Consider the following 64,188-nt stretch of genomic DNA (forward strand, 5'->3'; position numbering starts at 1 on the left):
GGGAAAATGAACACCGATCCCTTGCGGGAGACCGGTGTGAGTTCGAGAAACTTAGGTACGAGCCGAGAAGGCTAGCTCCTTTCCGGAGAAAGGCTACTAGGCACCCCGACATCGCCCGGTTATGAACCACCGGCCTCCTACTCAGCATGTTAGGAGATAACGGACTAATCGTATACTTCTTTAAGTTTAAAATTCATTTGAAACCCTTTTCTTTCTCTTTTTGGAAACCATTTTGAGCATATGATATTGAAAAGCCACATCAGTAAAGAATCACCCATTTATGTTTATACATACACAGAGAGGGGGAAGAAAGAAGTGATTTATTTACAACCATATTTAAATGTTATGTTGTGTGTCTATTCTCCATTAACTTATTTCCCCAAAACGATGTTTATTACATGGTTCGCACCTTAATCGCCGTTAGAACGATTTAGGTGCGTTTTAAAACCCCGTTTGATGAAGCTTACCCGAATCGCCGTTGGAACGACTCGAGTAATTGAAAACGTTAAAGTAAAAGCCTTTTAATAAGAAAACGTGGTTAAACATAGAAGTCAATTTTATTTTGTACAAATTCATTAAGAAAGCGATTCAAAATCTCCATTATTAACAAAAAAAAACGATTTTGATTACAATGTTCGCTTAATCCGTCGTTGGAACGGACTAAGGTTTTAAAACGTGGTGTTTTGAAGACGATTTGAAATATCAACCAAAATGACTCTATTTATCTACATTAGAGATCTAAGAAAGCTCATTAGCTTAAATAATTTAATTGAAAACTCTCTTTTTGTGACTTATTTTCCCCACTTATTTAATGAACTCTCTAACTATTATAATTACATCAATAAACACATTTAGGCCCAAAAATTAATTTTTCTAAGTGAAGCCCATTTGAAACATGGACTCATAAATGGCCAAAAGAGATAAAGAAAATAATATAGATATATATTTACACATTTTAGCCCAAAAGACATAAAATAAGAGTAAAAGAAAGTATACTATCCAACACATATATAAGAAAGAGTAATGAAAATAATATATTTATACTTTAAATATATGAAAATAGTAGATGAAATTCATAAATAAGAAAATAGCATTTATCACTCAAAATAACTCTATTTGTCAATAATTAACATAACCCAAATATACTCCAAAACTATATATATATACATAACTAATATAATCTTAATGTCAAAAAGACTATATGTTTATTCCCTAATATCTACTAATTGTCTCACAAAATACCCAAGTAAATAACATTTAAAATAGATTTTAATGTGACTTAAATAAATAATGATAAAAAAGAGAAAATAATACATACATTTATAAAAATAAAATGGAACACCACTCTTCTAAAATGATTATATATGTTAAAATTCTAAAACAATTTGAAAATCATATATTACATAATTATATATATATATATACACTAAGGATTAAAAGTCTAAAAGTTAAGAAAAGGGGACCGAAATGGCATTTTTTATATTTTGGCAGATTTACCGACGGAAAATCCGTCGGTAAACAGCCTTTAGTGACAGAATTGGCAAATTACAGCAGCACTCCAATATTTTCCAGATTTGTTCAAAAGCATTAAATTAAATCTAATTCAATCGTTTTGGACTTCCGAACTACCAAAGATGGATCATAGTCGAAAACGGAAGTTCCTAAAACGATGTTTTTATTTTAAAACGTTATTTGGAAACCTCTTTTAAATAAAAAAAACTTATAATTACAACACTTTCGATACCCGAACTACCTTTTTATCGGATCACGGTTCGTATTGGGATATCCAAAACGAGGTTTTTATTTTAAAACAAAACCGAATTTTATTTAACACGAAACGAAAATTAAATAAATACGCTAACTAAATAAAACGTGACAAAATAAATAAATGACTAAAGGAATAAAAACTATAGCATAAAAAAATAAATAGAAGGAGAGAAATAAATTAAATAAAATAAAGAGTCTAGTCCTCGGATAATACCTTTGATTCGGTATCTGACAGTCGAAGCCGATTGATTCCACGAACCGCGAGCTCCCGATTTTAATAAAAATTTAGTAAAAATTGAACTTAGGAAATTTGGAATTTTTGAGAAAAAAATATTTTTCTCAAAAAAAATCCACTCTCTCTCTAAAAATTTTTAGAGTGAGAAAGTTTTTCCCCCAAAAAGGTCTCCCTTTCACCTTGGGATCCGTGCAATTATATAGGGAAACGGATCCCGGAACAATGGGCGACGCCCAAAAAAAATTGGGCGTCGCCCATTGTGGTTGGGCGGCCGCCCAACCTAGTGTTGGGCTACCGTCCAACCTTGTTGGGCGGCCGCCCAACGCGAGGTTGGGCGCCCTCGTCGGGCGTCCGCCCGACGCGTTGGGCGTTCGCCTGACGTGGTTGGGTGCCCGCCCGGCGACCCTCGGGGCGTGCCCCGCGCCGTCGGACGCGTGCACTTCGTGGCCGCCGAGCGCGCGTTCCGCGCAGCTAGACGCTCGCACGTCACGGCCGCCGAACGCGCGCCTCGCGCTGCCAGGCACATGTGCTCAACGGCCCATGAGGGCGCGCACCGCCAGCGGTCCCGGGCATTGCTCGGGCGTCGAGAGCGTGCCACTCGAGGTGCGTCCGACGGACGCCGCGCGCACGTCTCGAGCCGTCAAGCAGGCGTTCGACCATCGTCGTCCGCGTGCGGGATGCCGTTGCGTGCCCGCGCCGTGCCGTTAATTTTCCTCAGCTTATTATTCTTTATATATTTTTCAAAACTTCCGGAATCAATCGCTTCGACCGTCTTGTTTCAGGTTTTCATCACAGGTCCTCCGACTCGGTGTCTACAGCAGTAGTGCAGAAGCAATTCCTACTTGCAACTTTCAGTTTCTCCAAATGCTCTTGATATTTTGGACAAATGTCCCCTTTATATTTCATCATTCCACACAATTTGATGTAATGTCTCTTCATACATGCTTTCCTAATGGTTTCCAAACATGAGGCTATTGGCAAACACCTAGCTCCTTTGATAAATGAATTGAATGATTCAACCATGTTGTTTTGAAGGATATCAGACTTAGTCCTTGTGCTGAAATGGCATCTAGCCCACGTTTTTGGATCATGTCCCATTACCCAGTTATACGCATTCTCATCATAGTCCTTTAGCTTCTTCATGTGATATTCCCACAGCTTAACTGTGCCAGCCTCCCATAGCATATCTTTGTATTCAACCCCTTTGAAGCGCAATTTCATGTTTTCGTACATATGTTTAAGGCAGAACCTATGCTCCACATTTGGCATAAGCTCTTTGAATGCTTCAACAAGTCCCTACAAGTATATGCACAAAAACTATCACAAACCAATATCAGTAATGACAAACCACAAAACAACTATCACAAACAATAACAGTAATCACAAACCACAAAAACAACTATCACAACCCACAAAAACAACTATCACAAACAAAAAACAACTATCACAAACAATAACAGTAATCACAAACCAATGGCATTACACACAAACAATAACAGTAATCACAAACCAATGGCATTACACGCAAACAATAACAGAATCAAGTGAACTAACCTTCTGCTGATCAGACATAAACACCCACCCAGTTTCTGCCACACTCCCAAAATCATCTTGTAAGGCTTGTAAAAACCATGACCATGATTCCTTGCACTCTGAGTCAACCACAACAATTGCAAGAGGGAACATGTTTTCATTCCCATCCCTTGCAATTGCAGATAGTATGTGGCCTCCCATACAACTCTTTAAGTGGCAACCGTCCAAGCAAATCGATGGTCTAAGGCCTGCGAAGTACCCTTGCTTTTGTGCAGTCAGCCTGTAGTATATGTACTTGAACACCACAATCTCCCTAGGCATGCTCCTGATACCATTTGAAACTGTATTCTCATCTTGAACTAATGTCAAGTCTGTCCTTAGTACCACCTTGCTGTTTGGGTTGGATGTTTTGATTGTCTGTGCATAATCGTATAGACGACGATATTGTTCCTTTACCTCACCCTGGATAATATCACTTGCAATCTTCTTTGCTCTGTAACATTTGGCCATATTGACATTGAAACCCAGGTCTCTTTTGATCTTCCTCTGAACAACCTGAACTTTCCATTCTTTATCATCCCTAAATTCTTCTAGGTACTTCTCAGCAATGAATCTGCTTGTAATCAAATGGTTATCATACTCCCTCGGACAACTGTGAACTAGTTTAAATGATTTTATCATAAAGGTACGGCTATCACCAACTTTAGATGCCTTTATGTAAAAGTCACAAGCTGGGAACTTGCACCCAACGACCACAAAATCCTTGCAATTCTTCTTGAAGTGATATGAATACCCTTTAAGAACAGCCCATGATCTTAAAGCCTTCCTAAACTGGTCAGCAGAGACAAACCTCATACCAAGACTTAACTCAACATTCATGTTCTCCCTGTATTGAGCACTTGGATCAGGCCTCTCATTGTCTGAGCCATGTAGACTTTCCAATTCATCGTCCAAATCAGGAGCTGGTTCATTAAATTCTTTGAGGTGCTCTTCGTCCAGATCTTCGCCTACTGTAGATTGTGGCTCACTCATTGGTGCAGATTGTGGATCATTTGCATTTTGAGGTTGTGGCTCATTTGTTGTTGCATATTGTGGCACATCAGTTCGTGGCACGGATTGTGGTTCATCAGCAAACAACGAGCAATTCTCATACTCAAGTGACACATCCTCACATAGACTAACAACATCATTTTCTGAACCCTCAACATAATCACTGTCATCAGAATCTTCAACATCTCCAAAATCCATTCTGGTCCCCATATACATATCATCACTAACGTATTCATCTTCATCAGCATCACTAACAGACCCATTGTCATGCATCATTTCAGCCCCTACATTACCCTGCATCATCTCATCCCATTCCTCAGCATCCCCTTGAGCAGCAACTCCATCATTAGCCCCTACATTACCCTGCATCATCTCATCCCATTCCTCAGCATCCCCTTGAGCAGCAACTCCATCCTTAGCCCCTACATTACCCTGCATCATCTCATCCCATTCCTCATCAACCCCTTGATCAGTAACTCCATCCTTAGCCCCTACATTATTCCTCATCATCTCATCCCATTCCTCATCATCCCCTTGAGCAGCAACTCCATCCTTAGCCCCTACATTACCCTGCATCATCTCATCCCATTCCTCATCATCCCCTTGAGCAGCAACTCCATCATTAGCCCCTACATTACCCTGCATAATCTCATCCCATTCCTCATCATCCCCTTCAGCACCAATTCCACAACTATCAGCCCCTTCCACAACCTGCGGTGCAGCATCAGTCATATCCACATTGAGTGGTGGGCTAAGGGATTCAAAATAGATATCCCATTCTGAATGATCCTTGTTTGCTATACACATGAAGGCTACGTTCTTATCATCCACTATCTCTTCATATGAGATCTCACCAGTTAAACCAATAACATGATACCATATACGGCATCCATGTCTACACCCCAAGTCCCTGTAATACCCTAAAAGCTGAAAAAAGGACAATAAATCTTTATCCACATCAACCTCTGCCACATCCCCTCCAACATACTCCATAGAATCATCATACGATGACCATTTCCCCCCGTAATGAAGTACCAGGGTTATAACTTCAGCCATAACCTAAAACCAATAACACGTACACACATTCAGTAATCGTACTAAGCATACAAAAACATAAATCACAACTTGCATCAATGACATGCAATCAACTAAAAGGGAATGGAAACAACAAAAAAGCTGCTCAACAACTCAAAAAATACGATAACTTTATCATCCAACACAGACGAAAACCCTAAATCAAACAATAAAAGCAAGAACGATAAGTTATAGAAGGAAGAATTTACCTTGTCTGGCACGTCAACTCAAGCAAGCCCCCTCAACTTCCCTACTTGCGATGCAGAAACGAGGTAAGAACCATGCCCTTTAACACGAAATTACGGTGTAAAGCCTCTGACTTGATGCTCTACTACTCGTTTATAGTAATTTACTTCAATAATTTGTTGTCATTCATGTTTGTACTAGGGCTGGAGTTCGTAATGTTAGCTGCTTTTGTAGAGAAGATGAAGAGGAGTTAGAATATCAAAGGCCAGATGTTTAATGGGTTTTTAATTTCGATTTATGCCCTTTTATATTTTCAATTTCTCTTAATGACGCAAATACCCTCGGCCATGTCATCGCCCCTGACGGAAATTCTGCCGTTTCCGCGATTTTGATAACGGTGTCAACCACGAGTACCTGTTTGTAAAAAAAATACCACAGGTACCACATCGCAAATCGGCGAAACCACATGGTAGTTTTTTGTAATGAACCCTTATTTAATTTAAGTGTTGTTAGCGATATTTTTGAATAATGTTAATTTCAACATTGTAACATGTGGTTTGGGTGCGGACGTGTCAGAGAAATTAATTTTCAATTAATATGGACGGTTAAGTTTATGGATTTACGCGTCAAAACTTTAAATCTAATCAAAACAATTGGCGAGCGATGTAAGGATTGAAAAGATCTCTCTTAGGTTTCTCGTGCCGTCATAGAAACTTTGCTAGAATAATTTTAAAGCTATTGCATATTAAGCTATTGCGAATAAGTAAAGGACGAGTAAGTAAAGAAAAATAAAAGTGCGAAATTGATACGAGATTTGGTGAAAAAATGTTATTTTATTGATGTGAAAAAGGGTTTGAATACAGATGTTCAAAGGCAAATCATTACAATATTTGTTCCTGACTTTCTGAAGTTACATTTAGCTTTTTGATTCACCTAATTCCGTGTTCGGAAACTCTGTTTACAAGCCAATCTTTGGAAACCTAATCGTTTTAGACATTCTGTTTCCAACCTTTTAGCATAATTCGTCCAGTGATTTTCTAAACCCGTTTTCGTCCATTTAAAGTTCGTTTTAGTCTTCGATCCTTTCTACAAGTTTGTTCCGGACTTTCTGAAATTAAATTTAGCCTTTTGATTTGCTCAATTCTTTGTTCGTAAGCATTTATACGGTCCCTCCGAAGTTGAAGGTCAAATCTGCCACAAACTTGCCTACTACAAGTCAGAAATTTTCTAGATCAATTCCGCTCATGCCAACCGACCGCGGTGCTCAGAACTTCACGCCGACACCAAAATTCAACGTCCATCCGAGATAGCTATTGTGGCTCCGATTTTATCGTTGAATTTCAATTTTATTTGTTATTATATTTTAATTATGTATTGATTTGTTTTCCAATTCAATTGACTAATCTATATGTTTAGTATAGAATTAATTCAATTGTCATCAATTCTTTTTTTTTTCATTTTACTTTGTATTCAAATATTTATTCATATCAATAAAATACCAAATTTTCACCAAATCTCATGTCAATATCGCACTTTTAATTTCTTTATTTTACCCGTCTTTAATTTACCCGCATTAGCTTAAATACAAATAATTTATCTAGCAAAGTTTTTATATCTGCACTAGAGGTCTAAGAGGGACTTTTTCAATCCTTGCGTCCCTCGCCAATCGCCTCGTTTAGATTTCAAGTTTTGACGCGCAATTTTATGAACTTAACCATCCAAATAATTGAGAAATAATTTATCTAGCACGCCCGCACTCTAACCACACATGACAAGGTTGAAAATTAGCATTACTCGCAAAATAACACTAACATTTTTTGACACGCCAAGTTGGACCTTTTTTCATTTTTAGGCTACCAAAAATTTCATTTAGGACTTAAAACCATCTTTTCACAACACTTATTCATTTTTCAAACCTCGTATCGCACTCATTTTTTCGCCTCACTCCTACTTTACCAAAAATTATTAGCTAACGCTAACAATTTTTGGCACGTCCAGTGGGACATTTTTTCATTTTTTAGGCTACCAAAAATTGCATTTAGGACTTAAAACCATCTTTTCACAATACTTATTCATTTTTCAAACCTCGTATTGCACTCATTTTTTCACCCCACTTCTACTTACCAAAAATTATTAGCTAACGCTAACATTTTTTGGCACGTCCAGTGGGACCTGTTTTTTTTAAGCTTAGCCAAAAAAATAATACCAGTTTTCTACGTACATATTTTTTGTATTTTCAATTGAGCTTTGTGTTCATTCTTTACTTCATCAGTGATTTAACCAATATTCATTTAGTTATTTTTCTTACATAATTCCAGTTACTAATTTAGTTTAATCATTTTTGCTTACTGTTATTCACGAAGAATGCCTTTGAATATCAATAGGTGCAAAGCAATCAAACCATGACGAGGACAACATACGAAGATGCAAGGGATGCTACGATATCAGTGTATTCTGGTGGTTTCAATCGAGATCGACATTGTACAATAAGTGCAACTGGATTGTGGGTCCATTGGTACATCGTCTTTAGATGCTACAATGATAGCTATATTCAGTTTATTCATAGTGACGAACATAATATCGACTATAAGTGTTGTGCTTATGTTCAAACTACGTCATTCTATGATGATCAATATGGCTGCTATATGGAGCAAGTCCAGGAGTCCCATAAAAATCCACATGGTCCTTATTATGTTGAAATATGGGAGCATCTATGGATGAGCAATCCTTATTGTCGAAATAGTTATATTTGTAATTATAGGGACGAAAACCTCCATTTTCATCGTCCTTGTCTGCAATCTTGCTTTGAAAGAAGTACGGTCATGGCTCTAGTTGAGCATAAGACCTATGAAAATGTTGCGTGCTCTAATATGAGCTACCACCAAAATTCTTTCGAGGATTCTAGTCATGTTGTAGATGTGGAAGCAGTCCAAGTCGTTAAAGACGATGGAGAAATCGAATCATTACTTATAGAGGAGAAGCAATCAGAGGACGATGAATATCAACAAAGAATGGATCAACTTAAGAAACAAGCGAATAATGTAGTAGCTTCTCTAGGAGCCTGCATTGAAAGCTATTTGGAGGGTATCCAATTGCATCACAATACGAAGTTAGAGGCATCTCCCACACACCCAACTCCTCTAAAAACAAGAAAGATTCCTAATAATGAGGCAACAATGGAAAGTCAAAAGGATGAAGATGATCCCCGCGACTATGATTCTGAGTCCAGGCAAGAGGATGATGATGTTTCCAATGATCTTGATTCGGGGGGGCATCCACAAAGCACCTATAGAAATTCAAGAAGATGAAGGAGGTGTTTCTAGGAGCTATGTTTCAGAATCCATCGAAGAGGATGATGTCGTGTCTAGTTATCTTGATTTGGAGGGCAGCAAAGAGGAAGCAATTCAGCAAGAACTCACTCTAGAAGTATTCCCTATAGATGCAAATCCCCCAAAGTCAATGGAATTTTCATAGAGTCCTGACGTGAACAAGAAGACAGCTGTACAAGCCCGAGAAGAGGAGGAAGATATATCTCATGACCTCAATTCGGCAGGAGGATGATGACCCATCAAGCACTTCTAACTTGGGAGGGATCCATAAAGCATCTGTAGAAATTCAAGAAGATGAGGAAGATGTTTCTTGGAGCTATGATTCAGAATCTAGTTAAAAGGAAGAGGTATCCAACTCGGGGGGCATCCAGCCGGAAGAGGTTCAATAATAATTTATTCTAGAAGAATCTTCCATTCTTGTGAAGTCTTTAAAATCAGAAGATCTTATGGAGAATTTTGATATTAAAGAAGAAACGGCTTCAGAAACTCAGGAAAATAATGAAGACATTTTCTACGACTGCAATTCTCAAGTGAGTTGGGATGAATAAAACTTCTATGATCATGGTTTGGGGGGCAGTCAAGATCAAGAGATTAATCGAGAATCCACCCCAGAAATACCTCCAACGATTCTTCCAGCAACTCATGTTTTTCCAGAATCTGTGATCACTATGGAGTTTGCTAACTCGAACAAAAGATCAATTTTGCAATCCATGATTCTATGTGTCATCATTCTACTTCAATTTTTCTACCATTCAAATAAGTCGTGAGGTTTCTACTTGTTAACCTTGTTTATTTATTTAGACTCTGGTTTACAATTACTTTTTATTATATGGAAAGAAAGTCATGAAAATAAGATCATCGACATGGAAACTCTCATCTCGCTTATAGAAATGTTATTAAGCATCTTCGCATCTCGCTTATAGAAATGTTATTAAGCATCTTATTATATGAGGCAATAACATGATTGTGTACTTACAATATAGCCTGTAGAACCATTCGTGGCCAAAATAAGTCGGTATTTTTGTCGGCACAATAAGGACATTTTTCAAGAAAAAATCAGCAAAAATAAGAAAAAGGGAAAAAAACTATAAAAGAAAAAAAAAGAGAAAAGAAATTTGGTTTAAAAATCCTAATTGCATCCTTTTGTGTGCAAATTTTCAATCCTAATCAATTTATACACAAAAGAGGGGGGTAATTGTGGGCCCAATAAATAAATTTTATTTATGCATATGAATAATAGCTTATATGTAGTTTTTAGACTAAGGTTGTAAATAATATAAATTATATAAAAGAAAATTAAAGAAAAAGATCAAATATGACCCTCTTTCCAGTAGCACCAACATCACTTCCATGGATCATTTGAGGTATCAAACAGATGAATTCTTTCCAAAGGCCTAGTGTTCCAGAAACTAGACATTCCAAAGAATATGTGATGTGTTCTTGGGCTTAATTTGGGTCCATATGGAGAGAGAAATAAGCTTCGGAAGTTAGAGTATGTGTCTGCCGTACCAACGTCACTTCAACAGACCATTTGAGGTATCAAACAGATGAATTTTCACATGAGGTTGAGTGTTCTGGAAACTAGACATCCAAAGGAATCTGTGATATGTTTATGGGCTTAATTGATGTCGATATGTAATGAGAAATAAGGCTGGGAAGTAAGGCCCATGCCTAAAGAGTTAGTTAAGTTGGTTGCTAACCCTACTTTTACTCTAACCAACTTAACTACCCACTTACTCTACCTAACTTAACCACCCACTAGCAACTAAATAAATTGAAATTAAGGTTAGTGGAGAGAAATTAGGGATTTATTTATAATAAAACCTACCCAAAATACTATAAATAGACCTCAAATCCTTCATAAAAAATCACTCATTCAACACACAAAACCCCTCTCAAAACTCTAATGCTTAGTTCTTAATCCTAGATTTTGAGTTCTTATTTGTTCTCATTTTTTTCTAGTGTTAATTCCTTCTTTTAGCTTGCTTTAGCTTCAATTCAAGTTTTAATAGCCTCTTTTCAAGTTTTTTTCAATTCAATTTAGCATTCCTAAGTCTCAAGTTTTCAATTCATGAGCTTTCTAAATTAATTTTTTCAGATTTGTCCAGTTATTTTTCAAGCCCAATTTATCTATTTAGAGTCATTTTTTTGCTTTTGATTTCTTCTACATATTTGTTTCTGACTTCCTGAAGTTATATTTAGCTTTTTGATTCACCTAATTCCGCGTTCGAAAACTCTATTTACAAGCCAATCTTTGCACACCCAATCGTTTTAGACATTTTGTTTCCAGCTTTTTAGCATAATTCATCCAATGATTTTCTAAACCCGTTTTCATCTATTTAAAGTTCGTTTTAGTCTTCGATCCCTTCTACATGTTTGTTCTTGACTTTTCAGAATTAAATTTAGCCTTTTGATTCGCCCAATTCTGTATTCGTAAGCATTCATACGGTCCCTCCAAAGTTGAAGGTCAAATCTGCCTCATGCTTGCCTACTACAAGTCAGAAATTTTTTAGATTAATTCCGCTCATGCCAGCCAACCGCGGTGCTCCGAGAACTTCACGCCGACACCAAAATTCAACGCCCAATCGGGATAGCTATTGTGGCTTCGAGTTTGTCGTTGAATTTCAATTTTATTTGTTATTACATTTCAATTATGTAGTGATTTGTTTTCCAATTCAATTGACTAATCTATATGTTTAGTATAGAATTAATTCAATTGTAATCAATTTCTTTTTTTTATTATTATTTTACTTTGAACATATGTATTCAAATATTTATTCATATCAATAAAATACCAATTTTTCATGTGTCAATATCGCACTTTTAACTTCTTTATTTTACCCGTCTTTAATTTACTCGCGTTAGCTTAAATAAAAAATAATTTATCTAGCAAAGTTTCTATGTCTACGCTAGAGGTCCAAGATGGACTTTTTCAATCCTTGTGTCCCTCGCCAATCGCCTCGTTTAGATTTCAAGTTTTGACGCGTAATTCCATAAATTTAACCATCCAAATAATTGAGAAATAATTTCTCTGACACGCACGCACTCTAACCACACATGACAAGATTGAAAATTAGCGTTACTCGCAAAATAACGCTAACAGTCATACATACTTTCTTTGGAATGACAATAATAATAATCACACATACTTAATCCTAAGCAGGGGGAAATATAAAATTCCAACAACATACCTATTAAATCTTAGTTTTAATTCTTCTAAAAAAAAAAAATCTTAGTTTTAACAAATTATTTCGTGAATCACTATTTCAATTTCCTTTTCTACTCTTTTTCTATTCTCTTCCTAAATTAAAGTCTCATCTTCAAACTGTGTGGTTCTAATTTGAGGAAGAATGAAGTTTGTCTTTCATCTTCCTCCTTTGATCGGGCTAGATTTTCTGTGTTTTTTCTATTTGTTATTTTCTTTTTAGTTGGTGTTCATATATTTTTTCAGATTTTTTTATCTATCTGAATTATACATGCTCTCTATTATTCTTTTATTTATACCTTTTTCGGAGTTAGTAAGAGTAGAAACAATTTATTTTATCAATAGATCTATATATGTGGTTGCAAGATCCGAATATTCGGAAGGATCTAAATGATGAAGATTGGATTGCAGATGCTCTTCTGCGGATTTGGATTTTCAATAAATATATGTTTTATTTTGTTTATTTTGTTTATTGTTTTTTTTTTTGCTCTTTGTAGTCGTTTTCGTCCTTTCGTGGCTCCCTAAACTTTGCAAATATCTCACAAGCTCCTTGAACTTGATTATTCTGTATCATCAACTCCTTGAACTTGTCAATAAAAGTAGATTAACTCCTTGAACTTTATAAGTGCCTCACAAACTCACTAAACTTGCTTATTCCGTAACAACTAAATACAAAAAACCTATTAAACCTAAATTCTAAAAATACTTTCATCTATTCGAGATGTAATTTTTTTTCTCTTCTCCTATCTTTCAACCTATTATAAGAGTCAGTGTTGTAGGTTTGAGAGATCGAATGGATGAGGATTGAGAGTTAGTATTATGTTTTTTTTTTATCTAGTTGTTATCGAATAAGCAAGTTTAAGGAGTTGGTGAGACACTTATAAAATTCATGGAGCTAATCTAGTTTTATGGACAAGTTCAGGGAGTTGGTGATTCGAAATAATCAAGTTCAAGGAGCTTCTTGCAAATTTTAGGGAGCCAATCTGCTATTATGGACAAATTCAGAGAGCTGGTGATGTATTAGGTCTTAAACAAAATCAAACTGTAAAAGATTATGTTACATACAGATTAATGTATGTATTTTTTTTAATGTGTTTTAAAGGTATCAGAATGGGTCATAATCCATTTAATAAATAGGTTGAGTTGATCCATTTATAAATTGGGTCGTGATTGGATCAATTCATCTAATCCATATAATAAATGGGTTGGGTTGTGAATTTAGTTGGATTGGCCCATTAACACATTTAATAATTTGTGAAACATGAACAAAAAAAAAAAAACAAAAAACATGAAAAATGACAACTAAAGAACGTGAAAAATGGAAACTTGAATTTATATAAAATTTAAGGTGATAAAATCAAGGGTTAAAAAAAAGTCTATGGTTACACGTTTTCGTAAATTATACCTGTGGTTTTTTTGTCCTAAAAATAAATTGCGGTTTCTACCCTTAGCAAATTCGGGACAAATCTCTTAACACGATTAAAATGCAGAAGATTTTCCTCCTACTACTTTTCTTTTCGTTTTTGAAATTCCAGAATTCTAGAATTCTAAAATCTAGAATTTGAAAATTCTAAAATCTAGAATTCCAGAATCTAGAAATCAAGAATTGTAGAATTCCAAATTTCCAGAATTCTAGAATTTCATAATCTATAATTATAGAATTCCAGAATTCTTGAATTTCAGAATCTAGAATTTCAGAATTATGGAATTTCAAAATCTAGAATTCCAAAATCTAGAAATCCAGAAGTCCAAAATTCTTTGAATTCCAAAATTTGAGAATTTAAAAATCCAGAATTCTAAAATTTCAGTATTTACTAGAATTTTAGAATTTCAAAATCTGGAATTTCAGTAATTTCTGAAATTTTAGAATTCAAGAATTTTAATATTTTCGGAAATTTTAGAATTCTAAAATTCAGGAATTCCATTTTTTTGGAATTTTAGAATTTTCTAGAATTTTATCGTTCCAGAAAATACTAAAATTAATTTCAGAATCTAGAGTTCTAGTGTTATCTGAAAATTTAAAATTCTGGAATTCCAAAATTATAGAATTCTAATATTTTTAAAAAAATTAGAAATCTGGAATTTTAGAATCTAGAATCCCACTGGAATTTTAGAATTCCGAAATTCTAAAATTGTAGAATCTAGAATTTCAGTTTTCTGGAATTCCAGAATCTAGAATTCCAAATTTTTAGAATTCTGAAGAATTGCAAAGGTTTTTTTGTTTTGTTTTTAGACTGACTTATTATATATATATATATATATATATATTTTTTTAATTTTTAATTAGATCTGTGAATTGGGTTAAATGAATCAACCATGTAACTCATTTAATAAATGGGTCGGATCATGTCAACTATATGTAAATGGATTGTTTCAACCCATCTATTAAATGGATTGGGTTGGATTGATTCATTTATTAAACTGATTGAGGCAAATCATTTACCGGTTTTGACACGTCATTGCGTTTGATGTCTGTCTAATTAGTTAGAAACTGAACATGTATATTTAGAATTGATTGAGCATTTATTATATAAAATTAAAAAACAGAAATTAATAAATAAAAATTAAAAGTTAAGGAATTCATAATGTTTCTCTTTCACAGTAATTCTAATTGAAGTTATATTCAAAGAGAAGATAAATATCAATAATTTGGTGTTGTGGTGGTCAATGTTGTGATAATATTTGGAGACAAGACAATACAATTGAGACAAAGAAAAAGTAAAAGAAAATTGGAATATTCATTTTTGGTCCACGCCTCCATGGTACTACTCGTCAATGTTATCATGATAATTTGGACCACCCTTTTACAAGAGAAATTGATATTATACTAAGCAATTGCTCTCATACAATAAATCTTTTTTATTATTAGTTTATAATAATATTAAAATATACTTATATTATGATTTTTTGAAGAAATTAATATATATTATAAACTAACAAAAATATAAAAAGGGGAAATGATCCACAATACCGGGTTATCCATTTGATATGAAAGACTCACTTTAAAAAAAATGGTCAACAGAGACTCAACTTTAATATAATTTCTTCTTTTACAATTTTAAAGATATCAATTCTCTTTCCACATTGATATTTTGTGGATAGTGAGATACTATTATTTTTATTCTCATCATTTTATTATTGGAATCATATATTCGGTCTTATTACTATAACATCTACAAATTTTAAATTTTTATTACCCCTTAATATTGTCTTTTGAATTTGATTTAAAAATTTGATTGATCTTCCAAACTTTTAAAATATTCTCATAACCTTTTCAATTTGTATAAAATATCATGTTAGTCTTATCAACTTACGCAAAATACAGTCCTTTAATCGATCGATTAAAAAAAATAAGTTACATACACAGTTCAATTTGTTTATGGTATGTGGAACTGAGTTTGGAATCTCGGTATTCCACAAAAGACGAAGAACTTAGTGTGGCGTGCTTTGGCAGGTTGTTTGCCTGGTATGACGTCACTCAAGTCTCGCCATATGCCAATTAGTGACTATTTCCCGTGGTGCTCTACTGTAATTGAGGACGAGTTTCATGTCCTTGTTGATTATCCAAAAGCCCGTCTTTTATGGAGTTATTCTGTTATTGAGGATATCAATTCACTCGCCACATGTTTTTCAAAATTTGGGTTCACTTTTTGCGTTCTTTTAATAGGACTAATTGGAATCGTAACGATGCTTTATTGGTCGCTTTGTACTAATCGTAACAACTTGGTGTGGAATCAATGCGCTCCTATTTTATTCAATAATGTGATAACTTTTTTGTCCAAGTGGAAACAAGCTCTAGTGTTGGATATTTTGTCCCAAGCTCCGTCTAACACTACTTCATCTCGTTGGTCGCCTCCACCTGTCGGGTCTCTAAGAGCTAATTTTGATGACCCTCTTCAATGATGATCAGTTTGTTGATTTCGTTGTGGTGGTCTGAGAATCCATAGACTCCTTTCTTGCTTGTTGTAATGGTGAAGTAGCGGATCCTGAGGATGCTTTAACTATAGAAAACTTGTCTTCTTTCTTGCTTGTCATAACGGTGAAGTAGCAGGTTCTGAGGAAGCTTTAACTGTAGAAAATTTGTCTTGCCATAAAACTTTGAGCTGGATTAAACAACAAGGATGATCAATGTAATTATAAAATCACCCTCGATGCTCCTTTTATTTCTTTATTAGGTTTTACTTTTGTCGATTGTAAGTCTACACTAAGGGGGTGTTTGGTAGCTGCTTTTCCACCTACTGTTTGCCTTTTCACTTTGAAAATGAGAGTTTAAGGTGTTTGGTTAGACACCTCCTGTTTGTCTTTTGGAGCCGAAAAGTAGCTTTTTATAAAAGCAGGGAATCCCTGCTTTTTGGAACAGCAGCCTTTTCAAACAGCAAACAGCAAACCGTAATAGGAAACAGCAAACAGTAACAGCAAACAGCAGATAAAAAAACGGACCCTAAACAACTTAGGAAAATGTTGTCGAAGTTTTGCTATTCTATCTATATGTTAACTAAAACAGCTGGTTCTTTTTTTAATTGAGAGGTCTGATTTTTAATCTGCGTTCTTTTGTTTTCAATGCTTTGCTTTCTTATCAATAAATTTTCTTTTTTTTTGGTAGGGAATAAATTTTCTTTTTTAAAAATAAATAAATAAGTAGAATTTGTTTTAAAAGTAATGCAAAATATAAAAAAAAGTACACATATTATTTTAAAATATTAAAATTATATCAATTTGAAACATTTTCTAAGGAAAGAAACTCACTGTATAACTAATACAATTCAAATAATTAAAATATCCTCTTAAAAAATAACATAATTTCCTCAAAAAAATAAAAATAAATTAAATATCATTATTGAGGACTTCTATTGACGAGTAAGTATTTGGATTTTTCTTTATAAAAAAAACAGTATTTGGATTTTTCCACTTCACAAAATAAATAAAAAAATGCGAAAAAATTATAATTCTGAATACGTGGCAATCTGTTGAATATTACTGAGTGGGACCTGGCTTGAGGCGAGTGGTTATTACCTAACCTTTTCTTCGTCTTTTCGATTTGTCCCGAATCAAAAGGTATTCTTTCCGATTCATTCCGAAGTCACACCAAAAGTCACCTTCCTGAACCAGAGTACAGACGACGTTTCAGAGAAAGCTATAGAAAAATGGGTCATTCAACCTCTAAAGATTCACCTGAAGCAGCGGAAGGGTCTCGTCGTGCAAGATTGAAGCAGAAACTCCACCTCCACGGTCTCCGTCGTATTTTCCGTCGTTCTCATGGAAATGGCTCTGGCTCCGGTGGTGGTTATGTGCTCAAACTCGCCACTGCTGAGGATTTCGCCGGAATTGCGCTCCTCACACTTATTAGTGTATGTTGTATTTGTTTCGATTTTTTCATTTTTGATATGAAGCAAGGGACTGTAGTTCTTTTTTTTTCCGTTGAAATATCAATATGTACTGAGCTGGAAATTGCTGGATACAGGCGGAGATGAAGTTCAAAGACAAATGGATGGCTTGTGTTTCCGTTGGAGAGCAGACTTTCCGCACTGAGATTTCTGATCAGTTAAGCATTTTCTGCTTTGTGTGATGGAATAAATTTCAATTCAGATTCTACAGTCTTCTATTTGATCAGTATATAATAGTTCGTTTCTCTGGAGATTAGCTTACATTTACGGTATATAATAGTTCGTTTCATTGATTTTCTTTTGTGATTCGGAGCTGGTGCTCCCCATCTCGCATGCATTAATGGTCCCACCACAATCATGTAATTAAGGAAGAACAAAGATCGTACGATACAGAAGCTATTGTATATTAATTGCAGCTCGACCACATAGGTGTTGGTCCTGCTAGAAAGTCTCAAGCATAGACGGCGTCCTTTTCTTGTTCAGGAGAAATTATTGACTGGAATGCACTTGCGCTCTCTTTTTCCCATTCATTAATTTCTCAGTCCTAAGCGGTGGGCTGAAATTATTGTTTTTGCTCCTACTATAGATACCTTCCATGGACTTTCCATTTGCGTAATCTAAACTAAATTGTTTCTGGTGGGAACATACTTCCGTACTAAATAATTTTTTCTAGATGGCTGATCCAGACTCGATGGGTGTAGTATTTCTCTTAGAGGTGCATTACGTTTTGTGCTATGATCTTAACACGTTAATTTCTGTACAATCAATTGACTTCAAAGTAATATCAGGATTGTTCTTGTCTGCCTGATATATTATGTTTCTGTAATTTGATATACAGGTTACTTTATGACCTTAATCTTTAAAATTATACTTCCTGCAAATACTGTAATGTTAACTTTTCAGTATCTGGCGGGTGTTCTGTTACATACCAGTCGCCTCTTCTTTAACTTGTATAAGTGTTTAATTTATCTTATTCGTTTTTATTTGTGCTGCAGGACTGAAAAGCCCGTTTGGAACTCAGTGAGTACTTTACCCAATACCTTTATTGTGCTCCCTGTAGTTATCCGTCTTTTTCTTCTTTTGATAATTTGAAGTTCCATCTTTTTAATTATCTTGTTAATTGAATTGGATAATCCATATTGCATGTCACATAGTTAATTACAATTTCTTCTGTTCTGCCTTCATTGTATGGTTTTCGAGCAATAAATTGTGTTTTTATGCATTTGTTAGATTCTACGGTTTCGGTGCTAGAAAATATATTTGCAATTTGTCATTTTAATTTTCTGGGCCACCAACATAAGCACCATAACATTAACAAAAAAGGTAGGGATTGCAAAACATATAGTTTCTTTTCATTGACAAATATTGGCAACTTATATGTTTATCACATTGACTTGGTCTCTATTTGTTTATTTCACATTTATAGGAAGTGAGAAGTAGGCGATATAAATCCATTCACCCTTGTGAAGCAATTACTTGGGGTAGTTATCTGCAAAATAGCTACGAACTTATTTGATTATCCTTTTAATGTATGATGTCATAGTAGTTTGGAAGTGAAATAGATAATAGTTATTCAGTCAGTTCATATACTGCAGTTAGCCATTAATGTAATTCTGTACTAATAGTTCTACAATATTCCATTAGTGTGATTATTGGAATATGTACTGCGGCTAAATGTGCAGTTATGTGTAAATAAAAGGGACCGAACTGTTAGAAAAGATGTCTTTTAAGCTGATCATTTAACTTCAAAATGTGCAGTTATTTTGCAAGTTTTGTTTCGGATAGATCATTTAACTTCAAATTGTGTATTTCTTCTTCCGTCCTTTCTTCCTTGCTCATTACATTTTAGCTCAATTTATGGCTCATAGGAAGAGGCTGTGCATTTCGTGATTTGGATGTTTCGAGGTTCATTTGATATATGCTTTCTCATTTTTATCCACCCATTTCTGCAATGGTTTATGCTGCTTCCAGATAGACTAGCTCTTTAGTGAAACATGTTGTAGCCGCTTGACTAACTGCATCTAGCCATGAATGGATGTAATAGCAGTACCAGTAGCTGTCCGACTTCCTAGTTTGCTTATTACGGAAAAAAACTGGTGAAGTAAATGTTTTGAACATCTGTTTCAGAAACTGGTAATAACGACACAAATGAATTTATACTCCAAAGGTTTGATGTTGTATGCTTCTTCTAGAGTCTACACTAACTCATTTTGTTTCCTTCAGTCAATTCATATTGAGGATATGTTAAAATCTCCTAAGATTGTCAATGGTCAAAGTAAAAAATAACTTGATTTGTTTTGTTCTCTATGTAATTGCAGGCTTTGTTGCAAGAGATGCTTCTATCTTCTAGCATTTTTTTTAGCATGTGCTTTGTGTTGCTACAGTTTTATATATATTGTTTGACCGAAATCAAGCACTTGCAAGGTTAAGTAATTCTTACTGACTGCATGCACATATGAAATTCATGCTCATGTTTCTTGACAGCAAAAGAAACTTCTGTTGGATAGAAATGGGCCTCATGTTGCTAGGATCTCTGTAATTGAGGTAAGCATAGCTAACACCAATTTGCAAAATTTCCTTGAGCTTGAATTAAGAAATAAATTATTTTTGTGGTGCAGACAAATAGAGTAAAGAAGAATAACCTCATAGGTTACTGTGAGATTGATCTATTTGAATTTCTAACACAGGTGAGCTACTTGTACTTAAAAGGCTTTCCCGGAAAAGTATTTGAATATGTAACTCTTTTCATTGGTTCCTAGTTTCATATTTTGTCTTAAGCTATGTGGTGAAGAAAGGCTAGACAAAGTGGTCCAATGCTGATTTCAAACAAAAGAATTGTCAAAATTTTATCTGAATTATGTTTTGACAAAATCCCACTTCGAAATGGTTTGATTAATTATTTTAGATTTTTTATATACAATTTGGATTATCCAAGTAATTTACTATAAAAAAAAAAAAAGGGCGGCCCGGTCGCATTACGCGTCCCCGCTGAGCGAGGGTCCGGGGAGGGGTCCCACCACAAGGGTGTATTGGGGGTATCCAAGTAATTTACTATACTGTAAGTAAATTAACTTGAAGTTGAAAGTCAATTCACAAGAAGATCATCACTTGTAAGTGGCTAACTTATATATTTGGCATAAGAAAACTTGCTTTGTCCTGCACTTTGTCTGTCTTTTTTTCAGTGTCATCTCTCTAGATGGGCTGGAAACGTCAATTATGATGAATAATGTTACACTCATGATTGTAACGTGATGTTTTTATTCCTAAAGATCTGTAAATTATATCAGTATTCAGGATATGGTCAGAAAACCTGCAATACTAACACTAAATATATTTTTTCCTTTATCAACACTGCAAAGAAACTTGAAAATAAATAAGAGTAGACTGACTAAAAGCACTTTGAAACATATTCTGAAAGTGGACTCCAGAAGAAATTAGCTTTGCATTTGAGTCAAACTTTTGGGCACTTGTTTAAGTGCTTCAATTGAGCTCAATTAGAAGGATAAAAAAAAAAAAAAAGGGCGGCCCGGTCGCATTACGCGTCCCCGCTGAGCGAGGGTCAGCTCAATTAGAAGGATACTTGCAAAAAATCTTAGCTAGTGAAAGATAGGCCCAAGATAAGCCGTACTATTCTGCCATATGAAATTCCTTTAAGCTGTATCACGACATGGATATGCATGGTTCCAAAAATTATTTCAGTACAAAATGATTGCATGTCATAAGATTATTCTCTGTTCCTTTGCTTTTGTTGTTTAGAAATATTATTGTCCTTTTTGCATGAGCTTACTGATAGCTAAGTATATTCCTGGTTTGGCATGATTTTCATGCCTAGTGTAGACTTTTACATCTGCTTATATACACATTTTAACTACTACTACATTCATGTTCTTTCTTTTTTTTTTTTTTTTTTTTCAGGATTCAGATTCGGACTTTGAGATTTTTGATCTCTTTGATCCTTCTTCATCTGGTGTTGTGGGGAAAATTTCCCTTTCATGCTCTGTTGAGGTGTGTCTAATTAGCAACTTACAATTCAATTCAGTTGTTGAGACCTGAATAATTGTGAGCTTTATTTTAAATATTGACAGGATCCAATTGAAACAGAGAAAAGTTTTGCAAGACGCATCTTGTCAATTGTGGTATGATTTACATTTTATATCTTGTTGCCAACCATGGTTATTCAGAATTTTAATAATGTTTTCGGAGATGTTATCTATTTCACAGGAAGCAAAATTAAGGGTGTAGGAGATAGAGATCAGAAACTTGTTTAGAGGGATGGAAAATATTTGAACTAGGATGAAACCATAGGGGTCAGATTGTCAAATGCAAACTTGCATGGCTTTATTTCATTTTACTCTATTATTATTATTTGTTTGTATGTTTGTGTGATTGAATTGTAGTCGTTAAATGTTGAAAATTTTCTATAGAACCAACTGTTTTTTGCAATTGGTCCTAAATTTATTGTTTAATTTGTCATATCAAGCTCGCTTCATTTAGGAAGATGTTCTGATAGGTCAAGCAAATGGATTAACAAGTTTAACCTTTTAAACTCTCTCTCTCTCTCTCTCTCTCTATATATATATATATATATATATATATAATGTTGAGAGTTCAACATAAACATGACATTATCTATTTAAGCCTGTAATATCCCAACGCCTTCACCTCCTCCAAGCCTCTTCGATGATGCGACATTTCCCTGAATTTTTGAATAATGGATGATGAGCAAAAACTGATTTTTAAGATTATTATTTATATTTTCATTGACTAGAAGGAAAAGCATAAATATTTCTTGAATAATACATGAATACTTCTTACTTTTTTTTATTTCTAATCCTTGTACCATGCGTAGGATTACAATGAAGATGGGCAACTTTCATTCTCTGAGTTCTCCGACTTAATTAAGGCTTTTGGCAATCAAGTCGCAGTTGTTAAGGTTGGACACAGTTACTTTTGTATCTTAATTCTTTGTTTAATTGATGGTATTTTCTACAAAAAAAAAAAAAGAGCCATGAATTTGACTCAGATCTGATATCTAAATTTCCAAACTTTTGAGATTGTAATCTTCTGTCTGTGAGATAATTCCTGGCTTATTGTATTTGATTAATTGGATTTTGGAACTTGTTGATGCAATTTTCTCTAGTTTCAGTTCTGCTTTGCATATGTTTCAATACAATGGATTTGGGTTTGGGGGTAGAGTCTGGAGAATTATCTTGCTAATTGTCTTATATTAGTTCTTCATTTATATAATTTTCTGAGCATTATGTTTACCTTGTCTACTAGAAAGAGGAGCTTTTTAAAGCTGCTGACAAGAATGAGGATGGTGTTGTGAGCATGGATGAATTGGCTGACCTTCTTTCTATTCAACAAGAAAAGTAAAAATCCTCTAAATTTAGAGGCAGTAAGCTCGAATTTTGTATGCTTTTTTCTGATGCCTACATAAATTTATGTCCAAACGTTAGAAGATAACTTTTAATTCTTTCTCATCCTGCCTTAAGGACCGTGGATGACAATTTTCTTCGTTTATCTTCATGGTTTTTGTCTGTATGCCATAAATTCCCAATAACCTTCTTTATAATTGTTCAATGTCTCATTAATTTTTTTTTGGTTTTGTTGGTTACTTAGTATCCACGTGACAGTTTCTTCATGCCACATTGAGACTCTTTCCACATACGCCTTCTATACCAACCCTAAAGACCAAGTTTTTGTGGGCACAAAATGGTTGTTCTTCTTTTATTTTCCAATATGCTGTTCTTCAAGCTCTACTCAAAACAATAATTTGAATCTTTCTCAGCATGAAGGATGCTAATTGTGATATTGATGTGGGTACTGATTGAATATGCTGGCCATTGCATTGATAATGTTTATCAGAGGCATTTGTTATTCATAAAAGGCCTATGCTATATTTGTTTTCCTATTTTACTTCACCTTTTTTTTTTTGTCCTTTTTTTTTCCACTGGGAGTATTGGGGATGCAGAACATTTCTTTGGTTTGACCTTGGCTTTCATTTAGTCAGTTATTTACCTTCCTAATCCTGGCACATATCTTAGTAGTATTTCATGTTTTGTTTTATTTTGCAGAGAGTCTCTTATTTCTTGTTGCCCTGTCTGTGGCGAGAGTCTTGAAGTTTCTGATAGGCTAAACACTGTGGTTCACTTGACCCTCTGCTTCAATGAAGGGACTGGAAACCAAATAATGACTGGAGGATTTCTAACTGATAGAGAGGCTTCATATGGGTAAGAGCATTGTTTGTTTTAAGCACTAGATATATTTCTTCTCATGTTTTAGTATTTGTGGTGTTCATATTTAAAAGGCAAGTTTGAACTACGTCTTCCTAGGTGGATGTTTAAATTGACTGAATGGACAAACTTTTCATCATACGACGTCGGTTTAAACTTTGGATCCAGTGCTTCGCATATTCTGGTATTGTTTTTTTCAGTTCTTGTGGATCTCTCTTTTCCCCTTTCCTTCATTATCCTCGATTTGCTTGGACATTGTCTTACCTAATATACAACACATTGAATGACGATTGGATGTTGTGTTGAAGTAATTGGTTGTCTCAAGCAGCCAATTGTATCCTCTTGTTACATTATCAGATCTATAGATCAGTGAAATTCATGTTTATTTTCTATTGCTTTTGTTGTAATAATCATGTTCAGTAAATTTGGAATTTTCCTATTAAAAGTTGTTATTGGAAGGTGGCAAATTATGTGGGACTGATGAAGTCTGGTTTTTTTTTTGTTTGGATCAATTTTGCTTTTGTATCTGAGGTGAACCAGCTGCAGCTTTTTCTGGGAACAACCATGGCCTATAGGCCTGGCTCATTACCTTTAAACTAATAGCTTGTTGCTTCAGGTGATTGATAGGAGAACAAAGAGACTAGTGGAGGAATTAATTGATGGAAAGATTGTGATGTCAATGAGAGCTCTTTACCAATCAAAGATAGGACTTGGCCTTATGAGCACAGGTACATGAATTAACTTTATGATCCTCTTCCTCAGGTTTCTAAGGAAACATTTGTGTACAAACTCTATCCCATATCATAGACTGAACATTACCCCTCATGGTTCTTGTTCAGAAGATGGTCCTAAGTGAACAGTTGAACATTGATTTAAGAATATGGATTTGCTATCGTGAAGCTAGTATGATTTTTTGGCGGCCTTTTATATTGGTGACCTATTTTGTGTAGGGGTAAAGCAATTGCTACATAGCATGTCAGAAAAGCAGGGAAGGAAAATGAACTCTACTGATTCTGCAAAAGAAATTCCAAAATTTCTTGAATTTTTTAAGGTATGATATTCCAACTTAGAAGATAATGAATGTTTAGATGACATGGATGTTTAAATTGAGAGTTATTTTAAATATTATCTAACCATGCTCGCGGCAGGGATACCTGGGATAATATCTTTGTTTCATTTAAATTTATCCGTTTGAATAATATCAGATATAGGTTAGTTATTCATTCAATAAATTTTTTAATGTTATATTTTTCTTGGGTATACAATTTATTAGTCCCTATATTTTTACATATTACACTGGTCAATTCATATATACATTTTAAGGTCCTTAAGTTTTATATTAGTCAACTTTTTAGTTCCTCCATTGTTTTTTAATATTATCATCATTCAAGAGTATGATAGTATAAAATTGCCCTTGTTATAAGTAAAAAAAGCTTGTCTTTTAGTTTTCAAATTTAATCAAAATATTCTTAATAAAGTCTTTTTCAGTATCTATGCACTTAACATTTCTATATTTGTGCATATTAGTTCTAAAAATAAAATTTTATTCGTTACTTGTTCTCTTATTTTCTTTATTATTCAATATAAGATCTGTAAAGTAACATTAAATATTATTATGAATGTTGATAAATTTTTCAAAATCATATTTTTTGTTCATATTATTCCTAAGGTTTTTATTAGAGATAAAAAGTTCATGCTCACAATTTTATGAAGTTCTACTTCTAATTTACGATTTTTTTATCCGGTAAATTAAATATCATTATATAGAAATTAATAAATCGATTATTTAATATTAAAGATATTAGAATTATGTGGAAAAAATATATGAAAGAGGAAATGTAGTATGTTTTACCATTATAAATAGGTTGAAGGGAAATTTTGTCATTTTAAGTCTAATTTAATCCAATTTGACCATGTACTCTAATATAATAGGACTAAAGAGTTGACGGAGACAAAACATATTGACTAATTACTTCTAATAACACCGGGAATGACTGGTGTTATATGTGAAAACATAGGAAATAATAAATTGTTTGCCCTTTTTTTTTTATTTCCTAAATGTTATGAAAAAGGGCTTGATCATTAAATAGTTATTGTTGATTGTCACGCCTTTCCTTGCTTTAAAAGCATTAGTTTAGGAAGGATGCTCAAGGCTGAGATATGAAGTTTGAAGTTTGGTTTATATTTATATCATGGTGACCCATTTTTGAAGATAGAAGACCTTGTTAAAAAAAATAGATATTTACAGGAAGTTTGGATACTGTAAGGAATGGTCAATCATCTTTACTTTATCATTTAACATTGTGACATATCCTTTACTATAAGGAATGGTCAATCATCTCTACTTTATCATTTAACATTGTGACATATCCTTTGTCCCTTTTGAGACTGTTTGGTTCGTCATGCTTATGTTAATTCCTAAGTACATAAGATGTTTGGTTTATGCATCATGGAACATGGGAAGCTTACTGCTGTGCATATGAATAGTGAATCTGATGTTCCAGCTATTAGTGGCAGTTCTGTTATGCAGAGCATCAATTCTTGAAACTAATTCTAGTATATATTTTCTCAGTCTTATTATATTATTATTCTTTGAATTGCTTATGCTTGTCTTCCGTTTCAGTTGCTAATGGAAGCTTCTTGATATCATGCTTCTGGATTTATATCTTTTTTTTATATCATTCTGCTTGTGTTTTTGCTGTTGTAAATAAAGAATAACAGCAACCTAGCTGCCGAGAAGGAATATGTAAAATAACTCATGTATTGAAATGATATTTTAAATAGGATTTAAAAGGAAGAGGGCTAAATTAGTTATCAAAATGAACATCACTAATTGGTCATGCTTTCAGGCATCATTATGATTTGTTCTACCATCACAAAATTTCTCTGTCTCGTGATCCTACAGTCCCCTGCTATCACTCTCACCTTAAGACATTTACCATCTTTACGAGCTTCTCTTGGATGCATATGGTACAACAGTATGTTGGCAGTATTTGGTATTTAACTTGGGTAAAGTACATCCATGACCTCCAAATTATACCGCTACTAACATTATGGCCCCTAAATTTCAGTTCTTACATAAAAGTCCTTGAATTTTACATTATTGTAAAAGTCCAAGTCAAAGAAAACTTGTTTAAAAAAATTAACGAAATAATGACCTCGACAAGTTTGAATACTTCACCGTATTTTTGGTCAAATACCTATTTACAGTCAACATTTCGCTATTTGAACGGATTTTCATTGATTGGACTTTAATGTTACTATATTGTAAAGTTCAACGACTTTTATGTCATGAAATAAAGTTTAAGGTCATAACGTTAGTAGCGGTTCAGGGGCCATGGATATATTTTACCCTACTTAATTTCAATAAACTATTAGTGATTCGAGGGGAAGAATGAAATTGGTTTGGTTATGATTATCTTGTCAGTTGGTTAACTTGATTTTGGAGTCTTATGTTCTAATTTGGTGCCAACTTGTATACATGTTTCTTTAATATAATCGTATTGACTTCTGTTGTAGGATCAAATCAATTTAGCTGAAGTCAAGCTCCCACTGGAAAGTTTTAAGGTAGATAAATATAGCTTACATACATTGTTTCCATAATAAATTTTCTTATTTTGATTTTATTTTTTCTGGACAATAGAAATGTAGATGGTCTACCATGCCTACTGGTATAGAAACCATGCTTTTCCAGAAACATTACAGATCTCAACTGCTTCTCATGAACTTCAATTTAGTCTAGCTTGTGAAAGGAGGCACAGAATTTGTTAAAATTGCTGAACCCTACATATATTGTTCATATCTAATGGTTCCTTAACCTTCAATATGCAGACTTTCAATGAGTTTTTCATACGAGAGTTAAAGGCTGGTGCAAGACCAATTGCTTCCATTGAACACGATGAAGTTGCTGTCTGTGGAGCTGATTGTCGTCTGATAGCATTTAAAAATGTCGAAGATAGTACAAGATTTTGGATCAAGGTTTATCTATATTTTAAATTTGCGAAATCACCTGAAGAATCTTGATACAATTAACTTTCTTATTAGTAACTTAGCTCCTTAAATCCCCCCCCCCCCCCCCCCCCCGAAAAAAAAATCCTACTTTCTCTTTTGTGGATTCTTTGGTATTGTAGTCATTTGATATCACTTCTGCAAATTTATAGGGCCGGAAATTTTCTATTCAAGGTCTGCTGGGAAAGGAAATAAGTTCTACCACATTTCTTGATGGATCTTTAGTCATATTTCGATTGGCACCACAGGTATATCTTGCAAAAACATGACATGTATACTTGATTGCGCAATGCAATTTTTGGAAGAAAAAGAGTAAACCCAGGAGGTTGCTGATCCAATTAGTATGTTGCCCCAAGTGGCATGTGCCAGGGGAGGTTCTGGAGTTTGAACCTACATATGCTTGGTGGTGGACGTAAAGAGGAAACAATTAGCTTTTTCTGGAGCTCAAGCCCTTCTACGTGCTTCTTTTGTTCCAGAAATTTTCTAACTTTCTCACACCATGTATCTCCATTGCTGCAGGATTATCACCGATTTCATTCTCCAGTTTCTGGAACCATAGAGCAATTTGTGGATGTGCCTGGATATTTATACACAGTGAGTGAATTAATGTAACTGAAGGAGCATGCTTGGTTTATTCTTCAATCAGTTCTATATATTATTAAATTATATCCCTTATGTTTATCTTTTTTTTAATTATTATGTCAGGTTAATCCTATAGCTGTCAATAGTGAGTATTGTAATGTTTTCACAGAGAACAAGCGAGTTATATCAATAATTTCAACTGCAGATTTTGGGAAGGTAAGCCATCACAATCATGTACCAAGAATTTTATTTCCGTGGTGTAGATAAAAATCAGTCATTTGTAAAAGCAATCTAATTTCGGCACGTTTGATGCTATATTCATACATTAGCATGCTGCTTTGGTTTAGTAGCACTAGGCACGTTTTCATGTGTCAAGTGAGCTCAACCTGTATTTCCAATCTAGTTGGAGTCGTCTATGCAGGTTATTTTCTATTACCCTACTTATCTAGGGCAGAGTTCCTAGTTTTCACGCAGTTGATTACTAAGCAGTGGTTTGGTGGCTCATCATATTCTCAGCATCATGCTTAGGATTTTTTTTAATTGATTTGGTGTGTTCTATACTAATAATTAGCAAATTGTCTTTTCGGAGTCGCCTCCATAAAACACGATGATGTTTTGCCTAAAGCCATTCGGTTGGTGGAGCACTGTTACTAGATCAAATTAGTTGTTTGCATAAGTGTTAGTATAAGGTTTAACAGTTCACGATCTCAATTTATCGATTATCGGATGGTCAAAGTAGACACATTTTCTTTGATTTCCTTCAAACACTTCTCTATTTAATAAGCTACTTAGCCAACAACTACCAGCAATTTGATTATCCATATTAGTATGTTTTGTTCTGTTAACCTTCTTTAAAGTAATGCATGGTAAGATATTAAAGTGCCTTACCTATAAGGCCAAAAATACAGGTAATTTTATCTAAGGTTGTGAGGGATAGGAAAGTGAAACCCCAGCAAGCAGCACATATGACTTCTAACTTCAGATACTTCTAGTCCTTAGTTATGTTCAGAAATCAGCTCCATGTTCCGTATCTCAAAGCAATTGATATTTGACTACTCAATTTAATGACATTGACTAAAAAGCATTCTTCTCATGTCTCCTTAAGGTGGCTTTTGTAGCAATTGGAGCAACTATGGTTGGCAGCATTACATTTTCGAGAAAAGAGGGTGACTATGTTAAGAAAGGAGATGAGGTTAGTTATTCATAGTTCCATAGTGTTTAACCTTGAAAAATGTTTGTATTTTTTTTAAAATCAAATCCATGTGTTTTTACAGCTTGGATATTTCTCTTTCGGCGGAAGCACAGTGATTTGCGTCTTTGAAAAGGTAACATCTTTTGTTTCAGCTAAATTGTGTCTTCTATGAGTGAATACTAATACAAATATATCTTGGAAAACGTACTGAATACATAAAAAGAATACTATTCTAACTTAAGGGAACGAACCTTATGCAGGGTGCAATTAAGCTGGATGAAGATCTCGTAGCTAATAGCGGCAGATCACTGGAGACGTTAGTTCGTGTTGGAATGAGTTTGGGTGTCGCTACAAGTAAAAGATCCGAAATCAATTTGTCAAACTTGAAAATTGTGTAATTGGAGATTGAGATAGTGCAAATATTTTGTGTAACACTTCAGCTTTTATAGGCTTGTATAGTTGAATTTCAATCATCTTTCGAGAACCACCATTCATTCGCACTCATGTTATTGATTTGGTCAGTGTCAATTCAAAGTTTTTTTTTCTTGGGAGTATGTTAATTAAAAGTTTGAACAGTATTTTGTAAGAGCTAACTATGTGTGCTTGGACCAAGTAATGTTCCAATCTGCTATGTTAAAACGTACTGAATACATTAAAAGAATACAATTCTAACTTGAGGGTTTGAACCTTATGCAAGGTGCAATTAAGATAGATGAAGACCTCCTATTCAATAGCGCCAGATCACCGGAGACCTTAGTTCGTGTTGGAATGAGTTCTGCTGTTGTTTCAAGGAAAAGTCGAAATCAGTTTGCCACTGTTGGAAAATTGTGTGATTGGAGATTTAGATGGTTCAAATATTTTTATGTAGTGCTTCAGCTTTTATAGGCAATATATAGTTGAGTTTCAATCCTGTTTAAGCCTTAAGAACCGATATTCGAACTTATGTTATTGATTCATCAGTGTTAATTCAAAGTTTGAACAAACTTATGTTATTGATTCATCAGTGTTAATTCAAAGTTTGAACAATATTAATATATGGTCTTATAACATTGATCAGTATTTTTGTAACAGCTAATTCTTTATATTTCTTGTGTATAGTAAATTTCTTGAGAAGAGGGCGAGCCTTGGCGCAACGGTAAAACGTTGTTGTTGTGTCACCAGAGGTCACGGGTTCGAGTCTTAGGAGCGGCCTCTTGCCAATTAAATTGGCAAGGGAACGCTTGCCCCCAATACACCCTTGTGGTGGGACCCCTTCCCGGACCCTCGCTCAGCGGGGACACGTAATGCGACCGGGCCGCCCTTTTTTTTTTAGTAAATTTCTTGAGAAGATGAGTTGAATTCGTCAAAAGTCTGTTCAAACAAAGGATAAAGTATCAACTTCAAAATGTTAAATAGCAATACATATATTCATTCATCACAATTGGAGCCTTTAGTTGGCATTGGAATGTGTTTGGATGTTGCTACAAGAAAAAAAAGATGCGAAATCAATTTACCAACGTTGAAAAATTGTGTGATTGGAGATTGAGATGGTTCAAATATTTTATGTAGTGCTTCAACTTTTAAAGGCATATATAATTGAATTCCAATTATGTTTAAGGATCACAATTCACACTAATGTTATTGATTTGGTCGGTATTAAATTCGAACAATATTACTAACATATTGACCTTATAAGATTGATCAACATTCTGTAGCAACTAATTCTGTGTTTGGGTCAAGTTCTTATTCGATATGTCATAACATGTAAGTTGCAATAGAACGGATCGTGGATATTTGAAAAAATAATACATAAAGTAAATAAAAAAACAAAAAAATTCTACATTTTGTAATTTAAAGAAAAATTATAAAATCTAAAAAAAAGGAGAGATGAAGTGTTAGAAAGAGAAAGGTTTGCAAGAGCAAGTATAAATTTTGTTAAATTTGTTGTAAACATTTCCCTTCATTCCCTTCTTTAACCCGTTAATCATTTCGATTTTAGTGGATTGAATTTGTGATCTTTTATTTTAATATATGGTGCCCTTAATCATTTATTTTATATTAAGACTCTGCTTATCAAGTTAGTTAAAATAGCATTGTAAATTTAATTTGTATATAAAATTGTATTTTTTAAACCTCAAATTAAAAAAAAAAATCAAGTTCTTTATAACTGCATGACATATAAGGAAAAAAATATATATTTTAACTATTAAAAACATAAATTTTGAACACAAATGAAATAAATAATGTTCAATGAGTTGTATGTTTAAAATTGATTTTTCTGAACTAAAAATTTTAACTTAACTAAAAATAAAATATCAAAAACTTAATATATCAAAATTATTTGGGAACTCAGGATTCTTTTTACCTAAATCTTTCTTTTTATCCATGATTTGATTTGTTGGATTTAAAAAATTATTCTAAAATCCATAAATTGTGAAATCCTCAAATTGTTGATTTAGAGTGTCCATTGACCATATAATTAATGAATTAAGAGTAAATTTTGATAAATCCACACAAATACAATTAGTTTTATTATCTGAGAGTTGAACTAATTTATTAAAATTTACCAACTGAGAGTTGAATTAATTTAGACTTAATCATCAATGCCAATTGACAGAGAATGCCTAACTCATTAGTAGGAATATTCTAGAAAGATGAATTGTATTAGACCCTATTTTTTTAACTTAAATTCAGCATAAGTAAGTTCAGTTCAGTTCAATTCAGCAACATTCAATTCAGTTAAGTTAATTTCAGTAATTATCATTATTTATTATAATTATAATTATTTATATATAATTTATTATTATTATTATTTATATATAATTTATGATTAATATAATTTATTATAATTATAACTATTTATATATAATTTATTATTATTATTTATATACAATTCATCATTAATTACTATTATATCCTTAAACAAAATGCTAGAGAAGCTATTTTAAAACACCTCTCAATTCCAATGGTCAACACTTGACTATTGCATTTTGAAAAAAACATCAATTTAAATTGAGCAAGAATAATAATTTATAATTTCCTCAATTGAATATCAAACAGTGTTAGAATGTTTTGTCAATCCCATTGACATATTCAATTGTGTCAATTAATTAATTAAAACACTTTTAATTAATCAATTTAACTAAAGTTTGATACAGACAACTTATAAGTGTGTGACTTTCTAGGTTCATCTTTAACTGGCATTAGAGGCATAGTACTAACTCTTAGTAAGTATGTCAGGAATCCAATTCCTTGTACTATAAGTGTATCCTATATAAGCTTAACTTATATATATTTATAGTCCTCTAAAGGTCATGCTCTCCAGCTAACACACTACGCCATGACGTCCCAATTAAAGAATGAAGTTACTTGAAGTAAACTTATAATTAAACTAATTATGAACCATCGATCATAATTTCCATGCACTAAAGTCCTTTCATTAAAAATCCCGATCTTGACTAGAGCCACAAAGTGTCAAGCTCTTATTGTCAAGATACTAAGAAATATTGATTAAGTCTTTGATAAAATAAGACTCACATCAAGGAACCATTCCTTGATACTTATCTCATAAGATGAGTCTTATTGTCCTGGCCAGGAACTCATTCCATCAAAAACTAATCAATAACTATCTTAGGATTTGTAACATGATTCAAAATTGGTGCCCTTCCAGCCCATATTTCATATGGTGTGGTAGAAACAGATTTAGAAGGAACGCGGTTGAGAATGTAAAGTGCTGTCTCAATTGCATATCCCCAGAATGAGATAGACAAATCAGTATAACTCATCATCGATCGAACCATATCCAACAAAGTCCAATTCCTCCTTTCAGACACTTCATTTAGTTGTGGTGTGTAAGGAGGAGTGAGTTCAGAGATAATTCCATTTTTCTTGAGGAAATCATCAAATTCAATACTCATATATTCACCACCTCGGTCTGACCTTAGTGATTTGATATTTTTCCCAATTTGATTTTCTACTTCGGCTTTGAATTCTTTGAATTTTTCAAAAATTTCATATTTGTATTTCATTAAATACAAATAACCATATTTTGATTTATCATCAATAAAGGTTACGAAGTAGTGATAACCTCCACGAGCTATTTCACTAAATGGCCCGCAAACATCAGAATGTATTAATTCTAATATTTCATTGGCTCTCTTCATTTGTCCCACAAATGGTTTTCTAGTCATTTTTCCTTGTAAACATGATTCACATGTTGAATAATCAGATTGTGAATTTAGATTTTTCAAAATTCCCATCTTATCCAACTTAGTGAGTCTATTACTAGAAATATGTGCTAGACGGAGATGCCATAAATATTTTGAATTAAATTCTGATTGTTTATCAGTGGAATTATTATTCATCTCTTTTAGGTTGCCAAGCAAAACTTGGTTATTTTCATTTTTGTTATTTGGTATATTTTGATCAAATAAAATAAACCACGATGTAACACACCAAAACCGATAATCCTATTATCAAAATATACTGTACAAGCTTTATTACAAAATCGGAATTCATAATTCCTTTTTGTCAAACTAGATACATATATTACATTTTTATATGCTCCTGGTATATGCAATACATCTTTCAATAACAAAACATGATGGTCTAACAGAAGTGAAATATCTCCCACTGCACTGGCTGCAACCCTTGCACCATCTCCCAGTGTGAGTTCCACTTCACCATCTTCCAACAACCTTCTATTTGCCAGATCCTGCACATAGGAGCAAATATGAGAAGTTGCTCCAGTGTCAAAAATCCAGGCATTAGATGAGTTATTAGAAAGATCATATTTAAATCAACATTCAAATAATTATTAAGAGAAATACCTGATGCAGAAGCTGCACCCTTACCATTCTCTAAACTTTTCAGAAAGATTGGGCAATTTCTCTTAAAGTGACCTTCCATTCCACATTGGAAACATTCATGCTGAACAACACCCTTAAGTTGTGTTGAGGCTTTTGGCCTCACAAACGATGGACTTGTACTAGTGGTCTTTTGAACTTTCTTTTTCTTCTTTTTAGGTTGGGTCTTACCCTTCCTTTTAAAAGAAGATGCTGCCACTATCACAATGTCATCTTTCTTTTTATCTAGGTCCACCACATTCTGTTGGTGAACAACCAGATTCTGCAGCAACTGGGCCAAAGTACACTCCACTTTTTTTAAATGGAAGTTTGAAACAAAGCCTCCATATGAACGTGGGAGTGAAAAAAGCACAAGATCAATTTGGAGTTCATGAGCCATTGCAAAATCCAAATTCTTTAAAGATTGGATTGAATGGATCATTTCTCCAACATGATCTGAAACATTCTGGCTTTCTTTCATCTTCATCCTAAAGAGCTTACTTGATATCTTATATCTCATAGTCCTGCTGGTCTCACCATACAGGTCTTTTAAGCCCGATAAGATTTCAAAAGATGTTGATATATTCTCATAATGCTTCTGTAATTCATTATCCATAGAAGCAATAATATGGCATTTGGCCTGGGTATCATCATCTACCCATTGGTCATATGCATCATGTAAAGCCTTTTCTGCATCCTTTTTAGGGGATTCAGGCTTAGACTTTAGAATTACATATAATAAGCGTTGCTGAGTTAACACAACCTTAAGGTTTCTCAGCCAGTCCACATAATTCGGCCATGTGAGCCTATTACGGTCTAATATCGATTGGATAGGTGTTGATAACATGTTTGGAATCAAAGAATAACTGCAGAAAATAAAGATTGATAGTCAATTATATATTTAAGGTGAATTAAACGAACCAATATGACATGGACTTTTATCATAATGGTTTCCCACTAATTTGGCGAATCCTATACTTCCAAATAGGAAACGATAATTCTTTGGAATGAATTACTAGTGGGTAAATCGAATTCTTATAAATTCTATTAGGTTATCCCTCAACTTCACATTGGTATTATTGGGACAATTAATAAATTCATAAGTTGACAACACTTGTCAATCACCTTGCACTATGCTGTGAAATTCAATTTCATACTTTTCTAGCTCCTAGTGTTTTAATCCTCAGTTTCCCTTTGACATTATTGGATTTCAACACTAGATAAATCCAACCCACTAGATCAGCAGATTATATTAAGCCCGAATCAACATTGTTCAGCTTCACATTGGCATTATTACAATGTTAATTGTCTAACATAAACCACAAATTAATTCAATGGAAATTAACTTTCACACTAATCACACAAACCATCTACAAAAAAAAAAAACTAGGCTTTAACTACACTTTTTAAAAGTGTCTCATGGATTAACTTAGATTTAACTTATAAAAAAAGCCCAAAAGTCTGAATACATTAACTTGGACTTAACTTATAAAAAAAGCCCAGAAGCCTGAAATCCACCCACTTGTGAAAAGGAAGCCTAGATCGCACGATATTTTTGAAATCTCATCCATCAAATTCATTTTTAACCTAGACGGCGTTTCTTCTCTGATCGACTTTTAACGGATCGTTGTTCAAGGGGATTTCTGAGATTCGCGGTTCCACTCGTTGTTAATGGTAATGAACTAGTTCGACAGTGATTTGTTCATCCAGATTTTATGCTTGTTTTAGGTCGGAACTTCTCTTTTTCATTTTTGCCATTTTACATGCTCGAAATTTAGAATTCTCAGAACATGAAGAAAGGATTTGTTTATTTTCTTCCCTTTCTAGGGTTCTACTTGTTCTTCTACTACTGTATATCGATTTTTACTTTGTTTGGGTTTAATTTCTAGATCTGTTAATCAGTTGGTGTTTTTTTATTTTCCAGATTTGTATTTTTCTCTTGGGCAATTTATTAGGCTCCTCATTTGTATTTCAGTGGTGATCTTATATTCTTATCTATTTTGTTTTGTAAATGTCTTTCTCTAATTTTGTCTCTCTCCCTATTGTAGATGGAAGGAAGCAAGCATCATTTCAGTGGTAATTTTCTGTTCTTATCTCTTTGTGATTTTACTTAATCATGATTAGAACAGAGTTAAAAAAAATATAGATGATTAAAAAAATATTTCTTGCTGAGACGTGTTAATCATATGAATTTGTGAATTATACCTTCCACTTGTATGAAAATATTATATAAATACACTTATGTCAACTGCTTGGTAATTCCTTGTTGTTGAAATTACATATTTACCACCATTACTGTGGGATTTTTATGAGTAAGGGTTCATTTATTATGATGATAGTTGATTCTCTTTTACTTTTTTCACACTTCAGCTCAACGTACAGAACTCTTAGACATATTTTTTCCCTAATGTGAGTCCTTTTCTTTCCCTCTTTTGATTAATTCTCTCCTGTTTTGAACTAGACTTAATGCACATGATCTGTTCTTAGATATACTACTTAAAGAGTTGTGGTGTATGATGTTAGCATCAATACATTTTTTTGAACCATTGTTTTACAATTTGCAGTGTTTGGGGACTGAAATTTGTGTAATTTACATTTCAGGGAGAGGTTAATTGTGTTAAATGGGATCCAACAGGCTCATTGCTGGCTTCATGTCTGTTTTGTTTCAAAAGGGGATGATTTCCTGAAATTTTGGCTTGATTTTAATGCAAGATTAGTACTAGTATCAACTCATATGATATTATATGATTAATTTGACTGGAGTGTGTAGCTGCAAATGGGAGATGACATATTTACATGATTATTATAGTTCCATTCCATATTATGGTGCTAAAGAAATATTTAGTTTGTTAATAGACCTTATTTTATGATTCATCATTTTCCACTTTATTGTATTCCTTTATTTGACTATGCATTGATTCATCAATAGCAAGAGTGTATAGTTGAGTTTTTGCTTTTGGTACTTGTATAAACATGTCCCTCATTGCAATTAATAGTGATATTTTCTTTAGATGCATATCTTTATATTTATCATAACTCTTCCATAATAGTTATGTGATATAATCCGCATCTTTTAATGTGCACTGCTGCTTTTTTTTTCTTTTTCCTCTTTGTATCTTATCTCTTTATGCAATGTCAAATTGAAGCAATAGTTCAAGATGCTACAGCTCAAGGCAGCATCTCCACCTTTGACGCGCTCACTTTACGGCTAGAGATTCAGGTCTATATTTCTCCCAAGCTTTTTCTTATCCCTATTAATATAATCGAGCTAGGTGCTAATATATGATCTTATTTTTGCATAGTGTTTCATTCACATCTATATGGTCCTTTAATTTGTGAATTACCTAAGAACTTAGTAAAAAAGTTCAACATCCTCTGCAAACACGAGCACATGCGTTGAAAAGAGAGTAGACATATTGACCAGAAAAATTATCACTTTTGTTTGAGTTCAAATAGTTTAGGAGAATTTGCATTCGTTTGTTTATGGAAATAGATCAGAGGATGACATCTGAAGGCTTAAAGATGCACTAGTCCATTGTGCGAGGCAGAATTGGTATTCCATGGAGACAATGCCTCAGGTTAGGACCAGAGAATTAGGATATTTGGCTAAGATCAGGACTTCCCTAGTGCTTCCAAATTAATTTAAGTCTAAAACAACTCTGGCAGAATCTAAGATTTTTTACACATTGATTGTCTGTTTTTCCTGAGTCTTGACTTCACAATTACATTTAGAATATTTATTCTCAAAATGTATATTGTATATAAATGTGGCTCAATTTTTAAAATTAGCAACGATATTGAATTAAATCTGTACACTATGAGATTCAAACTATAAAAGATCTACCTATTTATTATTTACTTTCAGTTTTATTTATTTGGTTGTGATCAGTACATATTGATGAAATGTGGTGATAATTTCTTATTCTATTGTTTCTTAATCCGAAAATTGGGTTCCTTTCAGAAATGAGCATCATATTATTCCAGTTAACAAAGAGCACAGGACACACTATATGGTCATTGGCTCCAGATATACAGCAATAGGACGTCTATTAAGTGAAGAACCTAAACTTTTGTGAATTTTTTTATATATAAGTAGGGCATTTTTTTAACTTTTTAACTTTCTCATAATCCTTCCAAATTTGCTACCACCAACTCCGGGAATCACTCCATTTAGCTATTTTGGCCAACCAGAATCGTTCTGCTGGACCTGGAAACTTCATGTCTAATGAACAGAGCCTTGGCCTTCAACTTGTACATCTTAGTCGAGATGCCTTGCTGCTGTGAGTTATTGCTGAAAATCATATCATATATCATTATGTTTTATCCTTTAGTATCTATTTCAAAAAGATTACTCATTACCGTCTCTCTGAATTAGTGGTATTGTTTCTTTTCCCTTTTATAGAGTGCAGCTTGTCCTATCACCACAGTTGGGGCTGCAGGGAAGTCGTACAAAGTTTGAGTAAAGAAGTACTTCTGTTTTGAGGTAAAGAATATCTCTTTACTAAATGTTTATATGTGAACAGCTCTACACTGCCTTTCAAGTGATGTCCAGTGGTTTGTTTTGTTAGAATTATGAAATCCTGACTTTCCTTTTTCTGTATGTTCAAACATGCGGTTGAGATGTTTTTTTGCTTCTCTTAATTGTTACTTAAGAAACAAATACTTGTAAATCAAGATCTGTGAACTTGTACATGATATATAACTACTATAGATTTTCATTCAACACATCTCTAAGGTTTCCTGTATAGAATCGAGGGTCGGAGATGTTGTAATATAGCATGTTCTTAATCTCAATTGCATCTTGCTTATTGGTTTGATTGTCCTTGTTTTTGTTTCCTTCACTAGTTTGTGTCCTGAAGTTCTATGGTTGTATGACATTATGAACTAAGTTAGCATTGTTATGGATATGACAAGAAGGAAGACCTAGACGAGGATTTGGATTTTAGAGCAGTTGAAAACGGATTTGTAAGTTGAAACACAACAATAACAATGGCTCTTGTTTTCATGTCTAAATATGTAGCATGTGGCCTTTTCTGGTATAGACTAGAACCCAGCAGCATAGAAACATTTGCAAATTTGGACTTCACTATTTGGTTTTCCTTAACAGTTAATAAAATACTCGTATCTTAAGACCCACTTAAATGCCATGGTAGTCATAAGGTATTGAATCAAAATAGATAACATCTACGATGATCTATACAACTGAAATTGGAGATTACTCTACTTAAATCTATAGAGAAATGTATAATTCATTCAATGATTTGTATTTTTCATATGTAATTTGTTGCTACTGCACAGAGTGTTCGTAGAATCGAGGGTCGGAGATGTTGTAATATACTAGCATGTTCTTAATCTCAATTGCATCTTGCTTATTAGTTTGATTGTCCTTTATTTTCCCCAGAACGATTCGACCTCCCCAAGGCATTTGTTGCTACTGCACAGAGTGTTCGTGATTCACTCATCAGAAATTAGAGCTACTTATGAGCTCTATGAGAAGACTAATATGAAGCAGGCATACTATTTATCATGGAGTTTCTCCAGGTTTGCTTCCTGTTTGATAAAATTAACCACTGAAAAAATTATTACCAGCTCTCTTATTATTATACTTTAAAATGGCTGCAGGGTAGGGCATTGTTGAATGCAATTGACAATTTGGAACTCTCCGGGGTCTATGCAGAGGTGTTGCAGAAACTAGGTCACAATCTAGAAGATGTAGCCAATCAGGTCAGATGTTTAATGTTGTTGTATGCAATTTGCTTAATTAGGCATTCTAATTCTAACTAAACAATGTTACAAAAACTTGCAAGAGCCTGATGCTGCACTTGGTAATGGGGGACTAGGCGGTCTAGCCTCTTCCTTTCTGGACTCCCTGGCTACATTAAATTACCCAGCTTGGGGATATGGACTTAGGTACAGATATGGTTTATTCAAACAACTAATTACAGAAAATGGACAGGAGGAAGTTGCAGAAAATGGGCTTGAGGTGAGGTAGTACTTGTAGTTGAATTCATTAATTTGTCTAATTTTCTGGTTGAAGACATGATTTGAGAGTTTTTCTGTCGACTGACAGATTGAAGAATGTGTTTTCAGATGGGGAATCCATGGGAGAAATAATACGAAATGATATCCTCTTATTCTGGCAAATTCTATGGAGAAGTCATTTTGAAGGAAGATGGAACTAAAGATTGGGTTGGAGGAGAAAACATAATAGCTGTTGCAGTTCGTGTGTGACTAGTCACTTTAAGCAGTCCACTCTCTTGAACAAACAAAGTATGGTTGTTTTCTAATAGTATTTTTTTCACATGTATTCATGTGGTTCCAAATTTTAGTTCTAATTTTTGACAATATTAGTGTCAAAAAAAGTGCATAATTGTTGATTGTATTAATAGATTGTTGAATGACAAATATGGTTATGTTTGCTACTAGTGGAAATATATTGTCAAAAATCATTTTTTTTCTCATTGACCAGAAATTTATTTTCCTCGGCAAAAAATGTACAGTAGTAAGTTCATAAAAAAATTTAGCGGCAGAAACAACTTGTCGTAAAATATGATGTTTTGAATTACCGACGAATTAACGACAAAATTTTCGTCGGTAACATATTTCTTTTAATTTTCGAGAATCAGTTCTACCGGCGGTTTAAACCGCATTTAGAAGAATGTCGCTATAAAAAAACTTACCCCGACGCCTGAAAAAACGGTAAAGTAGCAACAGTGGCAATTACAACACTTTTGCAACAGTTATGAAAACCGTCGGAAAACAATATAGCGACGGTTAAAACCGTCGGTACAGGTAATGAAAACCGTCGCTAAAGACTTTTTTTTTTGTAGTGAGTGGAGAACCTCGATACAATTCTTGTATCTTTATCGGATTTAATATTTATTTGGAAGATTTCCGGTCTTACAGTTAAATTAAATTTAACTTAAGGTCTCACTTTGCACATTAACCAATTTCAATTTCTAACATGCAATTTTGCATAAAAGAAATTTATCTTGAATTAACACTTAATTTAATTTATTAGTTAATGTTTGCACATTATCCAATAACATGCCTTGTGGTGATCAATCTTAACATTCATCTAATCTTATTGGTATAATTATGGATTGGATAAAATTAAACATGTAATTAATAAAATTACATATATTTATGTAGTAAAATCAATATTGATTTTATTACATAATTGACCATTTTCGTACAATTGACCCTCAATTGTTCCTAAATGTAACACTTACATTTAAGGCCAATATATAATTTTAATCACATTTCAATTTTATAACAGCAGACAATATACAAACTAGACAGCTAAAAATTGCATAAAGCGTGCCCACGCCATAATTTCTGCAATCTGTTAATTTCGCCGTTTCTTCAATTTTGCTCCAAAATTACAATTTTCCTTGGTATTCCAAGACTTCAATATTTACAAATCCAAATTCATAAAAATTGAAATTTAAAATTATAATTATAGGAGTAAAATAATAAAGAAAAAGCCCCAACAATCCATAATTATATCAATCTAGAGAACACAAAATCAATTAACTATAAAAGAACTTAGAGGGCTCTGATACCACTTGAAGGATTTGAAGCGGAAGCATGTTGTTATTTAGGAAACGAATTTCAAAAATTTTCTCTAAACAAACAATCAGTGTGATCCAATCACTCTGATAAACAGTCAAACATCCGATGTTTGACATCAAATCCTTAACCAATATCACTAAGTTTTTCAATAATCAAATTGATATTTATACTACGAGATTGAAAAAATACCTCTTGTAGATTCCAATCGAGTATTAAAGCTTCTCTAGTGGTGAAACCTCTAGTCAATCCACTAAATCGATTAGATCAAACCTTGAAAAAATTGATTAATCTTACTCAAAGTTGATCAGTCCCGAAATCAACCACAAAACTATATATATCTATCAAGTTTTTCATATATATATATATGTATACATATGCACTTAACTTTTTAAGTGATATATATAATATATATATCATCATATCAATCCATTTTGGATTGATATGATTTGTGTGCAGTAGCACACATTACGTGTCCTACTGCATGCAATCATATATATATATATAAAATAATAATAATATAATAATAAATATTAAATATAATAATAATAAAAAATAAATATTATTATTATATATAATAATTAGGGAAAAGTATAAAATTAAATTTTGTGGTTACACCCATTTTTAAACAACACCCATATGGTTTAAAAGTTTGCAAAGTGGTATCATGTACTTCATTCCGTTAGCAAACGCATATCAAATTGACTAACGGTGTTAAAAGTCAAATGGAAAAGAGTTAATTTGGTCCTTATACTTATTTATTTTTATAAATTAACTCCATTATTATTTAATTATCACAAACAAACTCCAAAATAAAAAAATAAAAATCAATTAAACTATCTTCTCCCTCTCTCAACCTGTAATTTCTTATTTTTCTTAAAATTTCTCTCACCTCTCCCTCTCCTCAATTTCTCTCATTTCTGGATTGGACTTATGAAATGGTAATTAAACCCTAAACCCACAAATGGATTGGACTTACAAAAGATTCCAGATTTATAAGAGCATTATCTGCCTCCTCAGGAGATCCCATTGTCACAAACGCCAAACCCATGTTTCTGGTCTGGCTATGCATTGAAAGCTACGCAACAAAAAATAGAACATAAGTGGAAAGTGAGATGAAAAATGAAGTGAATTGAATTGCAGAGAAAAGAACCTCAACGTCTAAAACGCTCCCAAATTTCTGAAACAAAGCACGAATGTCCTCAGTGGTACAAGTCCAAGGAACATTTTGAGCAAGCAATCTCGTTCGAGAAAATTCATCTTCTTTCCCCTTTTCAGTATTTGTTCGGAGTTGAGGTTGGAACTCGGAGGAATCAACAACTGGGTCTTGAGTTGTGGAAGAGAGATGCAAAACCAAGTGACTGGTTCGTATGCGAGACAGTGAGAATGGAAGGAAACTGCGGTTAGATAGGTTCGACTGGCTGCGAACAAATGATGGAAGATGTGTTTTATGATGTGAGCAGAGATGAAGGGAAGCCATGAAAATTGGGGATTTCTCTCGCTTCTGCAACTAGATTGGATAAGCAAGACTATTGACTCGGCTTTTTGTTGGAAATAAGAGATGACGAAAATAAAACATCATGATCTGAAATAGAATATCTGAAATAGAGAGAGAAGTGAGAGAAATAGAGGAGTGGGAGAGCAGAGAGAAATTTCAAGAAAAATAAGAAATTATAGGTTGAGAGATGGAGAAGATGGTTTAATTGGTTTTTATTTTTTATTTTGGGGTTTGTTTGTGATAATTAGATAATAATAGGGTTAATTTATAAAAATAAATAAGTATAAGGACCAAATTAACTCTTTTCCCTTTGACTTTTAACACCGTTAGTCAATTTGATATGTGTTTGCTAACGGAATGAAGTACATGGTACCACTTTGCAAACTTTTAAACCACATGGGTGTTATTCGAAAATGGGTGTAACCACAAGGTTTATTTTTTTACTTTTCCCTAATAATTAATTGTATTATTTATTATTATAAAATATATATAATAATAATTAATTAATAATTTAATTAATTACTATTATATCCTTCGGTTAATTTTAGATGAGTTAACTTAAGACACCTCTCAATTCCAACAGTCAACACTTGACTATTGTATTCGGAAAAAACCATCAACTTAAATTGAACAAGAATAATAATTTATAATTTCTTCAATTGAATATCAAACAGTGTTAGAATGTTTTGTCAATCTCATTGACATATTCAATTGTGTTAATCAATTAATTAAAACACTTTTAATTAATCAATTTAACTAAAGCTTGATACAAACAACTTGTATGTGTGTAACTTTCTAGGTTAATCTTTAACTGGCATTAGAGGCATAATAATAACACTTATTAATTATGTTAGGAATCAATTCATTGTACTACAAGTGTATCCTATATAAGCTTAGCTTATATATACTTATAGTCCTCTAAAGATCATAATCTCCAGCTAACACACTGCGCCATGACGTCCCAATTAAAGAATAAAGTTACTTGAAGTAAATTCATAATTAAACTAATTATGAACCATCGATCATAATTTTCATGCACTAAAGTCCTTTCATTAAAAATCTCGATCTTGACTAGAGTCACAAAGTGTCAAGCTCTAATCGTCAAGATACTAAGAAATATTGATTAAGTCTTTGATAAAATAAGACTCATATCAAGGAACCATTCCTTGATACTTATCTCGTAAGATGAGTCTTATTGTCCTGGCCAGGAACTCATTCCATCAAAAAACCAATCAATAACTATCTTAGGATTTATCTCTATTTACTTAGAGTAATGAATCCTCTATTAGCAAACTCTTGTTACACTACTCAACTAACTATAGCGATTCACTGCCGGATTACCAGAATTAAGATCCCAATACAAAGCAGAGGCAAACTATAATTACCTGAGCAAGAACAACTAAGCTTCCTCAAGTCAAAGGACTATATGCACTATTATGACCTAGATAATAATTATGATGACTAGGAGTAAACCTTTGTGCAATTATTATCTAACGTCACAGTTCGATCATTCGCCTCTTCGAATGTCCACATATTTATTCTGATATCAACATATCAAACAGAATGAGATTTTCTGTTTTTGATTAATATCTCATACTAATCGAGAAAATAAACAGAGGTGATAGTCTAAGGATTTACTTATTATAATTTATATATAATTTATAATTTAGTATTATTTATATACAATTCATCATTATTTATTATAATTATAATTATTTATATATAATGTATTATTATTTATTATAATTTATAATTTAATATTATTTATATATAATTCATCATTATGTATTATAATTATAATTATTTATATATAATTTATTATAATATATATAATTTAGTATTTAATATTTTTTATATATTTTTTTTATAGAAATTGGGACGAGACAGAACTTGTACGGGGTGAGCAGGGTCCAAGAACTGACAAACCCGCAATATATAAATAAAAGAAAAAAGTGAGTGTTTATTATAATTATAATTACTTGTATATAATTTACAATTTATTATATATATAATATATAATTTTTATTATATTTTTTATATATAATATATCATTTATCATTATATATATATAATTTATCATTATTTATTATAATTATAATTACTTATATATAAAATATATCATTATATAAATAATTTATTATAATTATAATTATTTTGTGAAATTCAATTAAGTTAAGTTCGGTAGCATTCAGTTCAGTTAATTTAATTTAATTTCAGTCAAAAAGAACAGGACCTTATATAGTATGTAGTTAGATTTATAGAAGGGAAATTAGGGATTATCTTTTTGTGTGCCTTAATAGCGGCTATAATTTCTACTGTGGGAATTAGGATTTTGTTCAATCCATTTTATCATTTGTTCTTCTTTTTCCTTGTATATATCAACATATATATATGACTATTTCTCTATTATATTGTCATAGTTTGAGTTTGTAACCTTTGGTCAGATTTAGCACATGTCTAAAACCAGCAGCTATATGGATCCATGAAATGAATTCAAAATAAGTTTGATAATAGAGATGTAAGAATAGCAGAAGTTGCAAAGCATCTTTTCTATATGGGAAAGCAAGTTACCAACTTGACTAAGACCATGGAAACCATGATTCTGATGGCTCTAAGGTTTTTGTCGCAGGTTCAAACAATCATTGGGTTCAACTGGTTATTATTGAAGGGATACAATTTGGTAGGTGTAGCTGTGAGAGAAGAAGTTTTTTACTACAGTAAAAAACGAGCGTTGGACTAATTTTAGACGTGGTGTTTTGGAAAATCTCGTTTTTCCTAAATGTTCAAAACTAGACCCTTTTCAAGTTGATATGTTTGTATTTTGACAGAGTCTCCACTCAATTGACCGAGAAATTAGTCTTCCCGAGATTCTAGATTCGTGGATACAACTTATTGGTGTGAACATCTTGATCTTTTAAAACTTTGAACTGACCTTTTTTCTTTTATTAATCGTGGATGCTCACATAGTGCAAATCAGTAGTGGTAATTATTTGAGTTATTACACTCATCCAAATGGGGGAAAATGGGTACATAGTTCCACAGGGGATATAAGAGAAAATGTGTTAGCTCGAAACATAAACATGGATATATGGATACATGAATATGCGAAATGATTTGGTATTTTTTAATTAAATCCGACTAGTGACGCTACATGTCAACTTTTTGTGATCCGGAACGAGTGTACAAAATTTGAAAGAAGATACCTCAATACAATACCAGAGTAATTCTAGCTACTAAAAGTTTGTCCTAAAACAAAAAAGTTTGTCCTAAAACAACCAAAGCATTCCAAAATCTTGACTACAGCAAAACTAGTAGCTCGACCATTACCTCTTCCTTTTGTTGTTGCCCGGCCTACCACCATTGTTTGAGCCTCTGAAGTTGTCGACAGAATCTGCTGTGTTCTGCTTTTTCAAACCTTTCCTCCCACCATTTCCAAATTTGGAATTTCTGGTCTCCCTTTTCATTTGTTTCTTCTCCACTCTCTTTTTGCCCCCCCTTTTCCAATCTTGTTTTGCTTTTCCTCCTGAGCGATCACCCGGAGACACTCCTTGCCTTCTCTTTTCCGGCCTTCCAAATGCCTCTCCATCTTCAAAGGGCAACTTCATCTCGCCATCTTTGTTCCCAGCAAACCCACTTTGCTGTCTCTGCTTCCTCCACTTCTTAACAGCCTCTACCTCTGTTTTCTTCTGGGCAGATCTTTCTTTCAGCTTCTGTGCCTGAACCTCTTTAGCAAGTTTCTTGGCTTCTCTAGCCTTCCTTCTCTCCTCAGACTCCTCAATGTTTTTCTTCTCAGCCAAAAGCCGACCCTTGATTTTCTCCATGTGTGTATCTGATTTAACCATCTCAGCATAATAATCAGCAGGTCTAAGAAAAGGTAGTCCCATTGGCTCAACCTTCTCAAAGGCCTTTCGTGTACCCTCCAATGCTTGTGTATAAAAAGCTAGCTCTCTTGTTAAGTCATCATTCACATCAACCTCTTGCTCTTGCTCAATGTCGACAGAGAGTTTGTGTATCCATTCCATATTATCTGGCCAGCTGATATCTTGAAGTTTATCAATGAGACCATCTCTATTGTATATGGCATCCTTTGAGGGCTCAGATAATTTCACATTTTCTTCTGTTTCTGAATCAGATTCGATGTCGGATGCTTCTTCATCAGTATTATCTGCCCCGTCATCTTGCATTGGTTTCGCATTATACAAGGCCAAATCTTTATTCATTGTTCCCATTAAATGAACCTATGACAGTAGCAAATTGCAATCCCATTTAGATACAGCAAGCAATGAACAGAAAGATATAGCAAAATAATACCAAACTGTACTAGAGCCATACTAAACCGATTTTCTCATTTTCATCATCAAGTGGATATGTCCACAAAGAGCTTGCAAAACAACCAAAAGAATATTACCAACATGCACTAAAACCAGACTACTTTTGCTAAATGAAACAAGCAGGTGACCTAAATTATGATGAGCACTAAGAAAGTGAAGCATGAAATTGACATTGTCTTGGCTATCAACTGTGTTGGCAATGAGAAGTCGAAAAGGACAAATATGCAGCTAAAACTGAATAGACATTCAGCTTGAAAGGCACAATTAAACCATTTTGAGAAAAAAAAAAAAAAAACTATGAGATAGTCAAAATGAAATTCAGAATCAAGCAACATTCGCACAGTCTTCTTCCAGCTACAGTTTTAACCCTGAAATTAAACATCTACTATAAACAAATCTTGGATAAATAGTTGTAAAACTGCATCAGAATGAAAATATATGCAAAACCAAACAAGGTTAGGATGAAATTTCCTTCATAAAGCAAAAGCACAAACAAATACCCAATCGCAAAGAAATTTCAGAGAGAGAAAGAAAAAAGGTATGGCCTTGAGACTTATAAATGATTGACAGCATTTGGAAGAATAGAAATGGGATTTCGTCTTCATGGTTCTTTCTCAAAACGAAGCAAGACAAACCCATTTTACCCATCTCACAAAATAAGCATCTATCCTAACCATAAGCAACAATTATAATCAAAACAAAAGCAGAAACCAAGCAAACCACAAAACAAAAGCAGAAATAACTCACCGAAAATGGAGGAGATGGTGAAAGAAGAGGGAGGCGGCGACGGCGTGGAGGAGGAGAGGAGATGAGGAAGAGAAGAGGAAGAAAAGAGAAAGAAGGCTCAGGCGGCGTGGAGGAGGAGAGGAGATGAAGACAGAATAAAATTAAAACCCTATGGGCTCGTTTAGGTTAGGAATAATATTTTATTGTTGTGATTTACAAAATTACCCTCTATTTTTCTTTCTAGTCACTTTCTCAAATTCTATAAATTTTGGCCAATCCACAATTTATATCATAAAAAACGTGAAAAATAGAAAAATGATGAAAACGTTAAAAAATATAAAAATATGAAAAATATGAAACATGAAAAACGTGAATAACGTGAAAACGTTACAAACACGAGAATATGCAAAAAAAAATGCGAAAAACATGAAAACGTGAACAAACGCAAAAAACAAGAAAAGACAACCACACGAAAAAACACAAAACAAGAATAACGCGAAAAAGTGACAACACGAAATGTACAAAAGCATGAAAAATACGAAAAACACGAAAACGTAAAAAATGTTAAACCACAAAAACGTGAGAATATGTGAAAACGTGATAAACATGAAAATGTGAAAAACGCAAACAAAATACGAAAACGTGAAAAAATATGAAAAACATGAAAAAACATGGTAACAAAGTACAAAAAACACAAAAAACCGAAAAACTAAAACACGAAAAAATGCAAAAAATACAATAATGTGAATAACATGAAAACGTGACAAAACGTGAAAAATACGAAAATATGAACAAATGTGAAAAACAAGAAAATATGAAAAAACGTTATAAACGCATTTTTCACATTTTCGTATTTTTAATATTTTTTACGTTTTCGTGTTTTTCGCTTTTTTCACATTTTTGTGTTTTTCACTTTTTACACGTTTTTCTGTTTTTAATTTTTTTTACTGTTCGTGATTTTCGAATTTTTTCACTTTTTGTGTTTTCACGTTTTCGTGTCTTTAATAAATTTTCACGTTTTTATGTTTTCCATATTTTTTCAGGTTTTTGTGTTTTTTACATTTTCGTGTTTTCCACATCTTTTTATGTTTTTTTTTGCATTTCCTTGTTTTCATGGGTTTTTTCAATATTTTTTTCTAGTTTTGCGTTTTCATAGCTTTACACGTTGATATAACCTGGACTATAAATCTGGATTCTCACATGGAGCGGATACATTTATCGGATGGACCTGTTACTCGAGCACACGCAAAGAAGTTCGAAGAGGAGCTTCAAACATATGTGGTGCAAATGTTAGATATGTCGGAGCAAAATGACACAAATGAATTTCAGAAAGCTCTAACTTTTTTTGTACCTCTTGGGTTACTCGGAAAGCGAACACATCAAAGAAACCGAACACGGACTAAACGAAATAAGCGGTGAAATTGATTTAAAAATCACTATATGAATTTTAACTATTTGGATTTATGGGGAAATAAAATCAATTCAATATGAATTGATTTAATTTGTCAATGGTTAAAATGACAACTTCCAAAAACAATGTGAATTGTGTTAGTATAGTATGTAGTTAGATTTATAGAAGGGAAATTAGGGATTGTCTTTTGTGTGCCTTAATAGTGGCTATAATTTCTACTGTGGGAATTAGGATATTGTTCAATCCATTTTATCATTTGTTCTTCTTTGTCTTCCTTTTATATATCAACATATGACTATTTCTCTATTATATTGTCATCTCATATCTCTGAGTTTGAGTTTGTAACATTGGTCAGATTTAGCACATGTCTAAAACCAGCAGCTATATGGATCCATGAAATGAATTCAAAATAAGTTTGATAATAGAGATGTAAGAATAGCAGAAGTTGCAAAGCATCTTTTCTATATGGGAAAGCAAGTTACCAAATTGACTAAGACCATGGAAACCATGATTCTGATGGCTCTAAGGTTTTTATCGCAGGTTCAAACAATCATTGGATTGAACTGGTCATTATTGAAGGGATACAATTTGGTAGGTGTACCTGTGAGAGAAGAGAGGTTTTTTACTGGACATAAACACGAGCGTTAGACTTGTTTTAGATGCGGTGTTTTGGAAAATCCCGCTTTTACTAAATGTTCAAAACTAGACCCTTTTCAAGTTGACATATTTGTGTTTAGACAGAGTCTCCACTCGATTGATTGAGAAATTAGTCACCTGGGATCGACTTTTCAGAATAGAAATTCTAGATTCGTGGATACAACTTATTGGTGTGAACATCTTAATGTTTTAAAACTTTGAACTAACCTTATTATTCATTTTTTTTTCTTTTACTTATCGTGGATGCTCACTAGGTGTAAATCAGTACTGGTAATTATTTGAGTTATTACAGTCATCCAACTGGGGAAAATGGGTGCATAGTTCCACAGGGGATACGAGAGAAAACGTGTTAACTCCAAACATAAACATGGATATATGGATACATGAATATGCAAAATGATTTGGTATTTTTTTTAATTAAACCCGACTAGTGACGCTACATGTCCACTTTTTGGATCCCATAATCCCCCCCCCCCCCCCCCCCCCACGCGCCAGTGACAAGGAAGTACTCTTCTCGTCGGAGACAGCTAAGAGAGTGACCCGGAATGAGTGGATGCAAAAAGTGATGTATATGACTTAACTATTATCGCCATACGGCTCTACAGAGAACCACACACAGCTAAGGTCTCTAAATCTTCCGGTTGAAATTGTTTGGACGATAAATAATCGTAAAATCATGGATCTTACACTTTTCAGGCTCTAATGGCCAAAATGTGCATGTGAACAAAAATCTCTAAATGCCCAAATTTTAGCCATCCCACTAAAACTAACTGCCGTATGGCAGTGATGCCTTAGTCGTATGTCACTCCTCTCAAAGAGGGAAGTGGCATACGTCAATCATAAGTAGGGGTTGAAGCTCTAAATCTTACTAGGCATTCTTCTATATAATAAAAAAAATGGTTCAAAATACTTATAGTGGCGAAAGAGGCACTAAAGAACCTTTTAATGGCTCCAAATAGGAGCAAATTCTGATTGAACGATTGAAAATTAGGTGAAACACATAAAGTTGCCTGAAAAACCCTCAAAAGATTACCCTCTTTGCGTGGCAGTGGTCCAGATAAATAGCTTAAAGGGAGTCAGGGAGTGTCAAAACGTCCAACCCCTAAATTTGAAGTTGAAGAATAGTCGTGCGACTGCAAGTGTCATACGGTTGTAAATAAATTCCATACGACTGTTATGTGATAGCCATACATATGTAAGGCTTGACTTTTTGGTTTTCACAAATTAATGAGGTTGTTGGGATTCGAATCCTCGACCGTTTGGTCCTAGCGGCTCTGATACCATGTCATGGAACCGATTGAACTAAAAGTTCGAACTGATAGTTAAAGTCCAATCATATATCTTATATTAATCTCCGACAGGAGTGACATACTATTGTTATGACTCGAATATATTTGTATGGCTGTTATGGGATAGTTGTATGGTTGTTATGATTGGGTTTTTGGTTTTTGAGTGCATTTGGACAGATTTGGCTTGTTCTGATACGGATAAATAATGATTGAGTTGGTTTTGATCTTAAGCTAGTAAAGAGTTTCTTCTTTAACTTAACGGAAGGAGTAAATCCATATAGAAAGGTAGAAACCTTACTCTTCAAAAGAGTTTTGTATTTCTGATTGAAAAAGATACACAACTTTACAAAAGTTAGGGTTTAAATACCTCCCCTAAATCAAATACAAAAGGCTAGAATGTCCTAACTAGGGTTACATTTAATAAAGAAAGTAATAGGGATAAGATGGGATGAAGTGGCTAAATAGTAAAGTGGTAAATAAGTCTTAAAGGCAAAACAGAAAATTAGGAATCTGGCAACTTTGGTTTGATTGGCGAGTAAGTTACATCACACGGACATGTGACATGTTTGACACATCGTGTGGCTATTAGTTTCGGCCGCTCTTTGTCCCTTGACGCTGACTCTCACCCCCAACGTTTTGCAGCGGAATAAGATCTTACACAAGTCTAAGTGAGGAAAACACTCTTTATTAGAAAAAGGATGTTTTACATGTCACATCTGTGTCCCTAATTTTAGTTATTATACCCTAATATTATGTTACATTATATTTATTTATTGATTGGAGAGCTAATTGGATATTATGGATATAGTTTGGAGACCAATTTCATACTTTAAGTGGAAAATTAAAAGTTTAGGATAAATTTTAAAAGAAGTTAAAGTTTAGAGGGACCAAAAGGAAAATTTCCCCTTATTGGAAATACAAATTCACACTTTTCAACCTCCTTTTTTGGATAACCAAGAACCCAAAAATCAGAAATATAAAAGTTTGCATTTCATCTCCACCCTCCTCATCTCCTTCATTCAAACACCCAAATTCACCTAGTTTTGATCATACCTTGATATCTAGAGATTGAACCGTCGGATCGAGCTGATTTTTTTACAGTAGCTTCTAGACATCCTAATACACATTGTGGTCAGTGTGATTTTGATTTGGAGATTCCTACATAGGGTTAGACCTAGGCAGATTATGGTGGTGGATGTGAGGTTTTAATGTGTTTTTCTCTCAATTGGTGCTAAAGTAAGTAATTATCAACTACCCTTTTGAGTTTTTATGTATATATATGTATATATAACTCTATATTTTCCAGAAAATTGAATTTTTGTGGTGATTTTTGACATGCATTTGATTAATTGGAGTTTCTATGAATTAGTTTTTAACATGAGCTTAAAGTTAAGTTCAATGTAATTATATATGTATTTGCATGTTAATTTTAACCTATAATATATATTAATGTATACATGATTTGGGTTTTGTTTTGATGAACTTGGTATATTTGATTAATATTTGTGTAAGATTTGATATTTTGAAGAGTAGAATTTAAAGAAAAGAGTTTTGAAAAACTTTATTGAAATTGCTTTATGTATAAAAGTATATGTCTATATAATATATTAAATGATTTTCAATAAATTTACTTCTCAAAGTAAATTTTAGTTTTAATTAAAGATTATTAAAATAGTAATTTTGATGAATTTATGATTTATTGAAATAAATTATATATATGATGATTGATGCCTTTAGTTTTAAGAAATTGAAGTTATTATTGATAAATATATCAATAAATTATTTATTGGTGATTTTGGTTCAATAATGAATTATGATTTAATATTTTGGAAATGGATTGAGTAAAGGTATTGAGAAAGTTCTATGATGTTGATTTATGAATTATATATATATATATATATATATATATATATATATATATATATGAAATTATAATATTTTTAGTATCCATCCAGAGTAATCCGGATAGGTGGCTTTAATTAAAGTCCGTATTTAGTGAGAAATATGGTCTGTGTACACAGTTGAAAGACCAATCAGGTATGGCAAAGAAGTGTTGAGTAAGACCATGTGGGATAGGCAAATTATGAGATATCTCGATTCTATTATATTGTGGGGATTGATACATACGGGGATTATCTCTCGGATGGATACGATTTGTGAAATATTTATTGATATACGAGTTATGAAGTATTTATTGAGATACGGTTTATAAAGTATTTATCGAAATACAGTTGATGAAGTATTTATCGAAATACGGTTTATGAAGTATATTGATTTATGGTATTTTGTGGTATTAAGTATTTTAATACAGTTTTACAATGTGTGATATTTGAGAAATATTTGCAAACCTATTTATTTCGTATAGTTAAGATTTTAACCAAATAAATGCATATAGCTATTTCGAACACGAGTTTTACCTTAAGTAATCTAATACAGTGATTTTACGTTTTGACTATGCTTGGTATTTTGAGAAATGATAGCAAACTTGATATTTTAAGTTGCAGATTTTGTTAAAAGTATCATTTGACTATTTTATTATGGTTTAATCCATAAAATGTTCATTTTTAAGATATGAATTTTATAAGATGCATTTTGAATATTTAAACTATAGATATAGTTATTTTGGGTATAAGTATTTTATGTAGTTGATAATTGTTTACTGAGATTTCTGTCTCACCTTTTTAAATGTTTTAATATTTTAGGCGAGAAAGAGCAAGGTATATAGGAGAAGTTACTGGTCGAGAAAACAAGGTTGAAGTATCAAATCATCAATTTCATCTTTAGTTAGGACATTTGCAATAATTTGGAGATTTGATTATATTGAGTAATATTTTGAGACTTGAATGTAGTAGAGTTATGGATTTATTTAGAATATATATGTAAGAGGAATGTTTAGAAAAGTGATATTTATGATATTTGGATAATTTGGAGACTTTTAAGTGTTGATTATGATCATTATATTTCACGCCCGATGCCGATCGGGGTCGTCCAGGGTCGGGTGTGAGAATACAAATGCTAAGTTTACAAAGATCTCTCTCAAAGGCACTTTTTCTTTTTCTTTTTTATATATATTATTTTGAATATTTTTTTAAATCCTATTATTAAATAATTTTTTTTTAAATCTATATTTTTTTAAAACTTTTTTACCGTAGTCATATATATATTTTTCTATTTATGACATGTTTCTACGTCACGACATAATGGATATGCCTCCTGGTTAGCATACAAACGACACTGTGAAGACGCACGGGACCCATCGTGATACTTGGGGTATGATGAGTAAAAGATGTAGGGGATACGCCACGGAAAAAGGTATACCTTTTAATTGGTGAACTTGTGACGTGCCAAGGATCATCACCCACGAAGGCACATATTGATGCAGACATCTCCAAGGCGGACCCGATGAGAGGAGCTGAAAAGACAAAGGGAATAGAACATGAGTGACACGCGACAGATTTCTCATGCAATTAATCTGACTCTTGGGAGTAAACCGGTGTCAGTAAGGTCGTATAGATACCCTCGTCATCACAAGGATGAATTTCAGAGACAGGTGCGAGACTTAATAGAACAAGGGGTTATCCGTAACAGCAATAGAGCGTATTCCTCTCCCCACTTTGCAGGTCACGTTGTGAATGAAAACTACACAGTGTGAATTTCATTCGAAACACCGGAAGTTCAGCAGTTTGCCCATACACGGCGTGGGTTCTTTTTGCCAACTTTTTCATCCAGCATTCAACTCACATGTTGTGTGGCTGGTATCACATGCTATGTGAGGCACTTCTCCAGATTGCCTTTGATTCTCATTTGTGATCCATGCATCATGTTTGAACAACTTACTTGTCATTGGCCCACTTAGCATTAAGAGCTCATTATTTGCTTTCATTATGTGGCCATAAAAAGTAGTGCTTACGGTAACTTTTGTTTGAATCTCAAAGAAATAAAAGAACACATAATGAGCTACAAATAGTTGTGGCATTTAAAGTGATTATATTGAACGAGTTTAGCAATACATTGATTAATGGTTAATTGTATGGAGGAAACTACAACGCCATTTCGGTGTTTTCCCTGAGGGATCTCCATTCAACAAAAAGTCATTTTAACTCCTAAGATAAATGTGTTTTGAAAGAGTATGTAATGATAGAGAATGATAAATCCACGAGTACGTATAAATCATTAGTATACAAGATAGGATCATAGAAAGGAATGGGAAAATTCTACTATAATCATATAAAGGAGTGGAAAAATTGTTGTACTCTACTAGGTAGAGAAATCTTTCTCGTATGGAGATTAGAACACGAGTTCTATCCATTTCATATTTTATTCATATCGTGAAACATTTTGACAGTCATTATTCATTGATCTCAAACTTATTAAAAAAATATCTGTATTTCGACACTTGATTAACATAAAAATAAGAGAAAAACAGTTTTAAGTCATTAACATCAAGGGACAACTGCCATACTAATCTAACTACCATTGTAACTTTGGAGTGCAGTAACTTCAAAAACACCAAATGCTTTAACTATAACTTGATTTTTGCTATTTGGTGCTTCTTCCTCTATACTTCTAAAAACAATGTGTTCTCACTCACTCCCCTTCAAAGGCCAAAAATGTTTGCCAAACTAGCAACCCGTCCAAACCACCCAAATAAATTTCTCATACACATTAACAGCAACTATATTTCCCCTCTCACTTGCTGTCAGTGAAGTCCGCATCGATAACATCTCCATCAGGGCCCTTGCTTGATGAATCTGAAGGTCCAGCTCCAGCTTCACCACCTGGTGCAGGGCCTGGACCAGCACCTCCTGCGCCTGGCTGGTTGTAAAGCGACTGACCAAGTTGCATTACTTCTTGATTGAGAGCAGCCATGGCATCTTTGATTCCCTGGGTTGATCCTTCATTGATTGAATCCTTCAGCTCCTTCAGTTTTCCCTCTACCTTCTCTTTCACAGGTGCTGGAACTTTGTCTCCAAGCTCCTTCAACTGCTTCTCGGTCTGGTAGATGACTGAATCCGCCTGGTTCTTTGTGTCAATGGCATCTCTCTTCTCCTTATCTTCCTTTGCGAATCTCTCAGCTTCACTCACCATCCTCGAAACCTACATAAATCCATCCATGAACCCATTCAACAACATAATTCGAAGAAAAGTTTGATTGATCAGCTTCCATATCATTTGTGTCCTATTGCCAATAAGTCAGGCTACTATGCTTGAAAGTGCAAGTGTACCAAAAAAAATTAACACATTTCACAACAGAGTGGGCAATAACGACAAAGTGTACCTCATCACTAGGTAAGGTGCTGGCGCCAGTAATTGTGATGTCTTGCTTCTTTCCAGTGCCCTTGTCAATAGCAGCAACAGAGAGAATACCGTTGGCATCAATATCAAATTTAACTTCAATTTGAGGAACTCCACGCGGTGCAGGCGGGATACCATCAAGTCGGAAGCTGCCAAGAGATTTGTTGTCCCTAACAAATTCTCTCTCACCCTGAAGGACATTAATTTCAACACTTGTCTGACCATCTGCAGCAGTTGAGAACACCTCTGATTTGGATGTGGGCAAAGTAGTGTTTCTAGGAATGATTTTTGTCATCACCCCTCCAAGAGTCTCCAAACCAAGCGACAACGGGCTCACATCCAACAAAACAATATCACTTACATCTCCAGACAAAACACCAGCCTATAAACATCATAAAAAGGAGGTCAAATATAATCAAGTGATATCATAATTCCGAAGGATCTATATAAATGACGAGGAAGTTTCACAACTGCAAGACACAAGTTTCTTTTAAGAATAGGGCAATAGAACAACCTGTACAGCAGCACCTAGGGCAACTACTTCGTCTGGATTGACAGTGACATTGGGGTCCTTTCCGGTCAGTTTCTTTACAAGCTCCTGTACAGCTGGGATACGTGTTGATCCACCAACCAGTATGACCTCATCAATATCTTTAAAGGAAAGTTTTGCATCCCTCAAGGAATTCTCAACTGGTGTTTTAAGCCTTACAAGAATTACAAAGTGCCATCAGTAAGCAATTATTTCTAACTATCAGCCTGAGACACTCGTCACACTCCAGCATGCTGGAGTATTAAGTCAAGAACATCAAACAATCGACCTAAAGAAATTGCCTGAAATGCATTATATTAAGTACCTGTCAAGCAGGTCAGAACACAGTTCCTCAAACTTGGCTCTTGTAAGGGTTGTCTCTATGTGCTTGGGGCCATCAGCAGTGGCAGTGATGAAAGGCAAACTAAATAAGAACAAATATCCATCAGTAGAACTTCTAATCAAAATACCAAGCAATGGAAGAACAGCGACTGCGACTAATATACCTGATGTTTGCCTGAGTCAAGGATGATAGTTCCATTTTAGCCTTCTCAGCTGTCTCAGTCAACCGCTGAAGTGCTTGTTTGTCCTTCAAAAGATCAATACCTTCATCTCTCTTAAAGCTGGCAGATAGCCAATCAACAATTCGCTGCATTTTTATTATAAAACTGTTAAACTCTCTTAGGTACAAAAAAAAAAAAAAAAAAGGAACACTAGGAACTTGAACATAATACAACAGCCAAGAACCCAACCTTATCAAAGTCGTCACCACCCAAATGTGTATCTCCTGATGTAGAGAGCACTTCAAACACTCCATCACCTACCTCAAGCACTGCATTAAAAAAAATTCATAGAAGATTGATGATTTAATAAAGCTTTAACATGCAGAACACAGTTTTCTGTCTCATTCAAAAAGAAGGGGGAAATTTACATCTTGTGCATTGATGGATAGAAAGAATTAACCTCATAACAACCACATCTCTGAAATAATAACATATAAACCACGGCTTAATACACAATTAAGCAACTAAACGGCTAAACTTATCACTTTTTGCCTTTGGCACCCTAAGGTATAGGGACCTACACGCACCTACTAAGCTTGTCAATTTTGGACACCCTTATTTGCTCACATGGCACGACTTGTGTTTAGGTGGAAATTTGACTTAGTGGTGCCATGTCAACTTCATGGACTACCAAATCAGCAAATAATTATCGAGGTCCAATGCCAACGCAAAACATAACAAGTTTAGGCAGGTTTAGGTTTGTAATTATGTATTAAGCCTCTAACCCACTGAAAACTAAGTAAATGAAGGAACAATCACAGCACCTGAAACATCAAAAGTACCACCACCAAGGTCAAATACTAGGATAGTTTCATTGTTCTTCTTTTCAAACCCATATGCCAATGAAGCAGCAGTAGGCTCATTAATTATTCGAAGAACTTCCAATCCAGCAATTCTTCCAGCATCCTTTGTTGCTGTTCTTTGGGAATCATTGAAGTAAGCAGGCACTGTAACTACAGCTTTAGTCACTTTATCATTCAAAAACTTGGATGCATCATCTACAAGCTTCCTCAAAACCTAAATATCAAAAAGCAACATAAAAATAAATCAACCCTCAATTACTTCCATAGTTACAGAATTCCAAAATGATAAATTTTAACCACAAATAACCTATCGAATTGCTTAAAAACTGCTCAATCAGAAGCAATTAACCAACAAGGGACAAATTCCAAATTGAGATGATTAAATCGCAATACCTGAGCGGAGATCTCCTCAGCTGCAAATTGCTTGCCAATTGCAGGGCAATCCAACTTAACATTTCCATTCTCATCTCTCACAACTCTATAAGAAACCTGCTTTGACTCCTCATCGACCTCGGACATCTTCCTCCCAATAAACCTCTTCACAGAGAAGAAAGTATTCTCCGGATTCACCACCGCTTGACGCTTTGCAATCTGCCCAACAAGTCTATCCCCGTTTTTTGTATATGCAACAACCGATGGCGTGGTCCTTTGTCCCTCCGCGTTGGTCACTATTGTCGGCTTCCCTCCCTCCATTGCAGCAACTGCTGAATTGGTGGTGCCCAAATCAATACCCACAACTTTCTCATTTACTACCCTCAAAGGCCCAGAGCTATATCTTCTCCTTGAAGTGTTGCTGTGTCTTAAAAAGGCCGCGGTTGGAGACCTCAGACTTTGACCCAAAAATACAGTCCTTTGTGGAAAGGAAAAGGTAGGTTTTCTGGATGAAGACGAAGGAAACCCAATACCACCAAGAACGTGAATCTGAGCGGTAGATGAAGCCATTTTTAAAATCAAATTGGGTGAAATTGAGAGATAGAAAATGAAAATAGGGAAACTGAAGTAGAACAAAAGAGTCAATCCACAACGAGAGAAGGGTTGAAGTGTGGAGAAGATAAGAGAAGCGGAGAGGAGGGTTTTGGGGTTATAGGGCGGAGGAGCAAGAGAAAGGGGGAGTTTAGGTAAGGGTTAGGTGGTGACACGTGGCCCAATTCTAGAACCATCTTCGGCTGCGCACGGGCAGGAATATTGGCCGTTTGATTGAATTTTGGGCTGCCCGGATGGAAAAATCGAGGTGGCTGTGGACTTCGCCAGTACTATCACGCGTGTGAGATGATTTACTGTTACTGCCAGTGTAAAATGAAAACTAGATAAAATTTCATTTTAAATTGACAAAGGTTCGGTTATAGCAATTTAAATCTCGCATTATCGACTCTCGCTTTTGACGAGCCGTTTTCTCGCTTTTGACAAGCCGCTGCTGCCGCCTCTCGCTTTTGACGAGCCGTAGATTACCTTCCTCAGCTCAGAAACTTCCATTATCTCCCCTCCTTTAATCCCAACACACCCTGTTCTATCATGGACCTCGAGGTAGCGTTCCAACAACAGGTGACTTTAGGGGAAGAAGACTCCGCCGGCCTCACTATGCAGCTGGATGACACTGCAGAGCCGCAGAAACCATCAAAGTGGAGTTTGATAGGCCGCCTGCTCACAGACCGCCCGTTTCGCGTTCCCATAATGAAGAACACCCTCGCCGACCTCTGGAGACCGGCAAAAGGAATGTGTATTGTGGACCTCAGCCCTAACCTATTCAGGTTCGATTTCTTTCATACTCTAGAAAGAGAGCGAGTTGTCAAAGGTGGTCCGTGGACCTTCGACCAACACCTGCTTGTGATTAATAAAATAGATGATGATACGGTCCTTCCAGGTATAGAATTAAATTCGACGGAATTTTGGATACAGGTGTATGAGTTACCTGTGGGTTTCATGTCCGAAAAGGTTGCTATCAGTGTTGGTAATTTCCTCGGTAAGTTTGTGGAATTGGATGTGAATAACTACTCTGGTACAGGACGCCAATATATGAGGCTCAGAATTATGATGGATGTCACCAAACCGCTGAAAAGAAAGATGAAGATCAGTAAAACGGGCGGCTCCTTCTCTTGGATTCACTTCAAATATGAGAGAGTCCCAACCTTTTGCTTCTATTGTGGCCGTATATGACACGCCGACAAGTTCTGTACTGACCTCTTAGAACTGTCAGACCCTTATGCTGCGGAGATGGTATACGGGACTTGGCTGCGTGCACCAAATAAAAAGAATGCAGCCCCTCCACAGTCAAAATTTCTACTCACTACCCCGCCTCCGCTGCCACCTCTGGGAGCTCCGAGGCAAACTGTGACGGGCGCAGCCCCTAGGCCACCCTCAGCCTCTAACGCTCGTTTGAACCAGGGTGATCAGTTACAGACGGAGGGTGAAGTTGATGAGGGAGTTGCGATATCAGAAGCAAAGCGTCGATGACATGAGATTGAGGAACACAGGGATACAGGGAACCATGCAGGTACTAAAGATTGTGAGGGTGTTACAGTTCTGCAGGGACAACACATGACCCAATCTACTTCTTTTACGGGAGCTGGTGTTCAGACATGCCAGGAGGAATGAGTACAATTAGTTGGAATTGTCGGGGGATGGGCAACCCTCGTACAGTCCGTATGCTTTGTGAGCTTGTGTCCAAGTTCAAGCCCGATTTTATTTTCCTTTCTGAAGTCAAATGTAACCGTGCTAAGATTGATGCAATAAAAATAAAGCTTTCCTATGATGGTCTATTTTTTGTGAACCCTATTAATCAAGGTGGTGGTTTGGCCTTGTTATGGAAAACACGTGGTTCTGTCAGGCTGATGGGCTTCTCTAATAATTATATTGACACACATGTGATGTTACCAGGTTTGCCGGAGTATCGATTAACCGGATTTTACGGGTACCCTGAGCGGTCTAAACGAAGAGAATCATGGCAATTGATTAGAGATCTCCGCTCTTCGAGTTCCCTGCCTTGGCTTATAATGGGCGATTTTAATGATATGTGCTCCCACGAAGATAAACGGGGTGGTAATAGGCACCCTACTTTATTGTTACAAGGCTTCTGTAACACGTTAACCCAAAGTGACTTATTTGAAGTTACTACGATTGGCTATAGATACACATGGGAGAGAGGAAAGGGTACCAACAGGTGTATGGAGGAGAAATTAGACTGGGCATTTGCAGACTCTGTTTGGCTCAACCTATTTACGTCAGCTTTGGTCCACAATGAGGATGCACACTTGAGCGATCATTCCGCTCTCTGCCTTAGGTTATCGAATATAACAGATCGGCCTCAAAGACGTTTTCGCTTTGAAAACGCCTGGTTACGGGAACCGAATTGCCGCGAACAAGTTGAGATTGCCTGGAATCTATCAAGCTCGAGAGATCTGCTAACCCGACAGTCCCAATATGCTGCAAAGTTGTTTGATTGGGGAGAATCAGTCCGAGGGAAGTTTGTTGAGAAAATCCGCACTTGTAGAGATGAGCTGCGGGTCTTAAGGCGTCGACAGGACCGGGTCTCCCAAGATCAGTTTATCAGAACCAGGGAGGAGCTAGATGCTCTTTTGCTTCAGAAGGAGGTTTTTTGGAGCCAGCGCGTGAAACAACTGTGGTTACAGGCCGGGGACATGAATTCCCGTTTTTTTTCATACTGCTGTCACTGTCAGACGGAAGAAGAACCTTATTCACCGCCTGCGAGACGACTCGGGAAATTGGATTGATTGGTTGTCAGGGCTCGACTCATATTTATACAATCACTTTACTTCACTATTTTCCTCAGGTCAGACAAGCGCAAGGGAGGTTCTCGCTCAGGTCAAGCCGGTGGTTCCACAGTTGTGTAATGAGGATTTATTGAGACCTTTTGTCGAAGAAGAAATACGAACAGCTGTGTTCAATATGCACCCTGATAAGAGTCCATGACCGGATGGGTTCAACCCTGGGTTTTATCAGAAGTTCTGGCATATCGTGGGTGATCAGGTTACGAAGACCTATTTAGATTGGCTCAACTCGGGCTCCCTCCCAAATGAAATTCACGATACAACATTGGTCCTTATCCCGAAGGTATCCAAACCGGAGACGGTGTCAGAACTTAGGCCAATTGCCTTATGTAATGTTATTTACAAAATCCTCTCTAAGGCTATTGCAAACAGATTCAAACAGGTCCTGCCACTAATCATTTCCCCATATCAGAGTGTGTTTGTGCCAGGCAGGCTAATCTCTGATAATGTGATGATCGCGTTTGAAGTGAACCACTACCTGCACAGGAAAACACAGGGCCGTACAGGGTATGCATCGCTGAAGTTGGATATAGCCAAGGCTTATGACAGAGTTGAGTGGGATTTTTTACAAAAGATGATGCTGAAAATAGGGTTTGATGATAGATGGGTACAGCTTGTCTTACAGTGTGTGTGTAAAGCACGGTACCACATTGTGAATGGTTCGCACACCGTAGCTCTTATCCTACCTCAGAGAGGCCTCCGTCAGGGTGACCCGATCTCACCATACTTATTCTTGATCTGTGCTGAAGGGCTCTCAGCAATGTTATCTCACTTACAGGGCCGTGGCATCATTCATGGGTGTCGGATAGCCCGGTCTGCCCCTGAGATCTCACATCTCTTCTTCGCGGATGACTGCTACTTGTTTTTCAGGGCTAATCTGGCTGAGTCCGAAGCGGTGAAGCATTGCCTTGAACAACATGAAACGGCTTCGGGTCAGAAGGTAAATTTTACAAAATCCTCCATCTCATTCAGTCGTAATTGCTTAATGCCTCTCTGTTAGTCTTTGAGTTCAGTTCTCGGGGTTTCACAATTGCCTATGCCTGGGAAATACCTAGGCCTCCCCTCGCTGATTGGTAGAAGCAAAATCCAAATCTTCAACTTTCTATCTCACAAATTCAATAATCG

The 64,188-nt window shown here is 34.5% G+C and overlaps 4 protein-coding genes across 17 annotated transcripts; 2 read left to right on the forward strand and 2 right to left on the reverse strand.

Moving 5' to 3' along the window:
- Positions 1-17,433: 17,433 nt before the first annotated feature.
- Positions 17,434-30,356, forward strand: LOC136226195 (phosphatidylserine decarboxylase proenzyme 2-like). 2 transcript variants are annotated; one of them, XM_066014544.1, is made up of 21 exons: positions 17,434-17,727; positions 17,841-17,920; positions 18,759-18,783; positions 20,248-20,307; positions 20,382-20,450; positions 21,679-21,768; positions 21,849-21,899; positions 22,613-22,696; positions 23,044-23,135; positions 23,841-23,996; positions 24,099-24,183; positions 24,616-24,727; positions 24,950-25,050; positions 27,519-27,566; positions 27,831-27,977; positions 28,160-28,255; positions 28,527-28,601; positions 28,713-28,805; positions 29,695-29,781; positions 29,864-29,914; positions 30,042-30,356. In XM_066014544.1, the coding sequence occupies exons 1-21, from the start codon at positions 17,524-17,526 to the stop codon at positions 30,177-30,179; spliced, it is 1,944 nt and encodes a 647-aa protein (XP_065870616.1). In that variant the 5' UTR covers positions 17,434-17,523; the 3' UTR covers positions 30,180-30,356. The 2 variants fall into 2 exon arrangements, with proteins under 2 accessions (XP_065870616.1, XP_065870617.1); XM_066014545.1 differs by lacking the exon at positions 27,519-27,566.
- A 5,785-nt stretch (positions 30,357-36,141) lies between these two features.
- On the forward strand, positions 36,142-41,061 carry LOC136226261 (alpha-1,4 glucan phosphorylase L isozyme, chloroplastic/amyloplastic-like). 13 transcript variants are annotated; one of them, XR_010687660.1, is made up of 11 exons: positions 36,142-36,278; positions 36,653-36,680; positions 36,975-37,013; positions 37,206-37,824; positions 38,566-38,657; positions 38,779-38,884; positions 39,007-39,087; positions 40,006-40,145; positions 40,227-40,328; positions 40,412-40,587; positions 40,695-41,061. XR_010687660.1 is itself a non-coding variant. In XM_066014640.1 (11 exons), the coding sequence occupies exons 8-11, from the start codon at positions 40,131-40,133 to the stop codon at positions 40,784-40,786; spliced, it is 261 nt and encodes an 86-aa protein (XP_065870712.1). In that variant the 5' UTR covers positions 36,142-36,278; positions 36,653-36,680; positions 36,975-37,013; positions 37,206-37,824; positions 38,566-38,696; positions 38,796-38,884; positions 39,007-39,087; positions 40,006-40,130; the 3' UTR covers positions 40,787-41,061. The 13 variants fall into 13 exon arrangements, 6 of the variants coding, with proteins under 6 accessions (XP_065870712.1, XP_065870709.1, XP_065870713.1 ...); XR_010687663.1 differs by having other exon boundaries at positions 40,561-40,592; XR_010687661.1 differs by having other exon boundaries at positions 40,561-40,587; positions 40,675-41,061.
- Positions 41,062-46,777: 5,716 nt separating this feature from the next.
- LOC136227431 (probable rRNA-processing protein EBP2 homolog) lies at positions 46,778-48,910 on the reverse strand. Its single transcript, XM_066016091.1, has 2 exons — positions 48,753-48,910; positions 46,778-47,912 (listed from the first exon to the last, which is right to left on the reverse strand). Exon 2 carries the CDS (start codon positions 47,901-47,903, stop codon positions 46,998-47,000), a length of 906 nt encoding a protein of 301 aa, XP_065872163.1. The 5' UTR covers positions 47,904-47,912; positions 48,753-48,910; the 3' UTR covers positions 46,778-46,997.
- A 7,590-nt stretch (positions 48,911-56,500) lies between these two features.
- On the reverse strand, positions 56,501-60,362 carry LOC136227884 (heat shock 70 kDa protein 6, chloroplastic). The gene is made up of 8 exons (XM_066016651.1): positions 59,672-60,362; positions 59,240-59,492; positions 58,665-58,744; positions 58,419-58,561; positions 58,238-58,336; positions 57,898-58,087; positions 57,367-57,765; positions 56,501-57,185 (listed from the first exon to the last, which is right to left on the reverse strand). The coding sequence occupies exons 1-8, from the start codon at positions 60,218-60,220 to the stop codon at positions 56,778-56,780; spliced, it is 2,121 nt and encodes a 706-aa protein (XP_065872723.1). The 5' UTR covers positions 60,221-60,362; the 3' UTR covers positions 56,501-56,777.
- Positions 60,363-64,188: the final 3,826 nt, after the last annotated feature.

This window comes from Euphorbia lathyris, chromosome 4 (genome assembly GCF_963576675.1).
Source record: "Euphorbia lathyris chromosome 4, ddEupLath1.1, whole genome shotgun sequence".
Taxonomy (NCBI): domain Eukaryota; kingdom Viridiplantae; phylum Streptophyta; class Magnoliopsida; order Malpighiales; family Euphorbiaceae; genus Euphorbia; species Euphorbia lathyris.

What these genes read in the sequence shown, in the direction of transcription:
- LOC136226195 (XM_066014544.1), top strand. Translation starts at nt 17,524, where the DNA reads ATGGGTCATTCAACCTCTAAAGATTCACCTGAAGCAGCGGAAGGGTCT. An exon ending in GTACAAGATTTTGGATCAAG is followed by an intron (nt 27,978 to 28,159) that starts GTTTATCTATAT and finishes GCAAATTTATAG; the next exon opens with GGCCGGAAATTTTCTATTCA. An exon ending in TGATTTGCGTCTTTGAAAAG is followed by an intron (nt 29,915 to 30,041) that starts GTAACATCTTTT and finishes AACCTTATGCAG; the next exon opens with GGTGCAATTAAGCTGGATGA.
- LOC136226261 (XM_066014640.1), top strand. An exon ending in TAGAAGATGTAGCCAATCAG is followed by an intron (nt 40,329 to 40,560) that starts GTCAGATGTTTA and finishes GAAAATGGACAG; the next exon opens with GAGGAAGTTGCAGAAAATGG. An exon ending in GAAAATGGGCTTGAGGTGAG is followed by an intron (nt 40,593 to 40,674) that starts GTAGTACTTGTA and finishes GTCGACTGACAG; the next exon opens with ATTGAAGAATGTGTTTTCAG.
- LOC136227431 (XM_066016091.1), bottom strand. Translation starts at nt 47,903, where the DNA reads ATGGGAACAATGAATAAAGATTTGGCCTTGTATAATGCGAAACCAATG.
- LOC136227884 (XM_066016651.1), bottom strand. Translation starts at nt 60,220, where the DNA reads ATGGCTTCATCTACCGCTCAGATTCACGTTCTTGGTGGTATTGGGTTT. An exon ending in CTGAGGAGATCTCCGCTCAG is followed by an intron (nt 59,493 to 59,671) that starts GTATTGCGATTT and finishes TTTGATATTTAG; the next exon opens with GTTTTGAGGAAGCTTGTAGA. An exon ending in GCACCTTACCTAGTGATGAG is followed by an intron (nt 57,186 to 57,366) that starts GTACACTTTGTC and finishes GGATTTATGTAG; the next exon opens with GTTTCGAGGATGGTGAGTGA.